This window comes from Apostichopus japonicus, chromosome 16 (assembly GCF_037975245.1).
Source record: "Apostichopus japonicus isolate 1M-3 chromosome 16, ASM3797524v1, whole genome shotgun sequence".
Lineage (NCBI taxonomy): Eukaryota > Metazoa > Echinodermata > Holothuroidea > Aspidochirotida > Stichopodidae > Apostichopus > Apostichopus japonicus.
In genome coordinates, this window is record NC_092576.1 from 23,564,204 (window position 1) to 23,636,292 (window position 72,089).

The 72,089-nt window shown below is 38.6% G+C and overlaps 2 protein-coding genes and 1 non-coding gene across 5 annotated transcripts; 1 reads left to right on the forward strand and 2 right to left on the reverse strand.

The window, feature by feature from the left end:
* The first annotated feature begins 3,640 nt into the window (after window positions 1-3,640).
* On the forward strand, window positions 3,641-40,118 carry LOC139982692 (NACHT domain- and WD repeat-containing protein 1-like). 3 transcript variants are annotated; one of them, XM_071995736.1, is made up of 24 exons: window positions 3,641-4,341; window positions 11,436-11,540; window positions 12,001-12,078; window positions 13,150-13,248; window positions 14,157-15,246; window positions 16,019-16,224; window positions 17,328-17,464; window positions 18,497-18,586; window positions 19,884-19,967; window positions 20,579-20,596; window positions 20,857-21,003; window positions 21,496-21,653; window positions 23,114-23,328; window positions 24,198-24,427; window positions 26,090-26,248; window positions 27,073-27,202; window positions 27,967-28,173; window positions 28,848-29,103; window positions 30,483-30,780; window positions 31,380-32,142; window positions 33,488-33,856; window positions 34,808-34,973; window positions 35,648-35,799; window positions 36,635-40,118. In XM_071995736.1, exons 1-24 carry the CDS (start codon window positions 4,102-4,104, stop codon window positions 38,162-38,164), a joined length of 6,927 nt encoding a protein of 2,308 aa, XP_071851837.1. In that variant the 5' UTR covers window positions 3,641-4,101; the 3' UTR covers window positions 38,165-40,118. The 3 variants fall into 3 exon arrangements, with proteins under 3 accessions (XP_071851837.1, XP_071851838.1, XP_071851839.1); XM_071995738.1 differs by lacking the exon at window positions 3,641-4,341 and adding an exon at window positions 10,044-10,159; XM_071995737.1 differs by lacking the exon at window positions 19,884-19,967 and having other exon boundaries at window positions 3,642-4,341.
* Window positions 40,119-42,907: 2,789 nt separating this feature from the next.
* LOC139983385 (uncharacterized) lies at window positions 42,908-54,520 on the reverse strand. Its single transcript, XM_071996907.1, has 5 exons — window positions 54,272-54,520; window positions 50,095-50,302; window positions 49,194-49,365; window positions 47,493-47,569; window positions 42,908-43,700 (listed from the first exon to the last, which is right to left on the reverse strand). Exons 1-5 carry the CDS (start codon window positions 54,365-54,367, stop codon window positions 43,504-43,506), a joined length of 750 nt encoding a protein of 249 aa, XP_071853008.1. The 5' UTR covers window positions 54,368-54,520; the 3' UTR covers window positions 42,908-43,503.
* A 5,481-nt stretch (window positions 54,521-60,001) lies between these two features.
* On the reverse strand, window positions 60,002-60,074 carry Trnac-aca (transfer RNA cysteine (anticodon ACA)). The gene has a single exon. It is a non-coding gene; the product is annotated as a tRNA-Cys (tRNA).
* Between the last annotated feature and the right edge of the window lie 12,015 nt (window positions 60,075-72,089).

Genomic DNA, 72,089 nt, shown 5'->3' on the forward strand with positions numbered 1-72,089 from the left:
TGGTTACTCTTCGACGGTGAGGAATTGCTGCTGTTCTTTATTGGTGGGTATCACTCCGTCAGCGGTTGGCAACGGAACTCGTGGGTTGGGAGGGGAGTGTCACGGATGCACCAGTGGCGGAGCTAGGGGTATTGGTCGGGGGGGGGGGGCGAGAATGGTTTGTAGGGGTGCTTTCGACACTATCTAAGCGGAGCGCAACCACAGGTTGGCGCGGAGCGTACATAAATTGTTTGAGTAAAGATACTCTCTAGATCGCCGGAAATGACCCTTTCCGGGCCTTGCTAATTTGCAGATAAACGAAGAATAAATAGGTGTCATCGCCAAATTACACCAACAAGATGTAACAAATGTCAATAGGTAGATGAGAGCGCAATAAAAAAAGTCAATGATAGCGAACAGGTAAAAAGTGGTAAAAAGCTGAAAAGGGCGCCAGCAGTCCATTTGAGTCCGACAGGGGGGGGGCATCCCCCCCCCTTGACTGTTTGGACGCTCCGCCACTGGGATGCACGCAGAGTATGGTGAATTCGATCAGGGCTGTAAGGAGAGCAACATGAAGTGAAGCCAATTGTGAAATCGTTGATACGAGAAGAAGTTGAGGGCGATATACAGAATCACTGAGTCTAGTCGGCTCTGTCGCTGGCTGAACAAGTCACTGACAACAATGAAATGTGTGTTAAAATGTCTGTCGCTGAACTACGGGAGTATATAGCAGTGCCTTCCAAATATATATATATATATATATAAATATATATATATATATATATATATATATATATATATATATATATATATATATACATATGTATGTATATATATATATATAGATTTATATATATATACATACATATGTATATATATATATATATGTATATATATATATATATATATATATTTATGTTCACATTTTTAGCAGTTTGCCATCACCCTCAATCAATGGAGACTCATGTGGAAAAAGTAAACTTTTGACAAATTAGCAACAAATCGCGTGAAACCATAGCCTGCATGGTGATGTGAAACACAACACAATTCGAAACGTACGGGGTACCCAAGGTAATACTTAGTTAGTACCACTTTGCGCAAGCGTAGAATAATCGCCAGAGACGTCATTGCTATATTCATGAACTGAGAGCATCTTTCTAGGGAAAGGATCGGAGTGGGGTGGGCCATGACGTGGCGTGGCGTAGCGTGGCGTGGTGTGGCGTGGCGACGATTGGATGCGAGAAAATGCTACATTTGATTTAGACGAAAACATGTTTTATAATTTGAATTGACCTTGAATGGTTTGTATGTTTGTTTTATTGTTTTGTTCACTGTTCTGTTTGTCTGTTAACTCTGTATAGCCTCATACAGAGACCTGTTTATCTTATATAATCTATGCAAATCACTGAATAGCAACAAAATGATGTCAAATTACTGCAATATCAAGCTAAATTCAAAATTGAATACTACGGAAAGAAGTACACGAGGTAGAGAAATATGCATGGGCATAGGAATCGGGTTATTTTATAGGGATTATCCCCATTCATAAGCCCAGCCCCCACCCCCCCCCCACCAACACATAATTTGCCAAGAATAAACTAAAACATGACATTTTAGGAAAATGAAAATCGCTTCGAGAGAAATACTTCAAATACTGCAGCTGCCTGGGGATCGTGCACTGTAGGTCTTTGACAAATTGGTGGCGCCCTACCGACTACGCTCCTCTCCCGATATGGTTATATTTAGTGTTGCATGATAATAATAATTAATTAACGTGTTATTCATCCAATACCATGCACAGTATATACAGGGTAGCAGGAAACGTGGGGAGGCCGGGAGAAAGTAGTTGTTATCCTTTTATCCACATCCATCCCTCCTCGACAATTAGACAAAAGAAGGCCGGGGGGGGGGGGGATACTTTTGAAAATGAGCACTTTCATATGTAGAAAACTGGAACTGTTTGAACTTGCTGCAGCTTCCGGTGGCGGGGTGGAAGGGGGTTTCCCCTCAAGTCCCCATTAGGGCTTTTCACTTTTGTCGGTTCCTGCCCTTCATATTCGCCATTTTATACTAACGTACGCTCTCCTCTACATGGCTGTCATTCCCTAATTAATGGCTTTCACTCCATTCATTTGGTAACATTTTTTAAGGTTGGTTCTTTATCTAAACGTGATGGATGGAAACAGACAATAGTGTCATGAATCATTCAGTAATTCGATACCCCTACCACCCTTCACCCCTCCCCCACCCCCATCCCAACACACACACATTATACACACACATATTTTAATCGGGACGTACGATAACCCTTCTACATTGTCGGGTAGCTGATTCTGCACAATCTCCAAGTTTTTCGTGAAAGATTTAGTATAGAGATATAAGCACATGATGAAAAGATTACGAAACGAAGTTTCATCATTCGTCACGGAAAAATTGTATAAGTCTATACATATTATAATGCATGTCTGCGTCTCTATATATATACTGCGACATTAACTTTTCAGATTGATTTTTTTTGATGATTTTTCATGATGTCGCCATAAAATTTAAATTTGAACCATCAAACAGGGCAAAGAAAGCTTCCAAACACGTGAGTTATACTGACAGCTGATTTTGGCGCTGTTCAACAATAACATGTTTTGTATTGGCTGGGTTGACCACTTCAACGTTTTTTTTTTTCTGAAATTGTTGAGTCGACATTTCATTGTAAAAAGTTTGACGTTTCATCTCCGAAATTTGACTTTATATCACGTGAAGTATATTTATTTAAAATTTATGATCTTTTCCTCGAAATATTAACGTTTTATCTCGAAATTCTGACGACTTTAACTTGCAGTGTTAATTAACCTGTCATCTCGAAAATTTTGACATTTTACTCGGAAATTTCCTGCGTTTTATCACAGAACTCCCACGGTTCAGATGTTTACGATACCTTGAATTGTTTGCATATCATCTCGACATATTGTGATGTTTTATTTTAAAGTTTTGACATTTGACCTGAGAATTTTAAATAGGCTAACAAACTTTTAATGTTTTATCTCGATAGCGACATTTTATTAAATAATTTTCGAGATTGTACCTCGTCATAGCCTATATATTATATGGAGTCAATTTATCGCTAAATTCCGACGTTTTTCCGCAATATTTTAACAAATTAAATTGATCTTTTATCACGAACATTCAACATGGCATCTCAAAATTTTTAATTTTACAACATATGGATGTAAAATTTCGATATTTCCTTGGCTTACGATATGAGAGTAAAAATCGGTCACTTGATGATTTTGTTCATGATCGGGTAAAGCAAACGACATGAGCCTATCAAAACTGAATTTCTGCCTAACGTCAATCCTTTATTTTTGTTTGGTTGTTGAAGGAATACAAAGTATTGGAAAGTTCACAAGTTCAACCCAGTTTTACATCGTTTATATCACGTTACAGGTTGGTTCCTTCAATGTCGTCTGCTACCATCATACCGTACTAAACGCACGACACTTCCAACTAACCCGCAACTTTCAGTTCGTATATATATATATAATGTTATCGTACTATACGAAAGGCCGACGTGTGGTTGTTATGGTGACGCAAGTATACAACTTCGAATGCCGCCTGCCCCTTTGGCAGCTTACCCATTGTAGCTATCTTTAACCCTATTATGGTCTATAGAATCTGCTAAGAGAGGATTATCCATTCAGATTGGCATAACACAAGACGTTAAGTGGATTTTTTGGTAACAACAAGCAATCAGTACACGTTATATTCGATCAAGTATAAGGAATACTTTATTGTGTTGAAATCGGACGGTTTATTAAATATGGCATTAACTTCGCTGATTACTTCCAAGGAATTACCACTATTAATTTAGCGTCGTAAAAATTCCAAATGGGGTCAAATTCGCTGAATTAACTCTCATAGGACCGTGTAGACACTGTCAACAAATATAGTTTATCTATTTCGTGGTGTGTGTTTGTGCAAACATTATAGGCCACGGATAGGCTCATTTAGCGTTGGAACTTCGACCCTAGCGACGGAGTCACGCAGAAGGTTCAAAAGATTAAATAGGGCTTTATATAAGAAGAAGAAGAAAATAAATTGGAAAGAATAAATAACGAAAGAAGAAAGATGCTAAAATGTGATGATAACGGTGAAGATTTTCAGCCGCAGATACGGTTGGAGTTTATGGAGCATGAAATGGATGATCTAACGGGAACGTCCCGGCGGGTTGGAACGAGTAACACCTCGGACCGATTGGACGGTATAGATAAACGTTATCTATCCCAATCGTCTGTGGCGTTTTACGGAAGGAGTCATTCAGTTGATAGCAGAAGTGACAAGTCATGGCTAAACGCTCCAAGATCCCAGGTAAATTAGTTTGTCAAATATTTGCTGCATTGGTTCAGTATATACAAACAGTTGTTGATACCAGTTACACGAACAGTCTTAATGTTTTACCGTGTTCGTATAGAGGTCCGTATGGCTACCTCTGATTTTTTAGTGGTTACTAAATTATACCCGTCAATTTAAAAATGAAAAAAAAATGGTTATGCGGGATACAGCGGAAAAGCTTTGTGGATAGCGATATGGTCATCTATATATTGGTTATGATTTCCATAATTCTGAAAAACAGAAAGATTAATACTCAATAGTAACTGTCTTTTATATCCAAATTCTTAACTTACAACCCATCAGCAGAGGACATGTCGATGCAATTTTCTTGTAGGTTATACCGAATCCAAAAAATGTTTTTTTTTTACAAAGGGGAGGGTGATGCTAATATATCACATACCTATAGCCCGGTCCTCAATATACGAATGACTTTTGTATATATGCATGTGAAGTACTTGGCAAGCACTTTAGCTTTTCTTGAAAACAGTCGTACAGAATATTTTACGTACTGGAGTTGAGGTTTCTTTTTTGAAGGCCTGCGGGAGGGTGAGGGCGGGTGGGGGGGGGGGCAGGGGAGCACAGTAGTCAGACCGTTCAGTATATATCCGTGCTGAAAATGTCACCTGTGGCAGCACGTCCAAATGGAATCCACTATAACTGGAAATCTAGGGAGAGAGAGAGAGTGTGTGTGATGTCGGTGGGGGGGGGGGCATGTATGGCCTATCCCCCCTGGTTCCCCGTGCCGCGGGCATTGCGAGGGGCAATTGAGTCAGAAAATGAAGGAAAAACACAAAAGAATAAGAAGAACAAAGAACAGAGACAGGCCTTAAATGAGATGATTTTAATGTTACACAGTGTGGTCTATATATCGTCCATTGTGTCTTCCATTGTATGATATTTGTATCACTCGGGTTTATTAATATTAATAAATTAGCTACATTCCAATGCAGATTTTTGTTTTCGCGACAAATCGCCGAATTCTAGCACTTCTACCAATCTAGATTTTACCCAAATAATACATTTTCCAAAAAAAAAAAATTAAATTGTAAACCGGTGGTTAGAAACCGACATGATTCGAAATTAGCATGCATGGGTTTATAAATTAAAGTAAGATGCCGGTCGGAATTAAGAATCAACCCATTTGGTTGTTCTGGTTGTTTCTTTAGTTCAAAAGATATCAGTTCCGACTTCAAGTTACTTTACCGCAGGGGACAGAAAGCTTCTAAAAAGTGTGTGTGTGTGGGTGGGGGGGGGGCATGTCAGAGGGGCACTTTCCCATTCCACAACCACCACTCGTTATGCTATAAACCGATACACATCGGTCTTATCACTTAAATATAGCCTATATGATGTGTTAGTATGCTATCAATACTATTATGGTCCACGTAACTCTATCAACCTACATCTGTACTTTTGTCCATCCATAATTTAGAACTTTCGGCAACAAAAAAATCCTACTGTGTTTATTCCTTGAACAAAAGTCTTTAGCAACCTCGGTTAAATCCTTAGCATGTACAGACTAAAAATAAATAATTAAAATAAAATATTATAATTTAACAAAGGCTTAAGATATCCAAAAGACAGTTCTTCATCAAAGGAGCACATTTTATTTACCAGTAGGGCACATTTGTTATTTTGAAGAAAAAATGGGGGCGGGGGGGGGGGCACGTGCCCCCAGTGCCCTGGGCTCCTACCCCCTGTTTTACAGCCCCTTGCGAGAAGTTAGCAAAACTTAGTAGTAGTAGTAAGTTGAGTCTCGTCTATCCGACATGCTCAGTGATTAACCTCCGCCACGTATCACGATCTTGCGCAAGGGTTATTGCTCTCTCGAAATTGTTAATGTTATAACGTCCTAAAATTGCGACTTTATTTTCCCAAGCAAGGTAGTCACGGGCCTTACTACTGGTTTAGCAGTATGTCTCAATGCTTCTCTTAAAGCAACCTTCTAAAATAGCAAAACTTCTATGTGTTTATTTGAAACTATACTTGAAACTAAAAGAAGTTGGGTAACATTCAAATTTAAGAAAGACATAAAAAGGAATCAACTGAAATTCTACCCATTTTAACGAGAAACAGTCAATTATCACTTCTTGAAAAAAAAACGAACCCAGCTGGGCTGAGCTTATAAACCGTTCCATTTTCAATTAATTAATTCACTCATCAAATTACTTTGTTATCGATAAATTGATAAGAATCGATACACACCAGTGCACGGAGACGATACAATATGATAACTCAATAGCTGCCAAGGTTAAATGTTGGGTATTTTATTCATATTTTATGGTAACCAAAGAAGTATACAAACTAATATAAATGACACGATTATATACATCATATAGGCTACCGACGCACGGCGTAATTGAATCGCGAGCAGCGCTTCTGAGAATTCATCTCCACGACAAGCCTGAGCTCACTCCACTACACACAGACGACAAGTTGTTTTCGCCGGTGATACAAAATCCTTCGCGCCCTGTTGTGACAGTAAAAAATTCCTGTTACCACGGAGACGATGTCAAAAGTTCAAATGGCGATTTACGGTGAAGATCACGTACGAGCATAACATGATAATATAATGTGGTTGTAACATTGAAGATATTTTTTTTTCTTTACAAGTACATCGCACCTGTAGCTAATCAATCACGTGGGGACAGATTTAAAGCATTATTGAACAGAAAAGGTGTCATCACTTTAACCTATATATGTTAAAAACATATTTTTCTTAGTGTAATGGAGACACGGCCAATCAGGTGGTGCCTGCTTGCGACATCCAATAATTATAAACAGAAACTCATCCAGGACAACGAGGAGATCGTATCGGTACAACCTGTCTCTGACAAGGGGATGGGAGGTTGGGGGGGGGGGAGGGGTGTACAAGCCTGATCGAGCACCTGAAGATTGGGGGATATATAGAACAGAAACATTTATAGGGGAAGATAAATAAAGATGCAAAGTTGACAAGTATTTATTCAGAGTGGAAGAAGAAAAAATATAAAGGAAAGAAATAGGAAATGGAAGCTAACTACACTGTGGAAGGGGGAGGGGGAGGGGCTGGCTGCTCCAGCCCTGGGAAAAACCATCTTACCTGGAGTATATAACCATAATCTGATAATCTGATAATCAGTCAGTTATATTTACGGCGCTTAATTTAAGGGACCACAAATGTGGGAGAAAACCGCAAGGGCTTTTGTATTACAACTTTTACGTCGGGTGGCTTCCAATTCAACATTTTAACACAAATTTGGAATCTTTTCAAGTCTGAAAACCATTTCAGGTGGGAAAATCGTAGATTGCTCTTGAATGAAACACCCATGTTACTATAACCCGGCAGGGGATCGAACCCGCTTTTCAAGTTTGAAAATCATTTCAGGTGGGAAAACCGTAACTTGCTCTTGAATGAAAAACCCATCTTACTATAACCCGACAGGGGATCGAACCCGCTTTTCAAGTTTGAAAATCATTTCAGGTGGGAAAACCGTAGATTGCTCTTGAATGAAAACCCATCTGACTATGACCCGGCAGGGGATCGAACCCCCGAGTCCTCCCGACTGCCTCATTGCCGCAAATGCCATGGTCCGCCATGATTCAATTCGGCCGCAGCACTGGTATAAACCATGAAAACGGGGGGGGGGGGAGAAGAAGGGGGGAACACTATCCAGTGAACGGGCTGGTCAGCGAAACAAGCTACGGTGACTGACCACCGGCCTCTATATATTCTTTCTGGAGTGTAGCAGGAGTTTGAAATAATGAGGGATTAGTAAAAATATGAGGATCGCGGGAAAGATGCCCATGAATAACGGACGGATATAATTGACTACTATATACTTGTATTTACTACTCGGTTTTTAAAGATATGACTTAATGGTAACACTTCATTCATATAGTCCAAGAATAATTACAAAAAAAGAAGCCTTAGTAATAATGGCGGGCCGATATGTATTTCAGAGAAGTATTTGTTTAGAGTAAAGGAACAATCATACGTATGTGAGTTCAAATTTACGAGGATGAGTACTGGTACAGGCAACTCCACGCTAGAACGAGAGTAGCGATCGAGTCGCTTTGAGTCTGATGTGAAGCATGTATAATTATCATATTTAAAGCATTCTTAATCTTTTATCATAGAGTTTAATTTGCGAACTTTTCACTGGAAATTTGATGGTTTTATTAATATTGTTTGTAATTTACTATGTTTATGTAATGTTTACATGTAATGCGCCTTTTTAAGAATATATTTACATTACATTACATAACATATTTAATATGAAACGCGGCTCTGCTATATCAAGATCTTAGATATTATTGGGTGGGTTGGAGGGGAATGGGGTGGGGGTGGGGGGGGGCTTGACGGAATTGAGAGTACCGGGACTTTTCTATTGAGAAACCAATATAAACACGTTCATGTACATGAAAGTAAATTGACTTGTTAGAGAAGTTGAGGCCCGCAGTCAAACCATTCTGAGTAGTAGGCCTATACAGGGCATCAACAATTTTGAGGAGAAGCACAACAGGCATTTTGTACACATGATGGCCGGTGGTACAGTCTGATGTAGGCTAGAGTAGTCTGTAAAGAGGGGCACGGACTACTAACCCCACCCCCTCCCCTCAATTGGCCTGTTAATTTGCATTTGAGTTTCAGCGTCTTATAGGTCGGAACCATGATGTATATATGACGCACCACACCTTCCGTATATATTATGACCACCAGATCCTTAAATCTTCCATATAGACGTAAAGTTGACAAATATTCTCAAGCTATAACTACACTTGCTGCAGAGCATGTACAGCAAGTAAGTTATGTTATTTTGACTGTAATAAAAATCATATACATAGTAACGGATTGACATAGTCCACGAAAGCGACAACAAGTAGCCTATGGCCCTATTTCGATTTTTAGCATACTAAAACACACACATGACGGCAAGCTATAGAATTAACTAGCCCCAGGCTACTAATCTGGTAGATAGCTGAAACCAGAATGAACAAAACATATTGATTATAAAATCTTAGCTTGGATAAATTTACTCAGCCCTTTTCGTAACTGTCTAATTGATTTTTGTTGTTGTTGGTAGTACCCCATTATTCATACAAGAATATGTTAGTATGTATTTATAGGCCTATAATGCAGTTAGCCAGAACTGTAATCACTGTTACTTAACGATCGCTAAATAGTTCTGTAGGGGCTGATGAACTGGGACGTCATTTTCTGATCGTCTGACATGCATACCCTACCATATTAGCGTTGCCTGAAATATGAGTTGGCCCTTATACAAATGCGTTGCCAGAGGGGAGAGAATTTTTTTAAGACGAAACGTTTACTGTAAATATCGCACCGGTCGGTCATACGCGCTGTTGCAACTTACTCGATTTTCAGGCCTCCTTTTTTCCCCGCACTCACGAGTCCTATACACATAATATATACATATAGGCCCCCATACAATGGTGCGGCTCATATTGTGTAGTCATATACAAATTGGAAAGAAAAAACATCATGTTTTCAAAAGAAACAATTTTCTAATTGGTGTCCAAACAGTAGCTTAATTGTCTTGACGTAAACACTTATTTTATATAACCAACAACAAACAATTTCACAACGTTAGAAAATACACAAAAGATAGTACAGGTCTATTTTTAATTTTAGGGACTTTCCCTCCAAACAACGCATGCGCAAATGGCAAGTTACGGCAACTTTGGTACAGCAGCTGCCTGTGTGAGGCACAGAAAGTTATGCGAAAACGAAGCCTTACGTTAACAATGAGCTGCGTAGTAATCTTGGGCAGTATAGTGAACGTCATATTTGGTGCGTCTTTTCTTCCTTTCACCGTTAGCAAATTCACCGTTAGCAATACTGAGTCTATATCTGCCACCGTCGTTTACGATTATATGTGGCTTTAGTTTAGGCTAGGCTATAGTAGTTTAGGCCTGACAACTTTAGGTAGCATGTATACGTCATATAATTGCCTATTGACTTACACACTAAATCGTCAAAGTAATGTGGTCTCTAGTCTAACTACTGTACCTGTAGCAGTTCTCACTATCTCAACCCTACCCATCACTGGACAGCTGACAAGTTGGCCGTTCTTAGAAATTTTCTGTATCATGACCATGAACATATTCGATATGAGTTTTCGTCATGTAAACAAGCCTCTTTACTCAGTACTACTACTACTAGTACTAGTAGTAACAATGTTGTTTGCTGCTCCTGGGAGGCCTAAAGTTGTCTAAATTGACTCACTTTTGGCACCACAGTTACATCCATTTGTTTATTCTGACATCTAAGCCCCCCCCCAAAAAAAAAGAAAAAAAGAACAGATTTTGTTTGTTCACATCTCAGAAAGTTGTTCTCCTGTTACTTTTCAGCGATTGTCCTGAGAACACTTGGGCAGACTGATATAGACTCTTTATGAAGTATGCTACCGTTAGGATAAACTGAACACACGCAGCCATCAATTTAGGCTACACTGATATAATAAGATGGTAGCCTAACCATGGAAGTATTACCAAAGTTAATAGGGCCTTAGCCATAAATCAACGTACTTGATGTCTGTATGGATGAACATCCAGTAGCACACGTACAAACACATTGGTTATCAATTGTATGCCACTTGAGTGGGAAATGTACATTGTGAGTCGTTGCCTTTTGTATTTTGTCATATCAAACTTGATAAATTAGAATTACTTGTAGTTATACACCTGAAACTGTAGATATTGCATCGACTGATTGCATTATATACCGCCCTTAGTCGTGATGTTTGCAAGAAAATAAGTTTCTAGAACGGCAATCCAAGACCCAGGAGGACTGCTCAACCTCATGACCCATCAGATTCCCTGCCTTCATATAATCATTGTTCAAATTGCACAAAAGTCTACCTTCTGCTTGGATGTTGCCAAGCTCCATAAACTGTCAATGAATTTTTCCAACATCTGGAAAGATCCCTCGACTTCTATTCAAATTACAAAAAAATTACAAACAACAAATTCTATCTGGACCCATAATTTTGCGGACCATCATGCTAGAAGATATATTTGCCGAGATTTGTTTTCTAAAGTTCTGTTTCTTTCATTCCTCAATCCAGGTAGCTAGGCTCTCCTTGCCTCCCATGGTAGAGCATACTCACGGAGGGACCAATGGCAAGAAGTTTATGTCAGCATCCTATGCTGGACCTGATCTCAGAGGTCATGTAAGTTAATATATGCGAGAAATTGTGAGGTCATTTATTATTCATTTAAATTGATACATCATGCAAATCAGCATACTGTAGCTATAGGCTACACACTTTCGCAAGGTGAGGTCGTTCCTTACACTAAATATTTGGTTCCTTGCAGTTGTCTAAATTTGTGGACGACATTGAACTTCTGAAGGGACTATAAACGGAAGCAAAAATAAGCATCATCTAATTGGTACCAAAAAGTTGTCCTCACCATGTCATTATAACGTTGAAAAGATCTTGTAGTTGGGATGTGAAGTATCTTCTCACAGGTTAAGAATATCAGTTATGAAATGACAGTCGATTGAAGGCAATCAAAAGAAATGCTCAGAGTGTATATCAAACTAATCCTTTTCTCTCAAGATTTTGTGATTTTGGTGAAGTTTAAAAAGACAACTAATTAAGGTGTATTTCTGCTCGTATCATTCTCCAGGATTTGCGATATTCCAGACGACGTTATCTACAGAATGTCAGCGCAGAGAACAGCAAGAGAGTTGTGTCCTTTCTTAGAGTAAGTATATAATGAAACAATGTGTTTTAAGAATGTGTATGAAGCTGGCAGCAAATTGCACGACTGAATACGTGACCCTTAGAGTAAACTTATATTGAAACAATTTGATTTATGAATGAGTTTAAAGCTGGCCGAAAATTGCCACACTGAATATTGAAACGATGTGTTTTATGAATGTGTTTAAAGCTGGCCACAAATTGCCACACTGAATGCGTGACCCTAAGACTAACTATATTGAAACAATGTGTTTTATGAATGTGTTTTAAGCTGGTTGCAAATTGCCGGACTGAATGTGTGACCCTTAGAGTAAGTCTATTGAAACAAAGGGTTTTATGAATGTGTTTAAGGCTGGCAGCAAATTGCCGGACTGAAAGCGTGACTGACTCAAATCGATCATTCTGACCTAGTTCTTGACAGCTGTGAAGACCCATATAGTCTTCCAACCGCTCACTACAGACAGAATCACTGATGAGCTGCACACAACGACTAAGCTTAAGCTCACTTAAATACAATTGTTACTTGTTTAGATCAAACGCAAAATTGAAACAGTACAGTTGTAGTAGTGAACTACTGTACCACACAATGCAGACTGAACGATTGCTTCATAAAACGGACACATTCTTGATGGGATAATTGTGAGTGCACACAAACAGTGCCATGTTGCATAACAACTATTTTATGTAACAACAGGTGAGATTGAAGGAAGGGTTGGGGATTGGGGGATAGGCATTTATTTTGATGCGTTTTTTAGTGTTGAAACTGTTTCTTGTTGCAAAAACACTAATAATGATGTATTGTCACAATGGTAGTGTAAAAATTCACAGAAGGCTTTGCCATTTACTATAGAAAGGCCACAAGTGTTGTGGTTGCATGTTTAATTACCTGTAGGTTGTAAATTATTTGAACTTTAACATTCCTTATATATCTTAAAAAATGTCCTTTTGGGAAAATGCCTTGCTTACTAACAGATAGTATCCTTTTGATATAAAGTTTATCTGTGTTGTCCGAAATATGTTAGCCATGCAACGGTCAGTCTTTAACAGTGTCTTGTACAACATTATCCGAAAACAGAAGCGACTCCAGGACAGAGACAGGATTTGGTTAGACGATGGAAAGGATTCTGAAGCGGAAGGGAAATACGGTGACCAGCAAGAATTACCACGGCAACCGGTAAGATGACCTTCAGACAGGCTTCACAGAGCAATTTTAATTATTATTTCAATTTTTTTTAAATAATACATGATTGTAAGGTTGTAGCAGTAAACAACTAACATGGCGACCATGAAAGCTGAAAGGAAACATCTGTCTTTATCAGACTTTGTTGTACCTTGATGATGTTTTTCTTACCTATCCTTGTAATTATATGAATTCACAAATAGTTAGATACGGTCCCTCCATACTCAATTGATCCATTCATTTAGCTGCTAGAATTAATTAGCAAGTCGCCAACGAATTAGCGCAAGGCAGTATATTAATTAACAATTGTTTTCCAAGCATTCAGGAAAAGCTCTCTTTTTTTAAGTTTGGGCAAAATATGCTCTGTATTTTATATTTCAATTTTTTTTAAAATAATACATGATTGTTGGTTGTAGTAGTAGCAGTAAACAACAGACATGCCTACCATGAAAGCTGAAAGGAAAATAAAAACCAGACTAGGTTGTGATGTTTTTATAAAATATTACCAAATATTGAATCTGTCTTTATCACACTGTGTTGTACCTTTATGATGTTTTTCTTACCTATCCTTGTAATAATATGAATTCACAAATAATAATTTAGTCCCTCCTTACTCGATCGATCCATTCACTTAACTGCTAGAATTAATTAGCAAGTCGCCAACAAATTAGTGCAAGGCAGCATATTAATTAATAATTGTTTCCCAAGCATTCAGGAAAAGCTCTCATTTTTTCTAGTTTGGGCAAATTCCTGTGAAATTAAAACATTATTTTATCAATAATTCTTGCTAGTGCAAAATTGTTGGATTCATGACGTGTTATATTTTAGTAGTAATAATTAGTTTTGGGTGAAAATTTTATTTACCGTTGACATTGTTTGTTTTCCCTTTTTTTTTTGGACAGAGAGTCAAGAGTGTGAACCTCTTTACTCAGTACAACGAGGTCGGAGGTCGGGTGAGCAAAGAAGGTCATGTGACGGAGGGGTTGTACTTGACCCCTCACAAACCAATCGGTGGGAAGTCCAAGAGACATCGCAATGCCGACGTGCCTTCGGAGCGTGGAAAGGTCAAAGGTCACAATGCACTGCAGAAATACGTTTTAGATGAGTTTGATGATTCCGATGGGGAAGCAGAAGCCACTCAGAGTAAGGATGAGGAAAGAGGTTCCGAAAAATTGCAGGAAATACTTTCGTCAGCCGATGGACCAGAAAGAGAAAATTTGGACTCTGTTGTTAGCGAATCTGCAAAAGCTACTTCAGAAAAGTCTGGTGTCACTGAAGAAGGATTCATTGGGCAGAGAGGGGAACTGTTTCCTCCAGTAGAGGGGCAGGATGAGGGTGGGGAGGAGGGGTATTGGGGAGGGGAAACCTTGCCAAAGATCGACACAGAAAGAATCATCTTGACGCGAAGGGCCAGCCTTCCAGGGAAAAGTTTATTGCAAGACAACACAGGAGAATTGAAATTACCGGCATTGGGTGGCGAGAGGGCTATTTCAAAATCCCATGAAATACTGACTGGGGAAGGGAAGGATAATGAGGGCAGCAGACTCAGCAGTGGTGTCGACAAAGAGAGATCAAAAGAAGACAAGACCAAAGATGATACTCCTATAGAGATGAGCTGTACGCTTCTGCCACCGTTAGCGAATCTCGCCGAGGAACGTTGCGAAAGTTGCGAATCAGACGAAGGTGAAATGCATGCAGGGATTTCCTCCCCGGTCACCAGCGACGGTGCTACGAAACACAAAGAAACGTCAGAAGTTCTTGAGGGTGTTTCAGAGTTGGCGTCCGAGTTGCCGGAACTGGATAAAGAAAGGGGATTTCTGGTCAGCCCCGTCATGACACCTCTCCCCGATGAGACGGTGGAGTACCTCGACAACCATTCGTCATCCCTGAAGAATTCCTCATTGGTGCAGGATGTATTAGAGGGCGACATTCACTCGAAAATTACTCTCGAGAAGAAAATCGTGCAGCTTTACGTGTCCAGCGTACTGTCAGGTAAATTTTTATCATAACTTACATACTTGCCGAAATTATGTTGAATATGCCCGACTCTGTTGCCCCACATGTTACGTGGATCCAACATCCAAAGGAAGACATGGATAATGTCGGTTTGTTTTCAACAAATGCCTTTTATCTTGAATATAACTCAGACCAAAAGTTTTTGTTCTAAAAATTGACGAAAGGTGAGTTACTAGCAATGTGAAATATTTTTTCTGCCTTGTGTTTACGTTATGTTTGTAGTCGTTCTTTGGCCTCACGCCTGTTCGGTCTGTTTATGTAGCGTGCATATTCCCACAGGAAGTTAGTTTTATGAGGTCATCGTCTCCACCACCTTCGGAACTACTACACTAGTTCTAAGGCAGGGGTTCCCTAATGGGGGTGCATGAACCCCCAAGGGGGTGGGTGAGTCCATCCCAGGGGGTTCGTGAGAAGTTTCTAAAAGTCAAAACTAGAGTACTTTTTGTTGAACTAAAATCTGATATATCATAAAATTTAGTAATGTTCAAAAGTCGTACCTATCGACAACTTGCTCTACAATATTGAACTGGATCTTTTACGAAGCACTGTTATGGGTATTATAGTATAAAAATGACTCAGATCGTGTCTCGAAAAGTTGGGAGTTCGTGGACAACTCTGACATCCACAGGGGTTCCTGGGGGATAAAGTTAGGGAAACCCTGTTCTAAGGAGTAGATTTGAACCCCCTTTACTTGCCAGAAAATATGAATATGAAAAGTACAACCTTTTCGCTTCCTCGTTTCTTTCAGACATGGAATCGGAGCGAACCATTCTCGTGAGTAAAGTGTTCAGTAAAGGCCTCCGTCAGTTTTGCAAGGAGTGGGGCTACGAGCTGCAGGTGATGGACCCACACTGGGGGCTAAAGGATGTATGGATGGACAATCACGCACACGCAGACATCTGCCTGGATTTACTGGAGAAGTGCAAGACGGCCGCAAATGGACCCTTCTTTCTGGTCAGTGTGTATACACGTTGGGTAAACTGCAGGCGGGACATAGGAAACACAGACGCTAAAGTTAATTACAGAAAGGACAGTTTCGATGGCCTTGTGAATGAAGATGATTAGATGAAGCTCAGACTACTGAAGATGCCAGAGGAATTAGGGATAAGAATGGTGGATAAAGGGACCTAGGCCATTTATAATTGTGGAGGGATATGGGATGAGTTGGGAGGTCTCCTATATAAACTTGAACTTGGATGGCATTTCTATGAAGACTGCTAATGTTTAATTATCCCAAGCATTGTGGAAAATGCATCCAAAGAATATAAGCGGCAAACAAACTATAAATCATTGCATTTGATAGATTCAGAAATTTGTTTGCACTATTGTCAATTGTATTAGCAAGTTGGTTCTAGCATCTTTTTGGGCTTTTATTACTTTAATAAAAACATAACTTGTTAACTCTAACGGCGACCTAAATTGTAATGGGAATTTAGTATCAAAACAGCACCGGAAAAAAATTTGTGAAAGAAGTCCGCTGTAAGGAAAATTTACTGAAAGGTAACTTCCTTTGTAGTAATCATGTACCCTATTAGTTTTATTGCAAAGTGATTTCCTTCACCCCAGTTGATGTAGTTTCTTTTCCTAATTATTTGTAACGAAATGTCAACTGTTCTGTTTATAAATTGGTAGCATCCTCAGAATTATTTGCATTAGGGCCTAATTGTGTTTACCAACATTGTTGACAGACCAGTAGGCCACAAATCTGTCTTGGATTAGCCTTTGTTTGGTGGAGAATCATCAGTTGGTAACATTGTTTTGTTAACAGAGCCCATCTAGTAGTAGCCATGAGGTTTAGGTAGGTCAGCCATCTTGATCTGATAAAGCGGTTCATGCTGTTGTTTGTATTGAAAGGTTGTCACAAGCTGGTGGCATAGAGTTTTAGCTGTTGCCATGGTTACCTTTGAAGTTTGTGTAGGTCAGACTGGTCAACCAAATTTTATCTGTTAGACTGACTTTTAAAGCTATGTAGTTTGTAATGAACTTAACACAAGTCAGTATAGATTATAACAGCTGTTGCCATGGTAATATTTACTGAAGTTTTCTTTCTATTCCAGATGATGGTAGGACAGAAGTTAGGCTATCAGCCATTACCTAAGCAACTCAACCCAGATGAATTTTCTGTAATCACTTGTGGCATTAAGAAGGAGAAAGATGCCCTAATAGCTGCTTGGAAAACAAAACTGGCTGCCATGTGAGTCTTGAAACAGCATTCTTAATAATCTATGTTGTGACATATGACAATGTAAGTTTGTCCATGATTTGCACTTGTAATAGAAATATCCATATAGATGCTGTTGCTTAGGAATTCATTGCTTAGGATAGCAAAAATTTGCCTTGATAGTATCTCATACTACTTTAAGGTAGTTATCATAGTTAATCTCTAACTACTTAAGGATTTAGCTGGCTGAGAGATTGTGAGATTGCAAAATTCCATTGCCGTAGTGTTAAAGGTCATCCTCTCAGCGTGCACTGGCATCAGCTGATATTACATACATCATAGTCTTTCATTCCATTTAAAATTACATTCATCTTTCCCTAATAACTCCATTCAGTATGATCGTTGATCCAATATTAATTAGGAGTTCTACAATATTATTATTTTTTTTCCATTCCTGTTTTTCTGTAACCAAAGTCATTCTTGTGTTCAATAGTTCTTTCTTTGATTATCGGTCAATATTAATGAGACAGACAATGATATTTTCTCTTATATTTCATGATTAAATATGAAATTTTGACATCCTTGTAATTTTGTTCTCAAATCTTGTTGTTATTCCTATGCACCATTCTTTCCCTTCCCATTCACATTGTTATATCAATTTAATCAGTTTGAAGGTTTTTGATAAAAAAAAACTCATAACCAAGTAGTTCATTAGCTAATTGACAAGAAAATTTGGCAGTTTGCATTTTGATCGACCATTAAATATACAAGTTTCTGTTCGATGACGTATTGAGAACTGAGTTGGATTAATGTATGATCACATTCTTTTAACATTTTTCACTCATTTCCACCTTTTTGACATTTCACACTTTGTAAAAGTTTAAGGGGTGTGTTTAAAAGCTTAATTGATTGCAATGTTGTTTTTTAGAAATACTCCGTAGATTAGGAAAAATTATTGATGTGAATATCAAAAAAAAAATGCTACGTTAAACATGGAGTTGTGCTCTGGAATCGATGAAATTCTGATATTTAATGATTTCCATTGATTCTGTTTGTCTCCCTCAGTGAGTCGCTCGACAACAAAGGCCTCGGTGTTGAGGACGGTGGCACCCTCATTAGCAGGCGTATGTCAATATCAAGTCAAAGGTCACAAAGGTGAGCAATCTTCCTAATGAATATTCATCACTTAAATTGCAATACTAGAGGTGGCTAGTCAAATAGGGAGGTTAATTTTAGGCAGAATTTTTAGTCTATTTATAGTTTAGTCCAAGAGAGACCAAAATGGGTGCTGGGAAATGTTTCTACAGCTATATTGTGGTCAGATATCCAGCTTTGAAAGGTATGCTTAATCTCTGGAGCCCTCAGCTATTAGGATCAAGATGTCAGCTAAAGTAATAGACTTAAGGTGAAACCATTGTTTTATAACTTTTAATAACTCAACCAAAACATATTCTGATAACTTCTCACTTACATTTACATTTTCATTTACATTCATTGTTATTTACATTGACATTCAACAACACCATTTGTTCCTTCGAAAGTTTGTAATAAATTTGTAAAACGTGTTATATACTTGAGGCAAAGAGCAAATTGTGTTTTGTTGTTTTCCTAATTGAATTTTTTCTGTTGCATCTGAAAACTGACCTAATGGTTCTACATGTTAAACTAAGTAATCCAGCCACTTTCATTGATGAGCCTAAGTACCTGTAGGCAGTTTTAATGGTTATTGTTAGGTGGTACAGAATACAACCTAGGTTGATAACAGTGAATTTCTATGCTGCAACCACACCACTTTTTGAAACAACCTGTGTTGCTTTTTTGTTACCCAACCATTTCTTTCCCTAATTAAGAATGCATTGCAAATTTGTTTGTCATCAAATCCTGCTTCTAGGTGTCACATTTTCATTGATGTGTTTGTTGCTGCCAGCATTTGGGTTTCATTTAGTTTATTACTTCTAATTAACAATTACCATTTAATTGGGTAAATATGGTGTGCTGAGTTGTACTGTTAAAGTTCGCTCTATCTGATGTCTTTTGTAAATCATGTATTCTTACTTAAGGACTATTTCCTAACATAGTTACAGTTTCTAACATCTTCTCAATGGTAGCTTAGTGTCCCCCCCCCACCCCACCAACACCCTACTTTTTGCTCTCAAAACTGGTGCGGTATATTCCTCGATATAAAAGATCATTTTATATCATCAAAATATCTCTTTCCAACCTGACAAATGTTTACTTTTGCTTGAGTGTAAAATTCCTGTTACAATCAATATGCATGTATTACTTATCACTTTTGTTTTTCCCTTCGCTAACATTTACCCCAATTATCCTTTTTTCCCCCACTCGTAACTCATAACCTTGATAGAAATGCCATATCAGTCTACCCTGCTTTGCATGTCATTAACACGTCATTTGCATATCTATATATATTCACATTACATACCATCTCCAGGTCATTTGGTAGTAAGACCGGTTTTAAGACTGGTGTCAGTAAAATGATGAAGTCGCTGAAGGCTGCCAACTTGGTCTCCAAACGGTAAGCCAAGCCATGCCTTGTAGGCACTCACTAAGCATAAACTCCCTCCTCCCTCCTCCCTCCTCCCTCCTACCTCCTGCCTCCTGCCTCCTGACTCCTAGCTTTGTCTATTTAAACTCTCAGAGGATGCATTATAACTGCCTGCTTGCTGCACTCATGCCAATTGGTTCATTAACACATCTCACAATTGATACACAGAACTGTGCTTTTTGTTTCATTGTGTTTCCATCTCATATTTCATGAAATTACATTTCAATTTCATCTGAAATATGTAACTAACATTGTATGAAATTACAAAACAGAAATGTTAGCATGCTGTTTTGGTATTCACTTTAATTCCCAATTGTTTGAGTTTCATGTGTGTTTGTATTAACAATGAAAAATAAAACTGTTTGTCACAAAATTTTGACTAACATTTGTAGGATAATTTGCATGATAAAAACAATTAAAGATGTGAAGGAGGAAATTATTAGGAAACAAAAAACTAGAATTCTAGAGATGTGTACATGACTAGAACAAGTATGCTACAAGGAGATAAACCTATCGAATGAAAACAATAAAAATCTTCTATTTTTACCTTGTTTTTTCATTTTGTTTTATTTCCGTTACAGGCGAAGTTCTGTCTATGGGTGAGTTTTGGGAAATATTTTGTTGCAAGTTACATATTGGTTACAAATGAAGCTGGTTGTTTTTTCAGTAGTAAACTTAAATTAATCTTGCCTACTTCCCACAATGTCAAACTCCATTGTCTTCCATAACAAATGCAGGGGAGGGGGGGGGTGGGAGGGTCGGTGTGCAAGTAAGCCATTTCAATAGTAAATAATAATGCCATATATATACATTAGAAGTTTCTAGCTATAATTTTCTTTATTTTATTCTCAATCTCCAGAGATCATTCAGAGCCAAAGGAAGACCCAGAAGTCACCGCTCAGAAAGCAGCTGAAAAGGAATGCGATGATAACTTGGTTGCCATGGAAACGTGGTACAAGTTAGACCTGAATCAGCTCCCGCCAGCGTACGTCCTACAGAATATCAGGTAAACAGGTCCTCTGAGTACACAGCAGTCAGTAGTTCCATACCGCGAAAGTGTCCATTAGCTATAGGTTGCATCCAAAAACCCGCCATTGGTACAGCAGGGCAGGTTTTTTCCAGTAGGTTAGCTGAGTGATCAGTCAAATCTTTTCGAACCTAAGTTGAGCTGCCTATTCGTCTATTATGCAACTCATCACACAGCTAGTAGCCAAATCACTATCAGATCAAGGCAGACATGGCAAGGTGTGAACAAATCAACTCTCCCAAACTCACCAGTGTGTTTGCAGAAGTCAAGAGAGCTGAAAAATGCAACCTATGGTTAATATGGATGGCCACTCCTTCTGCTTCTTGTATTAATTGGTAAAGCTGTACAGGGGTACATTGTAGATGTTGTACACTTAGACATTTATGCCAGTTCTTTTGTTTGCATGGGACGTGTGATTCTGCAGTAGGAATAATGATGATATTAACGTCTTTTATATCTATTTGGCGACAGTTCTGAACTGAGGGATTTCACAAGCAGTGACAAGATTAAGAAACAGAGGGCCAGGAACCAGTGGACGGTGATCTACAAACAACTCCTGGACATCATCAAAAAGTACCTCTCGGAGAAAGTGCTCACCGCCGAAAGATGGACAGAACTAATGGAAACATGTAAGAAAAGCATATCAGTTCAAAGGTCGAGGATCGTACCATTCTGTTATTATGGCAGGAAGAATGTTTCCGCAATTCACTAATCCTAATCTCCTCTGCATGACCTGGTGTTGCTATACAACAAAATTGATGACAGTTCAGTCATTCACTGAAAGTAAAATTTTATATGATACCATGCAGCTGAGAAAACTTAGTTATGTCAGTGCAAAACCTGCACAATGTCTATGGTAGGCTATGAAAGCTCTAAACCTAACCACTGTTACAGCTGGCTGTCCTTTCAGATTAAGCTCCAAATTATTTAAGGGGGGACATGAGGCTAAACAAGAACCAAAATATCGTTCAAGAATTATCCCTTTCTAACAGAGTCATGCAAGGAATATGGATTAAAGTAATTTTAAGTTCTGACAGATAATTATTACCATCAAATGGCAGTTTAAAGCGATTTTTATGTTGTGAAAATTATATACTTTTTAAGTAAAGTCACCCAGGAAAGAACCTGGGCATGACAACTACCAAACGACTGATCCGCTCTCAACCCCAGTCCCCTTGCATTGAGACTGTGACTGTGTGATCATCGTCAGGTGTGCATCACTATTCCCCTCGAAAGGGAACAGATACTACACATGATCTTAGCCGAAAGGCCGAGAAGTTGTGAAAATTATATTACCATCAAATCAACTCTGCCGTTGCAAGAATACAAAATCAACTTTATTTTCTGCTAAAGAAAGTAATGTCATAGGAGTAACTTTTACAAACCTCATTGTTCAAGATAACATTGAACTCTAAGCAAACCTTCTAAACTAATGTATCACATTTCAAGGATAAATCAACAATAACGTTATAATGAGAAATTGTGTTAAAGCTATTGAAGAAAATCTGTCATGATGACATCACAAAAGTACTATGATCTACTTCCTGGAATTATGCAGATTTTATCTAATTAAAGAAGTTAACATTCAAACAAACAACACACATCTAGACGAGAGATCTTCTCACGAGCTACTGTATTTGCTCGAGAGTGATATTGGACTGCCTTCTCACGAGAGACTTGCTCATAATTTAATTTACTCAAGTATTTCCCAAGAGACTTTACTTATATCTTCTCATCAGAAACATACTCATAATTAATTTACTCAGTCTTCACATAAGAGATCTTCCTAATTGTTTATAATAGTGTAACGTTAGACATATCACCAGCTAATTCGGCTACGACGTGGGTTCTGTCGTTAGGGACGAGATATTTGTGGTTGGGTTTTCAACTATTACAGTGTACATTTGTTTTTCTCCTCCATTTAAGTGTCACATTGTCCAGCATCGAATTATCTCTTTAAAGCATAACATTCTACCAATTGTGCAATATAAGATTTAGAAAAGGTAAACATCTTGAAAATGTCGCTAGGAATAGGCCAACAGAGGTATCCTTGGATCTCCATCAACTTGCTCGCCATTTTCTCCTTTAGTACCCGAGAGTGAACTAAGGACCGCTCTCCCGATGGGAGCGCCGGCCAAGAGCGATGCAGTCTACGTCATAAACAGAAACATTCCAGATCTGAGGAGAAACCTTCAAGATTTTACGGCGAAAGAGTACATCGACCTCCTTCAGATGAAGTCGGAGGTGGACGACCCCAGCTACGAGAGAGTACAGAATCTGAAATACGACGTTCTACCAAATGTGGTCAGTTTTAAGAATGTCGACTATCAAAGTGTTAAGGATATTGTAAAACAAAGTTTTGTAAAAAATGAAAACATGTTTTACTCAGTAGAATTTGAGTTATGGTTGACCCTGCATGAATGTGCAGGTGAAGGCCTGGTGTAGCAGTAAGAGTGTCTGTGTTGCCTCCAAACTGTGGATCATAAGATAGAATGTTGTTGCCATGACAACCATGACAATTAATTTTATCCTGAGGTCACTACTGTGAATCCATCTCTAGCCAAATTTTTCTTTGCTCTTGTCAAATCAAAACTTCAGTATGAAATTTTCCCCGAACAGTAATGAGGGCGGTATTGAAGAACTAAGCATGCATAGACTCTGGCTGTGTGAACTGATCAATTCAACTTGGCTTCGGCTTTGAGTACAACGTCTTTGTATGTTGCCGTGTTGGGCGAATCTAACAGTGATAGTAGTTTCCGACTTTGGGATCCACTTTACAGTTGTGATGACTTTGCAATCCATGGTCCATCTCAGACATTTGCAAGGTCGTTAAGATTGACTCCATAGTTTCCCCATTCCGGAAAAAAAAGGGACACAAATATGGGCAGATCCACCAGAGTCACAAAATGACGAAATTTAGGGATAAATTAAATACCTCAGCTTGTTACATTTTGATGTAAAGAATTAGTTGTATCTTTATAGAAATATGATACAAAATGCAATGAGGATGTGGGTTTGACCTAGAGATGTATAAAATTCACAGTAATGTTGTTATCAAGTAATCAACAACAGTGATCACAAAATTAATGACAAGGCTGTTTGTCCCATTAAATTAGGAATAATATCACATTTCATATATTTCATGTTTTGTTTTCACTTCTCACTGGATACAGGTAGGAGAGCAGAACATTAAAGAGGTCAGCGTTCGTTGGCATAAAGATGGAATTTCGGGGCAGTCGGACCGAACCCACTCTCTTTACCTGGATAATGTATCGCAAGCTTGCCACGACGTGCTTCGGTCCAGGTTAGAACGCTTTTTTGAGAATGATCAGGAGTCAAAGGTCATCCCGACTGATGTTCTATATGAAGACGTTGCCCAGCATGCCCTGTTTGCTCAGACCAGGTGAGTATCGATAATTACAAAACAATAGTCACGGAAGGTTCGTTGGGGGTGGGTGTGGGGAGGTTTACTCAGATCAGGTTAATATCGATATCACAAACAGTAGTCACAGAAGGTTCATTGGGGGTGGGGGTGGGTGTGGGGAGGTTTGCTCAGACCAGGTGAGCTCGATGATACAAAACAGTAGTCATGGAAAGTTTGTTGGGGGTGGGGGTGGGTGTGGGGAGGTTTGCTCAGACCAGGTGAGTATCTCGATAATACAAAACAGTAGTCATAGAAGGTTTGTTGGGGGTGCGGGTGGGTGTGGGGAGGTTTGCTCAGATTAGGTTAGTATCGATAATACAAAGCAGTAGTCATGGAAGGTTAGTTAGGGTGGGGGTGGGTGTGGGGAGGTTGTCTCAGACCAGGTGAGTATCAATATCACAGACAGTCGTTGAGGAAGGTTTGTTTGGGGTTAGGTGGGTGTGGGGAATGGATGGGTCAAGATTGTTAGAACAGAGGGAGGGATGTTTCTGGAGAAGATTGTCTTAATTATTATCGTTCAGGGGAATGGTGGTGATAGTGTTGATGTTGTTGGGGGGGGGGGTCGGAGATAGGAGAGGGGTGATATACTGGTGATGGTTTTGCTGGTAATGTATGTGGTAGCATTCATTGTGTTGATGGTAGTGATGATATTGTTTGATATGTCACTGGTGAGGTTTGTAATGATGGTGGTAATTGTTGTCGGTGAAGGTGATTGAGTTTTTGTAGTAGTAGTAGTGATGGAGAGAGTAGCCGTGATAGACGGTGACAATGGTGATAATGAGTAGCATTTTGATGGATGTGATGATATTGTTTGATATGTCACTGTTGATGGTTGTAATGATGGTGGTCATTGTTGTTGGTGAAGGTGATTGAGTTGTGGTAGTAGTAGTGACGGTGAGAGTAGCCGTGATAGACGGTGACAACGGTGATTATGTTGGTAGTCGTTGTGCTATTACAACAACAAAAAGCTGTGGGTGATTACAATGGACACTAAGCGCAATGATCATCTAATTGAACAGTCATAACAGCTTTTGAACAAAAGCGACGCGTGAAAAAGTTTTCAAAGTATTTGTGATTACACTGGATGCTTAAACGCAATGATACATTTTATTTATCAGTAGTAATAATATTATGGTGTGCCCAATGTGTCAACGAACGTTACACTGTGCTAGGACATCACAGGAGCAAACAAATTTCGTCAATAGAAGTTTCATAAAAGTATCATCGATAATGTTCCTCGGTTCTTATTTAACGCTCTTTCCCTCGTTGTGCTATGATGGTGATGGTTATGACAGTGAAGGTTCTGCTGGTAATGTAGATCATTGATGATGGTGGTTTGCATTCATGTGATATTGATGATAGTGGTGGAGGTGTTGAAAGTATTGTTGATTATGCCAGTGATGATGTCGTAGTTTAGATTATGATTGTGGTAGTGGTGGTGATGATGATATGCCGGTGATGTCGTTGTCGGCGGTGGTTCTTGTTTTGGTGAAAGTTAGGCTGATGATGGCATTGCGATACAGCTTCATACTTCACTCGTCAGGCAAAAGTTCATGAAAAGAAGATGGTTTGCAAAAAGTTTAACATTTCAATTTCATAATGCTAAACATTTGGTATTGACCGTCCTTTTGCCTGGTGTAGATGTAAGACTTTCTTCGGCCGTAAGGAGACGCTTCGGGAAGTGAAAGATTATTTGCAGTCCGACCTTCGCCAACCTCTAGTCTTTCACGGAGAGCCAGGAATCGGGAAATCTTCAATCATCGCCAAGTCCCTGGAACTCTTGCCAAAGTGGATGGATAGGTAAGAAAGAAAAAGTCACATCAGTATAGAGGAAAGGGGGTGGTTGATGCTTCCTGGAGGAAGTCGTGGGTACCCATAAGTACAGTAGAGTGGAAGGGTCAATAACAATTGAAGAGAGGGGTAGTTATGGTGGATTGAAATATCATCTTGTATAGCCAGATCATTGGAATGGCATGGATATTGTTCTTGTATTTTTGTTTAATTTAATGTGTAAACCTTTGATTCGATAGGGTTCCTTCTTTATGATACAAGGCATCAGTGTGGACCACAAAGTTTAACACACACTAAAAAGCTAGAAGTATTCAAAGGTATTTTTCCCCATAGTATTTGATCCTCCGCATTATTCCAAGCCATTGAGGAGTGTTAAAGCTGACAATGGAATATCTCAGTTTGAGTAGAACTGTTTTGTGGAGCATTGGTGACCATTGTTTGACTTTTAGATATGGCCAGATTTCGGGCCAATACTGCTGGGACCCTGTTTCACAATGCACTAAGTCACGTCTTAGTGGTCTTAAGATGCGTCTAAGTGGGTAGGACTTAGTGCCGGTTTCCCAAAGATCACTAAGTCGCGTACAGGACTTAGTCCACTCTCCACTGAGTAGCGCTTAAGGGGACTTAGTCTATGTCGCATCTGGACTTTTTTGATTCGGTCAAATTTAAGGTCAATACTGCTGACCTTTCAAGGGATGTAAAGTGAATACTATCTGTAGTGAGTCAGTCCACTTTAGCAGAATATTTAGCTATCCAACTCTGCCTCCTAACAGTCACCATTTGAAGTAAACAGCATATTTGCACCAGTTGTTTTTGCTATGTTCATTCTTCAGCCATCCTGCCTTCATCGTGTACCGTTTCGTCGGTGCTACTCCAAGCTCTTGCAATACTCATGCCCTCGTCGGGAGTATCTGCCGACAGATCTGTCACTTGTACGACTTGGAACAGTCCACTATTCCAGAGGTAAGTTTGAGTTCACTGCGTAATTCCAAGAGCTTAGTACCCTCAGTGAAACACTATGCGAGTGTTTCACTGAGTATTCCTTCATTAAGTGTTCAGAATAACCGTTCGAACACCTCTGCCAAGTATTCATTTCTCTTTCATTTGCATATGTGTTTGTCGAGTGTTTCGATAAGTGTCCGCTCAGTGCTTCAGACAAAGCTACATTTTGCGTTGAATCCTGCAACAATCTTGTGATATGATCCGGCCTCGGCAACAGTTAAAAGAAAAAATAGAGGTGCGATCCGAACACATCAGCTGCTACTTTGACATTTTACCAAATACGCAGCAGGAATAATGAAATCAATTGTAAAATTGAGAGATTTGTGATCGAGACAAAACGAAACATTTGATGCAGTCAATTTGTGAGAATATTCTGTATTTATCAAGAGGAGTCCAACTGGATGTAACTATTAGTGCTTTTAGTTTTGCCTTTAGCTTATTAGAAACCGGATTGTTATCTGTAAGGGGACAGATTTGGTCTGCGGACCACATTGTGAGTACCTCTGGGGGATGTAGAGGTACATGTTCCTTAACTACGATTACCCCGCTGCCCCCCCCCCAAAAAAAAAAACCTAAGAAAAACACACCACCAAGTTCTATAAAATGAAGGACTTAGCTTTTAAGTTTCCACGACAAATAGTTAACACCTAACATCTTCCCATTAGTTTCTGCAGTATTTGTCATCACCATTCACTAACCGCTGCATTCTGTTATGTCCGTTATAGGACTTTTACGGTGTGGTGAACGACTTCGAGGTGAAATTAGGATCGGCCTCATCCGAGAATCCCCTTGTGATGTTACTAGATGGACTCGACGAAATACAGACGAACAGAAAGGATTTGAGCTGGCTGCCAAAGACCCTTCCTGAACACGTGAAGATGATACTGACAACTCAATCTGGTGATGAGTGCGATGATTTAAAGATAATAAAGGTGAGTGTCTTAAAAAGAATAATAGCACAAAGAGAAAGGTTTGACCTGGAAACCTTTGGAAAATAAACTTTGACTTTTGGGTTTTATTTCTTATGATTATGATAACTCTAAATTGCAAAAGTTGCTATGAAACTAGATTTCACTCACTTTTGAATTTGGGTATGAACTCCGCATGATATTCAGGAATTTGACTATATACGAAAGGAATTTCTATATACATTTGCTTCAGAGTAGGTTTATGTATTGAATTGTAAATATTGACCAACTGCAGGGAAGGAAAATGTTGAAGGACAAAGTTCTTAAGAAGAATATTCCGACAGTTTGCATAAATACATGATAACTAGAGCCCTTTGGATTTTTTTGAAACTCACTTGCACCTATCTCTAATAATGAAGTACGGTTATGTCTTTATATGAAGATAAACACATGTATCTTCAGTCCTAAATAGCAGATATAGTTAGATATAAATATTGATTCCTCACAACTGAATAAAGCAGTAAGACAAAAAAATTTGAAGAACTGTACATGGGGTGCTCCTTTTTTTGTCTGTGTTCAAATCAGCATTATAAATTACATGGAGCAAGGCTTAAAAATTTCCATCATTAGCAGTCAGTAAATTGCTACCATTTTTGAAAATAATTTGTTTAATATATTCTCTCTCTCCTATAATCTAGAAACAATGTCCCAGTGCCAAGTATCTCGCCATCCCTCAGCTATCCCAGAAGGAAATTGCCTTTCTTCTAAACTACCAACTGACTACTGCAGACAGAACCTTGACAGAGACCCAACATACGGTTGCCATGGAGATGTGTCAGGTGAACCCAAACCCACTCTTTCTTATGTTATTGTGCAATGAAGCCTCGAGATGGAGGAGTTTTGCGGAGAAGAGGGAAACCTATCTACCAAACGAACTCAGGAAACTTGTCAATGGTAAAATTAACTACGTTTTGATCTTTGAATGTTAAATTAAATGGTCATAATCACTGAATATTCAAATCTTACGTCCATCCCCTCCCATCATTCATTCCATCCCCTCCCAACCAAGCTAAGCTCTTTCCCAAACTTGTCCAGTTGCAAATCTTGATAAACCTTTAAACGTAAGCTCCAAAGAAGGATCGTTAAACATTAACAGATGTAAAAGTGTTCCATTAGTTAAAAAAACTTGCAAGATTTTAATAAATATATATATTTTTTATATATGAACAGTTTGCCAAAAAAAAAATGTTTTCGAGCAGACTTTAATGATTTCACTCATTCTTTTTTTTTCTATCCATATTTTTGTCAGTCAATCAATCTCAAAGATGTTAGTTTTGATAGCAGTGAGGAGAGAGAGAATTCCACTGTTTTGATTTCTTGCTGGTCCCTGCACAGTAATGAACAAAGTTCTTGTGTACGATGAATTAATCGTTTGCCACATGTATGTCTTGTGAGATTGTCTATGATTAGAATGTGATATATGCTCCTATTTTCTGCGGTGAATTTTGTTTTAAGCGTAAAAACCTCATAAAGGTAATGATAACATGAACACTGAAAAGTTCCCCAACCATATGGTGACGATGGTGCCCTCCAGCCAGGTTCGCAATTAACTGAGGGCGCTGTCATATCCGTCCTGTCTAGTTTCGCAAAACTTGACAGGTTGCAGTCCCTGACTGCAGATCATGACGGTAAAGTGAGTTGATAGCATATACATTTGCATATTCATTTGCATAAACATTTGCATATACATTTGGTTCATTTGGTAGCACATTTGCTTTGTTTGTAAATGTTGAGGAAAAGAGTTGTTACAAAGTTTCAATTCAAACTAAACTTGTTTTAAGTGCTTAACCTTTGTTTTCTAAAACACTTTATTCGTTGGCCGTGGCGACTAGATAATTACTCATCCCATTTGTATGCGAGTTCACCTCGCATGTTCACGCGCCGAAAAAACCCTCTATGCGCAATTGTGTCACTGTGATTCACAGATCTGTAAAACAGTACAGATAACATACATAACGATGGGATATAAACACTGGAGAGATGTAGTATTTGTTACTATGGATAAACTAGAAGTGCGCCACCCATATAAGCAGAAAAGAAAATGGAGTCACCAGACAACATGAAGAAGAATCACATAAATGCAATCAGGTTAAAATCAACCCGATCTGAGTCTTTTTCCTGCTTTGGTTACGACGAGAGCCCTTTTTTATGACTGTGTCAGACTAGTATCATGCTAACATGTCTCAAGTTCAAAACACCTTTAATTGAGTAAAGTGTCATGACTGACTCTGATCAAACTGTAAACTTTCCTCTCTTCTCGTTTCTTCAAAAAGCTACGTTTGTGCAACTTGAACATAGTCATGGCGATTCTGTAGTGAGAAGAGCCCTGGGTTACTTAACAGCAGCGGAATTTGGTCTCAGCTGGACGGAGCTGGAGGACCTACTTTCCTTGGATGACACGGTGATGGTGGATGTCACCACCCACAATGCAACACGGCTCTGGCATTTCCCACCTGGGTTGCTATGCAGGTTAATGAAGGATCTGGAGCCGTGGTTGACCACATTTAAGATGGACGGCGTGTGGCTGTATCGGTGGTCTCACCAAGAATTTAGACATGCGGCCACTGAGAGGTAACAACCAGCAAGCTCTGTTTGACATCATGACAAGTGGCATCCGATTTGTGTTGGTGTTATTCTTCAGAATTGTCAGAAAAATGTGTGATATATATCAAGTTGTTTTGTTCATTTTCAGGAGGTTGCTTTGAGGCATGTGGCTGGGGTCTTTCATCCCCCCCCCCCTAACCATGACTTTGTTCTGATAAGGTGATATGGTACAGATTTAGCTGTGTTTGTGTCACAATATGTTGGAGCAGTACAAGATTTGTGTGAGAGGTTGTTAGGGAGGGGGAGCGGGAGATGAGTTGGAAAAAATATTTTGCCATACCTACACACCATATGGTGGTTACTTTATTGCATTATGTTTGAAATAGATTATCCGTTTGAAGAATCCTGTGTTCGTGCTGTAGCTAAGGAGTGACTTATAGCCCCAAAGTTTTGTTTGGTATGTGCCAAGACCATGAACAAAAACAACAACTTAGAGTGTAAGATGCATCTCATTTTGTTGTATTTCAGAATTTTCTTAATATGACCCCAAAAATGGAGGAACAAAAGTAGCAAGCAACAGTCAGAAATGAAGCAATGTATGCAATGTCTACGATTTTGTCTTTCAGATATCTTAATATGAGAGACAAAGCGCCATCCTATCATTTTGCTCTAGCAGAATATTACATGAGCAAATGGGCAGATAAGAGGAAGCCATACCCCGGAAGTGAATCTGGTGCCGAGAGGCACATCGACCGCCAGAGGGTCAGCCTGGAATACCAAGCATCCATCGGACCAGGGGAGGAGGTACTATACAACTTCAGAAAGCTAAAAGAGTTACCTCACCACCTACTGAAATCGAATCAATTGGCCGTCTTGAAGAAGGAAATCTTGTTTGACTTTGAATGGAACATAACTAAGCTGAAAGCCACTTCTTTCAGGGAGGTCCTGAATGATCTGCACAGCGCCCTCACTATCGACCCAAACGACCCAGAGCTCCGGCTGTTGAGCGAGACCCTGCTCTACTCAGAGGAGGCGTTGAAGCACGACCCCAACCAGCTGGCATCCCAGTTGGCCGGTCGATTGAGCCGTATGATCATGGACAGTAAACCCAGGTCCGCGGTGGATAACGTCAAGTACCCCTTACTGGTACAGATGATAAACCAGGCCAATAATCCCAGTAGTCCTGCACTCATCCCTTCTGTGAGTTGTCTGGCACAACCGGGTGGCATATTGTACGACCTGCTGGCTGGTCACGCCGACCACATCAACGCGGTATGCGTCTCATCGGACGGTTTCCTCGCCGCGACGGCCTCGAAGGATAATTCCGTCAAGCTGTGGGATCTGATGACGAGAAGGGTGTTGAAGACAATCTCTGGAACGGGACAAAACGTGAGTCAACAATTTTTTTTTCGTTATTTTCTGGACAAATATGACCTTGCAGAGATCTTCTGGGAATGGTTTTAGGATTCTGTTGTGTCTAATGTAGTAATAAATCATTCTCCCAAAATTGCAAAAAATTCGAAATGACTGAGATTTAAGTTAAAATGTTATAGCTGTTTGCACTGAATTTCATAAATCTTTGACTTTGCTTTACTACATTGGATACTGAAATGACATAAAAATGACAAAGCAACAAGAGAACAATGTATTGATTCCTTGTCTTGTATGACTAGTTGAGTTTTATGGAAAGTAATGCAGAAAGTTTAGCCAATTTTGAAGATTTCCATCCCCAAAAATCTTTGTCCATATACCAGCCATGTGAAAGTGTCTGGGCGACAACATTTCAGTAGATTGACATTAATCGGTAATTACACATAGTTTAGAATATGTGTGTTGAAAGTCACTTTGCAGACTGTTTTTAGGCTGGCAACAACATTGACCACACACAACTGGATCATCGTAACATCTAAAATCATGGATAGTCAGACAGTGTGCATGTGCTCACAACATGACTGATCAGGAGTTTTAAGTCGTGTTGGCTTGAGTCAAGGACACTCAACATGTAGCATTCTCCCAACTGGCAGACCCAGATGGCGGTCAGTGTGGGACGGACAGTTCAAGACTACAACTGAACCAGTTTCAAGAATTTGAACGAATCACTGGGGTACCAATTTTCCATGTGACCAAAATGAAGGCCCTTAACAGAAAACAGTTGAGTCCAGTCAGGCAGCATTTAGTCGGGCAGTGTGCGGCCAGCTTTCAGTTCCATCACTTAATAATACTGAACTGAGTAGATTGAGTTGTAAAAATGTATCGTAGAGGAAGGTGAATGATGTTAAAGTCAAAGGTTAACAGTCTTGTTCAAGGCCAAGGCCCCCTCACATTACACTACAACACTAACCCCTTTGTCATTAGTAACTTGTCCCACCCAAACACCCAAGTGTGGACAATTCAAACAATCCCTCCTGGGCACTACAGTGCGCTTACATCTACGTGTGCCCTGGGGGACTTCCCATAGGGTGCAGCCACAAACCGGCGCACGCAACTATACGTAGAAGTTACCTGGCAAGTCCCCTTTTATACACCTGGGTAAAGAGAGGCAATGGAGGTTAAGTGCCTGGCCCAAGGACACAACGTAATGATCTGGTCGAGAGTCAAACCTGCAATCCATGGATCACCAGTCCACTGCCTTGACCACTTGACCACAACACTCTCACATGATGTGTAGATACGAGTATCAACAAAGGAAGAGATACATTCATCCATACATCTTTCCTTTATATCTCTTTCACAGGTTACAGGAATTCATCTCTATTTGAACTCTGAAATTGTCGCTGTGGTTCAATCCAATGTCATACTGGTCTACAACTTCAGTGACGGCTCTCTAGTGACTTCAATCGATGAATTCATTGACCCTGTCGTAGTGTCCTCCGCTGGCATGGAGCATCAGTACATGGTGGCCTTCTTCAGCGGGTCAAACGTGATCAGAGCCTGGGACGTGAGCAAAGAGGTAGAGATGATATTCGAGAGGGAGTTTGTTCAGGTCGGAGTACACAAAGACAGATCGCTGTGCATGTCACTTCAGTCCCACGGTGACAAGGTGTTATACGCTTTCAGAAGCGACAGCAAGGCCTACGTGATCAACGTTACCAATGGGAAGAGGGTAAGTACACAAGAGATGTTATTCAATCATAATAATCAATATCAGCAGTTATTTTTACGACGCTCAAGCAACCACAACTGTGGGAAAAACCCACAGGGACTTATGGATTATAAGTTACACGTTGGGTGGCTTCCAATTCAACATTTTAACTCAAATTTGGAATCATTTCAAGTTAGAAAGTCATTTTAGATGGGAAAACCGTAGATTGCTCTTGGATGAAAACCCACCTTACTATGACCCAGCCTGGTATCGAACCTGGAACCTCCCGATTGCTAAGCTTCATTGCTACAAATGTCGCTGCTTTTATCCACTCGTCCACAGCACCGGTCAAATTTTTTTCCAAAATGTCAACTAAGGAAATAGATTCAGAGAGAGCAAAATTACTGGCTGTAAAGCAAGTAAACAGTCTGCTACTATGGATTTCCTATTGTTGTCTATAGGTGTTAGAACTGCAACCACCCAAAGCATTGTTACAGTATTTCTTTTTCAGTGTTACTAGTACTGTCACAGTCTGCTTCTATGGATTTCCTATTGTTGTCTATATGTGTTAGAACTGCAACCACCCAAAGCATTGTTACAGTATTTGTTTATACAGTGATAGTACTGTAATATTCTGCTACTATGGATTTCCTATTGTTGTCTATAGGTATTAGAACATCAACCACCCAAAGCATTGTTACAGTATTGGTTTTGTAAGTGTTACTACTGCCCCAGTCTGCTACTATGGATTTCCTATTGTTGTCTATAGGTGTTAGAACTGCAACCACCCAAAGCATTGTTGCAGTATTTGTTTTTCAGTGTTGCTACTGTAACAGTCTGCTACTATGGATTTCTTATTGTTGTCCATAAGTGTTAGAACTGCAACCACCCAAAGCATTGTTACAGTATTTGTTTTCAGTGTTACTAAGTTGTAACAGTCTGCTACTATGGATTTCTTATTGTTGTCTATAGGTGTTAGAACTGCAACCACCCAAAGACGGTGCATCTGTCACAGCTCTTGCCATCTCCAGAGATTTCTACATCGTTGCCTGCCGATATATCTACATGACACTCTCGGAGATCCATCAGTTAGAACTTTTCGACAACACCAGTGGCGCTCATTCCAGAAGTATTAGAGGTATTTATAATTACTACTCCCTCACTCGCATGTAGTTATCTGCTGTGGTTCTCCCATATACCACCCTCTGCACTCTGAACAGAAACTTTTTGCTAATTTGAATCAATGTAGATTTCATTTGAATTCATTTGACGTTATCCTAGTAAAATGTTTTCCCGCAAATCCACACGTACCTCTCTTACCGACTGACACCACCCCTGTTGTCAATCCAACTTACTTCTTTCCCTTCACACACCTTTTCCCGCTGATCCATGCCATTTTTCATCTTCAAATTTTGTTCTTAATGTAAACTGGTTCTTGTCTTGTATGTATCATTATCGTAAAGAGTCAAGTATAAAAGTGAAAGGGAAGCTGTGTAACTTGTAAATGGACAGACAATCTGTCTCAGGTGAAGACCAGATTTGTATCAGATCAGGGAAGGAATGGACATCATGGTGAGGTAGGAAGTTGAAATCTTAAGAACACTTTTTGCTTTGGAAACAAAGGTATAATAACAGTAATAACAGAACAGCATGATAGGGAAACTGTCCCACTGGACCCCCCCCTTCCCCCCCTCTTGATCCATGCAACACTTCCACTGGTATGTTGTGGACCTTTAAACCTCTAGAACATTAAAGGTTTTTGGAACTGTTATTTTTTTCTCTCTTCAAAAAACTGTATCTTTGAAATTTCAGGTTGCACAAACGATGTGGTCAGGGAACTATACGTGAACAAGAACAGTACACACGCTCTCTGCATCAGCCCATCGCAACAGTCCAACTCATCCGAAATAGCGGTCTGGAACCTGGATACTGATGAACATAAGCATATGGCTAAACATCCACAGGTAAGTGGTGGAGGGGCATCAATGCAGCTGCACTAAATGAGGAAAATGAGGATTTCCTTTTAACCAAATACTAAAAGAGACTAATACTGTAAAGCGTTTATACCTGCCATCGGGTCTAAACATATTAGATACGCCGTCAGAACAATCTTCCACCCCGTCTGGCCTCTTTTCATCCCGATTTCACAATCGATTTGACCTGTGTCTACATTCCACTACATAGCATCAAGATCCTTATAGGCCAGACAGTTGCACAATCAAGCTTCACAACTTATTTACACTTCATTGATTCCACACAATACATCCAAAGCATATGTAGCTGGAGATTTGATCTTGTGGTCAGCAGGGAGAAAAATCACATAATTAATTAACTGTGACATTCAGCTGCCAGAGTGGGAGATTAAGAGGGGTATTGACGTCACCTAGCTTGGCTAACTTTTGACCCGGATTTTCTCGGGGCCAAAATTCGATACGATTGCTCAGCAACGTGAAGAAACTTTAATTCTGAAATAATGAGGGTGTTCCAGCGAGGTCTCAATGCGCTCAATTCAGTCCTTCAAACATTTTTTGGTCCAGACACATAATATAGTATAAAACAACGAATAAAATGTAACTGGATATTTTCACAAAAGTATTGACTTTTACTTTCACATTTTGAAATGAGACGTGACTGGTCAAGTTGATGATATTGGTGAGGAATTTAAGTATCTTGTAGCATTTCAATCTTTGTCACATCAAACTGAAATGCTGCCCAAGTTAGAAACCATCAAAAAATTTGTAATAATGGTATAACTCATCTTCTTAATTTCTCCCTTTTGGCAATGTCTCGCACTTCCAGCTCTCATCCTTGGCGGCGTGCGTCGATCTCAACTTTTTCTTGACCGCTTCAAGAAGCGACAAGGCCCTCCGAATCTGGAACATCAAGAAGAGAATCAACGAACGAGATCCCTCCGACTCCGGCCGTGGGACGTCTCAACGAGGCATTTGCCAACTCATTCCAATGCTGAATAATCCTCGTTATGTGGTAGCCAAGATGAGGGACAACGGCCCGCTGAGCGTGTGGAACGTTGTGAAGGGCAAATGCTCGGGTAGTGCGGTCAGGATAGAGAGGGGGCTCACCAACCAGTACGATGTGGTCCTGATTCGTGATGACAGAGTCGTCATCTTGTCAGATCGAGGGGAAGCCACAGACGATGCTGTGGCAGTCTACCAGACGGTCTACGTCTACAGCCTGAAGACCAAGAAATTCATCCGTAAAGTGAGCGACACCTTCATCGTGCCATCGCCCGCTCACGAATATCACCTCCTGGAAGGCGAGCTCATGATGGGCCTGTCGGAGAGTCGAGACCATCTCATCGTCTGGTGCCTGGAGAACGGACAGATTAAATTCCGGATCAAACGTAGCCAGGATTCCAAAGGGTGGAGGGCTCCCAGGGAGGACGAAGAGGAGGTGAAGAAACGGTTGGAGAGAGCCGGGACAGCTCAGATGACCCCATGGGACAGGAGGTCAGAGTCGGTGGAGGCACGGGCTCGGCGGAAGGCCAGTGAAGCCGAGAGAGAGAGGAAGAAGTTGGAAGATTGTCGTCTGGAGAAGGAAAATCCCATCGAGCAATACTGCCTGAGCCGAGACGAAAAAGTGGTGGTCTGTTCGTACTTTGCCCATCATTTCAACGTCTTTGAGGTTTCCAGCCAGAATCATCTGCATACATTAGAGATGGAAGACTCCATGATGTACCTGTACAACTCGGCCATGACGTTTACCGGATCTCATCTGGTCCACACTAATTACAACGACGTGGAAAAGACGAGCTACGTGACCGTGTGGGATCTCAGGAAGGGATCCTTGAAGAAGCGGCTGAAGAATGAACCTAACGTCTGCTGTGTGGCCACGAACCAGAGTGCGGACAGGGTCGTCTTCGGCAACGGTAAGAACCACCTGAAGGTCTGGGATATCAGACGTAAGCAATCCTCGCTGAGAAAGTTGAGAGGCTCGTCGAACAGTTTCGAGCTCGGCGAGGCTAGCAAAATATTCATGATTGGGAATGGAGAGAGAGCGTTAGTGTTTGCTAACGACTTGCTCTTGTGGAATTTAGACGATGGCACTCACCTTGCGACATTCACACCAGATCTGAAGATCTCTTGTATCGAGGTCGTACTGGACAGTCAGCTGATCGTGCTCGCGCTGAACGATTCCTCCGACGTCGTCACGTTAAGGTTAAAGGGGAAGAATATCAAACCTGTGGATGCTGATGTTAGGAGTGAAGGTAAAGGAGAGGAGCTGTTTGGAGAGACGACTGGAGATTCTACTGATGAAGAAGAAGAAGAAGAGGACGATGAGAAAAGGGAAGGAGAAACGGAGGATTGGTAGAGTGTGTGAACAGGAAGGGGTGAGGATAAAGATTGGCGATTGTAGGAGGGTATAGCAAGACCAGGATTGGAAGATGGCATGATGTAGTTTTATTATTCTATAATAAGTGTTTGACAGGATGTCCCAAGATGATGTAAACTTTACTTCCAGCAACAGTCCTTGATACAGAATGATGAACTTGTAGGCACGATGTGGCACAATGAGGCACCATGAAATAAACACAATTTGAGGGCTCCTCTGGAAAGCAGTGCTTCTGCATTGAGCAGGATTACCGTCAAGAAAGATGACAATAATAAAAAATAAAAAAGGATTGATATATTTAGAGGGTACCAAGAGGATCAGGTTGGGTGGGGTGTATGAGAGGATTAGACTCACTTTAGTAATTCTTAGGAGGTGATCCTTCTCCCTCCATTAATCTCCTCTTCACCTACAGTACATGCTCTCTCTCACCTCCATCACTCCGCTCTAGCTAAAGGCTTAAATACAAAAATCAAATGCATCGAAGAAAGAGTGCATGAGGCAGTTGGTGATTAGAAATTTGCTACCCACATTCGGCATTTGCCCCAGGAACAGCATGATAGCTCACCGTATTTGTAAATGAATTGACGTGTTTTTGTAGTAAAATGGACTCGAGATTGAAAGTAGTTTGAACGAACGACACAGAATGATGTGTGACCTGTCTGTCAATATCACTGATCCTTGGGATGGAGTTTGTGGGGGGAGGGGGAGTGATGGAGGGAGGAGGGAGGCAAGTAGAGCAAGAGGAATGTTGTTCATGTAACCTATACATACAAATTTTTGCTTCATACATGTTTGGGATGACACCGTGGGTCGGGATGGGGACAGGGGCGAATAAAGATGGGTAAATCTATAAATGTTAAAGTCTCAGTACTTCTTTGCCAAATTTAAACTTCGACCTTTCTAGCTTACTGCACTAAAGGCTCAGTGAAAACGACACCGTTCTATGCAATGTTCATATCAATATTCATTATTTTTACTGAGTTATCTGTCAGATTTTGTAACCAGTCCGTAGATTCTACAAACTTCAATCAAAATTTGCAAGCCTCGCCCAACAGATCATACGCCAATCAAATCTCTCTGTATTGTTTACGACCGTTAGGCCTACCACAACTGTTACTTTCGTGGCTAGGCTGTGTTAGGTCCCTTCTCTTGAACAGTATCTTTCGCTCGGTCTTACCGAAGTAACTTGTAAAACTGTCATTTCCTTCCATTGCAATGAATAAACACGTGTTTTTAGACCTTTCCTCCGTGGAATTGTAAAATGTGGACGATACGAGTATAGGGCTGCGTTAAAATCTTTATCGGGCAGCATGTGTAGACTATTTTGTTTACATTTGTGTAATGAACATGCTGACATGGGCGGTCGCAGTGATCTTACGGTAAATCGTTCGCGCCATAAGGGCAACAGAAAATGAATTTCTTTCTTTAGATTGCGTCAGCTTTTCTTTCACCTGGTCAGAGTGCATTTAGAATAAGCAACATCGAATCTACTTTGGAAGTTTTCCGAAATTCATCAGCATACGGACTTTAACTTGTATCTAAATCGTTCACCAATGTTAAATATGTAAATAAGTTTTTCTCGTTTGCTTTCTTCATAAATATCTTGTTGTCTATTGTAAAAGTCAATCTTCTCAGGGAAGTAAAATTTTTAAGTTTAATATTTTTTTTTATATATTTTTTTATATGATTGAATATGCTTATCATGCACCTTATGTAACACTTGATTTTATGTTTTCGTGTAATTAGTGCCAAATTTGGACGACCGAGATAATGATAAAGTGGCAAAGACAGAAAAAAATAACGAGTTGCATTTCACCTTGATCAAGTGACAAATTCTACAAGCCTCAATTTAATATCTTGAACATTTTAGAACAAGGGGTTGGGTGTATACCATCACCCCTCCTCCATTTCAACCCGCACACACACACAAAAACAAATAATAATAATGATTATGGCAATTATGACCTAATTATATATACTTATTATATACTGAATTTGTCGCTTAAACAATTCTCAGAGTTCACCGGTTTCCGTCTTAAATTCTAATTTGATTATTTTTTCTGGGAAGGCCACCAAACCCCCTACATGGGAGTCGGCCTCAACGACGCCAGGACCGCACAACCTTCCTGTTGTTCATATGTTTAGATAAGGCTTTTTGGAATCAAGTATTTGTTTTGGCTAGAAAAGGGTTTTCCACCTAGGATTTATTTGCTGCTTCTGGGAGCTGCATGAAAATTGCGGCATTAATATATGCAAAGGGCTGCGTGAAGTCTTTTGTTTACTCGATGCCAAAGTTATCGTACACTTTCTTTCATAAGTATTGATGATCAACCTTGCGTTTTCATTTATTTTTACTTGATAAGTATATACTTGTATATAACTGTATATACTTGTATACAAGTATACTTGTATACAAGTATATACTTGTATATAACTGTTCATTTTATAACCAATACCTTGCCAGATTTTGTAATGAGCACATATCATATCAAATCAGAATACATGCGCTTAATGAATATCCATGTTTCCTTGTTCTTGTTTCTTTGTTAAGGAACGCCGAATTGTTTTGAAAGGAAATTTTCGGAGGGAGGAGAGAGTGGGAAAGTACTAGATGCGGAGGGTTGGTGGATCGGTAGAAGGGGTTGAGGTTCGAGAGGAAGACAGGAAATTTGCAGAAATATGTAGCGTTTAGCTTCTGCTGATATGCCCCATGCCCAGGGGGTAGGAGCCGGGGGGGGCACTGGGGCACGTCTTTTGGATATCTTAATCCTTTGTTAATTTTAAATAGAGTCACGTTCACCATAATAGTATTGATAGTATACTAACACATATATATTTAAGTGATATGGCCAGTGTGTACATCGGTTTATAGCATAACGAGTGGTGGTTGTGGAATGAGAAAGTGCCCCTCTGATGTTGTGCCCCCCCATTTTTGGAAGCTTCCTACCCCCTGCCCATGCACGTCCTACGTAGTATTGAATCAATGAAGTTCATGATGTTTGTGGTGTGAATCCTCTACCATATTGCGTCATTCATCACCCTTCCTATCTGAATCACCCGGCACGTATTCTTTCGTTAATCGATAGCCTACGTACCAAGCAAATCCAACAAATCAATACCGGATGTTTTATCACTATCTGTGAATTTTTTATCTTTTTCTAGGCTGAATGTTATGTCTGACAAAGCGCCATGAAGTTTATTTATCAATAAATTTCGAAAATTGTAACTTAGAAAAACTAATCTAATCTGCTTAATTGTTATGTATTTTTTCTTTACTGGAACGAATAATTTCCGAGTCAGGAGCGCAGCCCACGTAGACTTCTTGGGGCGGAAAATAGATTAACCCCAAGACAAAGAAACACCAAGGTGGGATTACCCCAATCCCCCCCTCCATCGACACTAGACAGATTATAACCCCCCCCCCCAATCCAAATAAAATCTGAACAGTAGAAGTTGTTAAATACCTTTTAAAATACAGCACCATTTTGCATCTAAACACCGTTCATTTTACCCCATTTTCTAAATCTCACTCCAACTCCTTACAAGTCTACCCCACAAAGTGACAACTTAGCCCCCACCCCCCCCCGCACCCCAATCACCAAAATGGTAGTTTCACCCCTGACATAAGTTTGACGTTCTATTAGAATTACTTCATTTTTACCAGTCACCTCTTCCCCAGCCCCCATTGCAATAATGTTTTGGCACTTAAATTGTATCTACAAGCACATAATTTTTGTCATAATAAAGCACTCGTGGACAAATCGTCCCTATACACCTTTATTTCTGTATATCATATACCTGACTCGCAGATCTGCCTTTACAGAAATCATGGATCCGGCACTGTTGAAGTTAGGGTGGGGTGGGGGTGGGGATTAGGAGGGTGAGGGGAGGGTGAGGGGAGGGTGAGGGGAGGGTGAGAGGATGGGATTCTGTTAAACAAATGCGATTGCTTCACATTACAGACAGCAAAGGATATGCTGATGACGTAATAAGTCAGCCTGGGGCAGTCTCTGGTTTAAAGGATTAAATGCATTCGTAGTAGACTGCCATCAGTCAAGGTTATATTTCTATTATTTCCTTTAAATACCCGAGGTCCATCGACTAAAGTGACTGAACTACACTGTCTAACAGGCAAACCATTAGGTCAGTCCCACAGATGCAATACAAATCTCAATGAGATAATATAAGACCTTCATGGTCACAAATGACATGTGAAGAATGCAGTTGAAATTTGTCAAGAACAAATGGCATCGACAGTCACCCAAATTTTAGATGAAATTCGAAGAAAATATTTTGGTTGAGTTACTTACAAGTGTTGCCAGATGTAATGTTAATATTGTTGTAACTTACAACAATATTAAAACAAGTTAACATTACATCTGGCAACGAGGGGCTGACCCCAAAATCAATTTAGATTTAAAGGAGCAGTCCAGATAGGTGTGATAGGTGAATATCTTGAAAACCAGAGTCGGTGAAGAAACATCACTGAGTAGGCCTATACTGACATTTGTCTGTTTCCTTGGATTAGTATTTAATATTTCAAGACCAAAATTCTGTCTAAGGTCATACTTTAATTTTGTGAAGATTTTTCTTGAATTTGGAAGATGTTGTAGACATTTGTCTCACTACGGGCTCTTTTCGCTATCGAAGTAACGAAAAATCAGAAAGACAGAAAAAAAGAAAATAAATAAAAATAAATAAATAAACGAAAACGATAGTAAATCAGGAAACGTTATTGGCAATTTATATTAGCCTCAAAAAGAAAACAAATAATCATAGTAATAATAATTATAATCATAATAGAATCACGAAAATAGAATCTTCTTTAGTCAATCATTAAAGATTAATTTCGTTTGAGAATTAGGTTTTATTTTACCGTTAAATATGTTGAATGTCATTAAATAATTTAAGTTAAGTACCATTTCGTTTTGCAGGCATTGAACAGTTACACCAAAATATAACCTATTGTCATCACAAGAAGAGAAAAAAAAAATCTTCAAACAACCAAAACAAAGGATTCGAAATTAAATTAAGAATTAAAAACTGATTTCTGTTATGTTTAATTTAAAAGAGGACCGTAGCTGATCCAATTTATTTTGATATCATATTCCTATCGATATACATTACATGTTACAATAATTTTGTTTTTTTTTACCGATTTAAGTTTAAACTACTGATATCTCTTTTAGTTTTACGTTATGTTAATATTTTCATTATTTCCGAATGACAACAAGAAAAAAAAAACACACGCACAAAAATAAAGTAAAACAAGGCTTGATATTCATCACGTCTTATTTGAAAGTGTGACGTCACTCCTCTTACAGTCTGAACTCTGCGAGTGGCTCCGCTTCCGGTTCCGGTTCTGGGTAGACGCTCATGCCGTGTTGTCGTGGATGCATGACGTCAGCCTTGGGGTCCCACTGGATCAATTCGAGGGCGGACTCGCCGAGGATGTGACGAATTTTGTTAGGGTAGTTGAAGGATTCTACCTCACTGTCGAGTAGTTTATCGACCTCTGAAAGAATCATGTAAGAGGGAAAATAGGAGAATATAAAATTAGTTGGAAATGAACCGATATGTGCGTCATACTTTTGTATGTAGTGCGTAAATTATCCGAGAGGTATAGGTTACTATTACACTTCACACACTAAGATGGTTACCAGGGCCGTAGCTACAGGGATGTAGGAGGGGGGTTGCACGGGGGTGGGGAGTATGCCGCCCTCCAAAAGTTTTAGATTTTACTCCTGTGATGGTCAATTACACAGGTTCAAAAATAATCATAGATACAAATTATGATGGAGAATTGACAGCACCACATTTCATCTCAGCGTAAATTCTTCTCTCTAGTTTGAGTTTGAGTATATTTCCACAACAATAAGAGAGGAGTAGTACAGAGTCAAGATACAACAAGGTGGTGGAGGAGGACTGAAAAAAGCATTAGCTTGTACGAGCAGTCACCCTTAAACAAATTAAACAGTACAGAACATAATACAACAATAGAGGAAAAGAACAAAGAGAAACAGAAAACAAAAAGAAAACAAAACAAAAGTAATTAGAACCCCCGTTGGGCATTCATCAGCAAAGAGTTGAGCCCCTCCCTTCCCCTCCCAACCTCAAAAGAATCGAACTATGTCTGCGGGACTAATTGAGACCCAGAAATGAGTTTGCCAAAACTTTAACGATTGTTATCGAGCCAGAGATTTGTAAACCAATGCTTTGGATGTAAACTGATTGTCTTAACTTCCACCTGTTACGTGCGGTTTATTTGTTTTACGAATGTCGATATTTGTTCGTGTGCTATTGTTTAATTACTTTCAGTCACTGTGCAGCCGTTGTGCAATCAATTACATATTTTTTGGGGGGAATATTGACTCACATCCCTTCCATGCCATTTTTTTGCTGAGAATCATGAAGAGTGTAATGACTGAAAAGTTCTCATAAAAAAAAAACAGAAGAAAAGTGCAGCTAGGTCCATCTTTCAATGATTTCAATAATTTCGAAATTATGTCACTTCGTGCTTTAGAGAACTTCCTCTTTTTCGGCAGCTGAAAAATGCCATCAGGATAAGAATATCTTTACCATAATGAGTTCAAATCATAATTCAGAAGAAGAAAAAAATATATAGATAACAAGATTATATTTTCAAGTTGTCAAATAAATCCAAACAAACCAAGACTAATGAATTGTCTGTGTTATCTCCACTACTCAACAATTTTCGGAGGGAGTGGTTAAATAACGACAATTTTACGCAATGTTTACGCAATTTTACGCAATGTTTACGCAATGTTTGCGCAATTTTACGCAATGATTACACGATTTTACACAATGTTTACGCAGCTGCTTCGGGGAGTATACGTCATACAATGAGCTAAATTTGCAGCTCTTCATATTTGCAGTGACGACGGTTTCACGCGATATATTTCAAAGTCGTCATTGGTAAAATCCAAAACGATGCGGATTCCTAGTTTGGAATAAACATTGTCGAGCACATATAATTTGTCTTGTTTTATCCTGAAATTCCCCTTTAAATCTTCTTTCACTACACGGCGTGTACAATATGGTGGCTATGTACTCCTACAAAATAGACATACATTACAGTTAACATTTTAAAATCTGAAAAAGAGTTTATAGATTCCCTAGTTGGTAACGAGTAACGCACGGTGATAGCATGATATTTTATTGTTATGAATACCCCCCATACACCCCACTCATCACACCTTTATAGGGGCTACAAGCCCCAACCATCATCATCATCGTTTTATATGACAGAGGTCTTTGTGAAGAACAACTTTACCATACTAACTAACAAACATCTTGTTCCGCTTTGGAAATATAGTCCTAGTTTAAAAGACTTGTCTGGGAATGTTCAGTTTGTAAATCTGGGCATTCTGGGCACACCAGGCATTCCTTAACTAAAAAAAACTACTCAATGCCGAGGGGTCCACCCACTTCCCTTAGACCCCTCCCCCAAGACGGCGATCACTATGTAAGTAGTATATCAATGAATAATGGGCCGGTCTAGGTGAAAAATGCCCGGGCCAGTTTAAAGACCCAATCCGCCCCTGGTTATGTGGCATATATTTATACTGCCACTAGAATCAGAAACCTTTTCACACACTCCTTAGTTTTATTTTCTTCATATTTCCAAGGTAGAATGTTAATATCATTGATACTGAAACCAATGTCATCATAAGGTCATGTTATGGGATTCAATATTTTAGATTCACACCTGTTGTAAACCGTATATCTCCATTACAAAAGAAAACATTTAACATTGAAATAAATAGAAAGAAACACGTAAAACGTTGAATCACGTGTGGGCCAGCACTTGATGAAGTCTTCAGCCTTTCCTAGAGGTAACTTAAACTCTGTGAGATCTCCCACATGAAATTTTACTCCTGTCCAGCTGTATCTTAGCTGTGTTTGGGTCAAGTTGTTTAGGATAGTTATCTTTATCTCATAGAACAATAATGATGGTTGCGTTTGTGTCTCCTCTAAGACCCAAAAGGTTTTCATTTGTTCCAGACATGTGGATATACACTATGTTTCATCTGGGAAAATGAAACTAAAGTATCCTGTTATAATGATCTTAGGCTGTTCAAGATCCCGTAACAGCATTTATAGCCTTCATGTCAATATCCACACAATAATACACATCTCTGCGTCAAAATTTAGAAAATAATAAACATAGAAAATAATCTTCTTTCTATGGGATATATGCGTAGGAAATGCATAGCTTTGTCCATGGAAATGTTTTTTTTTTAACAGCTTCGAATGTTAGTTGAGATTTCTGCCAAACCATTACAACCATTCAACCGATGAAACGTCTGGTGTTAAACAAACCGATCTGGTACGAAAGTGATTTATATTTTCATCTCTAGCTTCCAACGTTAAACAGACCGATCTTGTATCGAATTGGTTTATATTTTAATATCTAGCTTCCAACGTTGAACAGACCGACCTGGTACTGAAGTTGGCTGTATGTTAATCTCTCTCTTCCAACGTCGGGGTCCGCGGATAAAAATACCAAAAATGGCTGCACAGTGCCTGTAGGCTGTGTACACGCATGTTAGGTCTTGCTATAAGAATTTTGAATTTATTGTATTGAGGCTATAGCTTCGTGAAAGGTTAACAGAAGTTTTTGCTTCAAGTACACATTTACGAATAATGCAGTATGGGTGAGGGAGAGAAGCTTACAAACAGTTTCAGAATGGAAGCGTTTACGGATAAAATAAATAACAGCTAAACGGATTGGAAGCTGACTTTACTGGGAGGCTGCCCCTCCCCCCCCCCCCCGAGACTCTGCCGAGTCTGCTCACCAACGCGAATGAGTCTCCCTACATAAAAATTAGGAACTTGATGCTACGGCTGTTATATTTTGCTCCCCCTTTCTAACCCGGCGCGATCACAGGAGGAAGGAATCATACACAGATGCAATCACAGGAACGAATCGTTCATAGCGTGATGAATAGTAAGAATCGAACCAGCGCATTTAGCAATTAAAGAACAATTGGCCGATACGCCTTAAAAAAAGCATACCCCAGCCCTGGCAATACCAACCCCCCCCCCCCCGGGAAGGACAACTAAGCTAAGAAAATAAAGGTACATGTCGCGCCCTTTTATTGAGTTGATAAAATTGACTCTCACTTTTGAGGTAAACCTATACTAACCACAAGATTGTAACTTTGCCAAGATTATTTTAACGCGAGCTTAAACAAGAGATTTGGCTTTTGAATGGACCCCATAGTTATTATAGGCTGTGATACTGTGGATTGCCAGTCAACGAAATGAATATTCATAAACTTACCCTTGCAGCTTCTGGGGAAGATTTTCCAGCGTAGGTCATACTTTGTGAATGAGCAGGTTTCCACAGCAAAGGAGCACCTGTGGTAGAAAAAGGGAAGTGAAATTTCGTGCATATTCATGAGTTCGTTAACACGGCGACTAAGAAAACTCAAGCATAATAAAGGATAATTCCCAAATTGATTGTAATCATTTCTTGAAGAGAAAAGTTCAAATGGATTTATAAAACGAATTAAGAGCTCCGAGAACTTGATTCCTATAAGCATGATTTCATAGTTTTGAAAGCAGAACGTCTTATAGGGATAATAAGAAACAAGTACGTTTAACGCTGTTACGTTGTTTAAAATCTGACTCATTCGTCAAACATTTCTTCCTAGCATTTTGTATTACACGCAGAGATCTGATTTTTTTGGAGGGGCGGGCGGGGCCGGGGGGGGGGGTAGGGTGGTGTAGTATTTTGTAAATGCACCGAGCAACAACATAGTAAATAATGTCATCGTGGATATTTAACCGAAAAAGGTCTTATATTCCTTCATTATACTTTAATTATTAATACACAGGAAATATGGGTTTCAATGGGTAAAACTAATAACTTCTAAATGCAGATAACACTTAAAGTTATAAAAAAAAACAATCAAAATGACACCCAAAAAAAAATGAAGGATAAGTCATCAAGAAGATTTTAATAAGAAACTAAAACTTGGAACAAAATCTAGAAGGGTGACGTCACACCCCTCCTATCCTCTTCGTGGAACAAATGGATGGTTTCCCCATTCATAATAGGTTGCCTTTTATCCACAATATCTTGAGTACGGGACAAAGATATATTAAGCTTGGTTGCTTACACTCACAGGGCGGAATATATGAATAACGAAGGCCCAATTTATATTATTCAGTAACCTCAAAGCTATCTAATATTCGATTTTTCAGTTAGCTGCTTCCTGCTAGACTGAATACGCTCGCTTTGAAAATTGGCTCCTACGGCCTCACCACAATACACAGTAAGCCGCCATTGATTACCTAGTACGCTTGAAATTCCATATTGATGACGTCAGAAAGGAACAACTCAATCGAGCAGTAGCGTTTTCTCCTGCATTCGTTATTCATTTAAAGGGGGTACCATTACTAAACAGGGCGGAATATATTTATCTTTCAAAGGCATAACAATATTTTATTATTTTAATGTCAACAATGTGATCGTCATCATTGCATCAGTGAAACAATAACGAATACAAAAAAAAACAAATTTAATATGTTGTCCATAACGTACAGTATGGGAATCTTACATTATTGTACGGAGAGCCAAACGATCCATAAATGTCGAAAAAGAAAGTGAAGTGTCCAAGTTAATATATATATGTCCAATTCGATATCAACATGTTACATTTCCATATGAACATGCCGTAACAAAATACCAATATGTCATTACGTCTATCAACATGTCAAATTCAACATCAGCATGTCGAAAACTTGTAACATCATGCCACTACTACATTGTTCATGTCAACATTGCTTGCTAGATACAATATTGACGTCATGCAATAATTTTGATACATCGGTGCGCGCCATCGTTTTTTTAATGCCCAAAACTGTATATATATGTCGAGATAGTCATACGTACGAGGATGAGGTGGGGGTGGGGAGGGGGCAGTAGTCATACGTATGGGGTGAGGTGGGGTGGAGAAGGGGCAGTAGTCATACGTACGGGTTTCGATACTCGAAGACTGTATCATTCTCCCAAACGACACATATAGGGATCATGTATTCATGTTTACAGTTGTACTGCTTCTCACACTCACAGGCCGCATCAGCATCGTTCATGTTACACTGCGAGAAAGGAGACGGACAGTATGGGAAGTCAGTTTCATCGCATGGACCTGAAGGAGGGGGGGATGGAGAGAAAAAAGAAATGAGGCAAAATCACAAAAAAAAAAAAAAAATAAGTCACGATGAAATTCAGGCAAAGTCAAATCAATTTTGGAGAAAAAGTCCCCTAGTATAATCACTTTCCGAACTGGATAGCTATTTATAAAGTTTAACTGGTGATAAAAATATCGAAAAATCAAACAAAAAAATGACAAAAGCAACCAAAACACGAGGATGTAATATTACGATTGTTATTGGTTACCGTATATCATTACGTTTTTCTTTTTCTTTTTCATGGCATTCTTATCTTGTTTGATTACGATAATCTTACGAATCGAATTATACCTAAGGTTCATGACGTCAGCGACGTCAACTTCATTAATTAAGTTCCTAACTTTATCCTGATTTGGATATTTCATTACAGATATATAATACGTGCATGAAGGCGCGGACACAATTCTCGGGGAAAAGTGTCCGTGAGACGCCCGGACACTATTCCCTGCCACAAAGGCGCTTCAGCAAGCCAGGTGTGAAAGCCCCTGATTCCAAGGTTTAAGGACTGTATATATTTTGGAGGCTGTGAAAATATGATCTTTGAGGGCCTGACGAAGAAGTACTCGAGTGGCAAGGTGGAAAGCAGCATGTTGAAGTAAGATGATGAGTGAAATGAGCTGTTAATCTTCCATTTCGTTCACGACATTCGATTACTTTTGTTTACATCTTTCAGTATAAATACTTGCATGTGCAGACTTTCGTCTCTTGATCTTTGACCCCGTGATGATCTCCCGAACAAGCGAAGCCCTCGACACAATCAGCATCAGTACCACAGACTTCGTAGTGTTGTTTTCCACAAAGACATATACAGTCATAATAGTAGGAGTAGGTGAAATTCACAGCGCCGGAAACACCATACGGGTCCTTGGGTGCGTCACAGTTACACTCTTCCCGCTACATTAATAGAAACAACACATCAAAGAAGTCTTTCCTTGAACTAGTAGGTTATGCATCATGCCAACTGAGCAATTGAACAATTTTCTGCAAAATGTTAAATTGACAACTTGTCGTATCTCGTCAACTCAACATTTGTCTGCAAAATGTTCAAGTTTTCACTTCATTCTATTGTTCACTTCATGTTCAGTTAGAATGAAGTGAACAGTTTTCAGAAAATTGTTGCATTGACGAGATATGATAAGTTGTCAATTAAAAATTGTGCAGAAAATTGTTCAATTACTCAGTTGGAATGAAGTGAACAATTGAACATTTTTCAGAAAAAATGTTGAATTGACGAGATATGATAAGTGGGCAATTGAACATTTTGCAGAAAATTGTTGAATTGACGACAAATTATAAGTGGTCAATTCAACATTTTGCAAAACATTGTTCAATTGCTCAGTTGGAATGAAGTGAACAATTGAATTTTTTTTTAGAAAAATGTTGAATTGACGAGATCTGATAAGTTGTCAATTAAACATTTTGCAGAAAAATATTTCAATTGCTCAGTTAAAGCAACTGAGCAATCCAACATTTTTTTTTCTGAATTTTGATAAGATATTAACTTGTTATCTAAACAATTTACTGAAAACTGTTGACTTATTGGGGCACAGTTTTATTATATTGATGGCACTTTTAAGCTTTGGTTAATGTAGGATACTCTGATCAAACATGTAGTCATATTTTACTGAAGAATCCCTCCGAGGGGTTGAAGAAGTTCACCTCTATTGTTTGCGTTTTCTAATCGAACTTCAGTAAATGTGTTCCTGAAGGCTGGGTCCTCGCCAACACACAAACTTGCACATGAAAACGCACGACTTTACCCCTCTTAAGACAAGCTTACCATTGCGTTTACTATTAAATGATTGATTTTGCGCTATGAATCCTGCTGACGAAACTATGCCAAATATTTCGAAATATTAAACTGGAAAGTTTCTCTAAGCATTCAATGAAACATAGAGAACTTTTGTTTCACAACAAATTCAATCCGGTTGTTTTGGGTGGATTTCATTACAGCATAGAATGCAATATAAAGATAACTCGGCGACAGAAAGCAGGAATAGGAATAAATATTATACTAATGTAGCTTAAAACATCGATGGATGACTCGACGTAACTTTGCGTGTTTCGTAATGCTGTTAATGATTACAGGCTTGTACGCAGTAAAGTTATAACATATCGTTGTTAATACATACATGGTGTACGACTCGACGTAACTTAGCGTGTTTCGTAATGCTGTTAATGATTGCAGGCTTGTACGCACTAAAGTTATAACATATCGTTGTCAATACATACATGGTGCACGACTCGAGGTTACTTGGCGTGTTTCGTAATGCTGTTAATGTTATTGGCTTGTACGGAGTAAAGTTATAACAAATCGTTGGTAACACAAACATGGTGTATACGACTCCACGTAACTTGGCGTTTTTCGTAATGCTGTTATTAATAACAAGCTTACACACAGTTAAGTTATGACATATCGTTGTTAATACATACATGATGCACGACTCGACGTAACTTGGCGTGTTTCGTAATGCTGTTAATGTTATAGGCTTGTACGGAGTGAAGTTATAACATATCGTTGTTAATATATACATGTTGCACGACTCGACGTAACTTGGCGTGTTTCGTAATGCTGTTAATGTTATAGGCTTGTACGGAGTGAAGTTATAACATATCGTTGTTAATATATACATGTTGCACGACTCGACGTAACTTGGCGTGTTTCGTAATGCTGTTAATGTTATAGGCTTGTACGGAGTGAAGTTATAACATATCGTTGTTAATACATACATGATGCACGACTCGACGTAACTTGGCGTGTTTCGTAATGCTGTTAATGTTATAGGCTTGTACGGAGTGAAGTTATAACATATCGTTGTTAATACATACATGGTGCACGACTCGACGTAACTTGGCGTGTTTCGTAATGCTGTTAATGTTATAGGCTTGTACGCAGTAAAGTTATAACATATCGTTGTTAATACATACATGGTGCACGACTCGACGTAACTTGGCGTGTTTCGTAATGCTGTTAATGATTACAGAATTGCACGCAGTAAAGTTATAACATATCGTTGTTAATACATACATGGTGCACGACTCGAGGTTACTTGGCGTGTTTCGTAATGCTGTTAATGTTATTGGCTTGTACGGAGTAAAGTTATAACAAATCGTTGGTAACACAAACATGGTGTATACGACTCCACGTAACTTGGCGTTTTTCGTAATGCTGTTATAAACAAGCTTACACGCAATAAAGTTATAACATATCGTTGTTAATATATACATGTTGCACGACTCGACGTAACTTGGCGTGTTTCGTAATGCTGTTAATGTTATAGGCTTGTACGGAGTGAAGTTATAACATATCGTTGTTAATATATACATGTTGCACGACTCGACGTAACTTGGCGTGTTTCGTAGTGCTGTTAATGATTACAGGCTTGCAAGCAGTAAAGTTATAACATATCGTTGTTAATACATACATGATGCACGACTCAACGTAATTTGGCGTGTTTCGTAATTGATGTTGATGGTTACAGGCTTGTACGCAGTAAAGTTATAACATATCGTTCTTAATACACACATGGTGTACAACTCGACGTGACTTGACGTGTTTCGTAATGCTGTTAATGATTACAGGCTTGCAAGCAGTAAAGTTATAACATATCGTTGTTAATACATACATGGTGCACGACCCGACGTAACTTGGCGTGTTTCGTAATTGATGTTGATGGTTACAGGCTTGTACGCAGTAAAGTTATAACATATCGTTTCTAATACACACATGGTGTACAACTCGACGTGACTTGACGTGTTTCGTAATGCTGTTAATGATTACAAGCTTGTACGAAGTTAAGTTATAACAGGCTGTGTACATATTTGAGGCGCCTGATACCTGCTTGTATCACTCAACCAATTTTGATGTTGACCGGATTTTGGTTTTGGAAGTTTTGACACATGCGCGATGTCAGAGAAATTTCTACTCTAGACTATTAATAATTTAATAACTGACAAATTCATCACAGGTTATAGGAATCTGAAACGTATCTCGTCAGAATCACTGAATTGACGACGATACAACTGTACGACAGAACATAATTGAGAGACAATGTCATTTCTGATAACCATGATCCTGCAAAACGAATACCACACTTTCGTTCTAACACTAACAAGGTACTTTATGCCAACATATTTTAACCAAAAGGACACACAATTGACCAATCAGGAAGAGCGATATAGATTGTGCAATTATATCTTGCAGTGGAAATAAGCAGAACAAATTAACATCGTATAAATTTGGTATATTTCTAAGTTTGGCAAAGTCACACCTTGTCAGCATATTATGAGCAAAATCGTATGTTCCGAATTTCCGACAACATACAATCAATTGCATAATGGGCCGAAATTTTCAATACATGACATTTTTTGTATATATTCCTGCTTTGTCAACCATGATTCCTGTCTCACGTTTGTTTGAATAGATTTAAAGAATCCTGCCAATGTGGCCAAAATAACGATACATATATATAAATATGTATGTATATGTATGTATATATGTATATGTATGTATGTATATGTATGTATATATATATAGTATTAATTCAATGTAAAAAAAAACCAACAAATATTATTCCTGCTTTGTCAACTATAAGCCCCGTCTCATTTGGTTTTCTTCTTTTCAATTGGAATACACGTGGATCTGCTTTGTCAACTATATGAGTCCTGTTCAGTTTTGTTTTCATCATCACTGTCAATTGAAAAGCGAAAGTGACACGTACAAGACTCACAGTTGACAAAGCAGGGATACTGTTTTTGTTTCCTTCGAAATTACATTTTAATTGCTTTAAAATTCTCTCTCTCTCTTTCTATTATTATTCTTTATACATTGTGTTCATTAAATATTTCTCGTTACATACTTACAGCACACAAAATGGTCAGGTAATTCTTCTTTATAGCGCACCCGACGGCAACACAGGCGGCAAAACAAAGAAGACGAAAGATCATCGTTTGATTCATTCTGATTGGTCAATCTCAAGTCTTAGCGGCTGGAACAACGAAAGATCTTTCCAAGATGGCGAACTCGTAAAACGCGAAAATGATGTTTTTTCCCCCTTTCTTGACAACTTGTTGCATCCAACTGCTTGTGAGAGAGACACATCAGAAGAGAATAAAACATCAAGCGCTTCGAAAATAGGATTTATTTTGCCCGATTCAGTATTTGTTTGATCGATTTCATGTAGGCATAAAGCCCAGAGCATCTGTTATCGATATGTAAGTTTGCTTAACATCCAGTCTTAAAGCTTCATGTGTGCAATGTGAATTCACACAGCGGACCTTTTGTGGTACAACAGTAATATACTAAATCCTATAGGGTATGCTCAATCCTATAGCGGGTAAAAAACACCACAAAAACACATACGGTATCGTACACTCTGTCATTTTGTTTATGATAAAAATCGCACCACGAAAATATTAGACAAAATCATTGGAAGTTAGTTTGCAATTTGAAATAAAAGATATATTAGTAAGGCCTACAATGCATTTTTCGTGGGCTATGAAATTTGTTTGCAATGCATGAAAAATTCGCTAATTAGATGTGATATTAAAAATGGTTGTATTCATATATAGAGAATATTATATGGAAACTTATCCTATAAACGAGTCAGTATTACGTGGGTGTGGGTTTGGGGTGGGGGGGGTGTGTTAAGAACGTTACAGAGTAACTTCGGAAGCAGCATTTTCAGAAATTTTTTTGTTGTTCTCTCGCAGCGATTCTCATACGAAAAAATATTTCTCGGAAAGAGGAATTAGTCCACAAATGTAATTGGAATGTATGTCCTTCTCTTTGATCGTTATTTTTTTACCAACTTGTTTTGTTTTCTAGTGGGAGAGATTGTATCTCCTTCACCCCCCCCCCCTGTCCATACACCCCTGATCCCATAACAGTGTGTAATAATCGCATGACTAAGCTACTACTTCATTGTTAGATCGCATAATAATGGGAATGGCCATCATTATGAAAATAAAAAAAATCTGATTTTTGCTGGTTAAGTGTATATGATTCATCAAAATATACAAAACCTTTTTGTTTCGCGATGAAATGGTCACTATAATTGAAATCATTTCCTACTCACTAAAATTCATTCGGTGATGAAAAATGATAGTTTTGGTATAATACTTGTTGCAGTATTGACCAATTCAAAAAATTTGCTTGTAACATATTACCAATAAACGGTTACATCCCTAGTTGGGCGATTGGTCATTTGACAGCAGTAGATTTTGCTTTAAAGAAATGATTCGTTTAAAAAATAAATACCATTGATTGAACCAACAGGACGCACCTGATAAACCCAGGAAGAGCAGTATAGATTGTAAATAGAGCAGTCGTCTCTTGATGAAAATCAATCCCATGTACGTGGTAACTTTATCCAGCAGCCGTAGTTGTTTTGTTTACACAGTCGGAATAGCTGACAGATAGCATGTTATCCACTGCGCATGTTCGGTGGGAACCGTGACAACGTTTAGTTTAGTTCATTCTCATGTGTCACGTTTACATATTGAATTACGTCAGTTTACAGAGCACTCAAACTATTGCAATTGAAATGTTTACTGAGGTCACGTGACTCTATCAACCTACATCTGTACTTCTGTCCATCCATAATTTAGAACTTTCCAAAAACATTCCTCCTGTGTTCATTCCTTGAACAAAAGTCTTTAGCCACTTCGGTTAAATCCTTAGCATGTACAGACTAAAATAAATAAATAAAATATTAAAATTAACAAAGGCTTAAGATATCCAAAAGACAGTTCTTAATCAAAGGGGCACATTTTATTTGCCCGTAGGGCACATTTGCTATTTTGGAAAAATGTGCACCCCCCGGCTCCTACCCCCCTGGTCACGAACCGTATGCACAACTACGACGACAACGTGCGTTCTCATCCTTTCTATGATTCGTCATAACTTGATGTTGCACGAACAACATGTTATTGAGCTAAGCTAGCAATCGCACGCGATACGCGCTTGCTATAAATAATTATTACACGGCTAATACACTGCGATTACGACATTTGTTTTTAGGTCACTGCACATCTGGCTGTCTTACAAAATATGAAAGCTTATATTGTCCATCAGTTAAGTTCGTCAAATGTATTAAAGTCCAGACATTTGACAATAAACAAGAATCATCCTACTGGAAAAATTGTAAAAGAGCAATATGTTTGTCTTTCTGATATAATATGTAAAAGAGCATGTAAAAGAATTCAAACAGGAAACAAAATCTGCTGATAATATGATATCATTTGATAATGATGAAACTGGCAAAACATTGCACCAGATCGCATCTAAGGACCTTCAATTGTTCAAAGCTGCTACTACTGGATCAGCATGTGATGGTCGAAGCTGTTGCCCCTAGATCATCAACGCTGGTTGAACATGCTACTACTAGATTAGCAACGTTGGTTGAAGTTATTTCTACTTACCCAATTTGATCTTACTTTGAAGGAAGCAATATGCTCAATTATATACAATTATATATATATATATATATATGTATATATATATATTAATATACAGTATTTCCAATACATACCAAAATGGTAGCATCACAGGGATGGGAAACGTTGTGTTACATAATGGAAACATGGCTTCTTCTTCTTCTAGGTAGTTTGGCATCACTCTCGCTACCTGTCTTCAGAGTCAGATATTGGTTGTTAGATATTCCTGAAAAGGTATTTATTATGTTTACTGTTTAGGAAAGTATTTAAGACCAATTCGCTCATATGCCTCGTGTAATCATGTGATTATGTGATATTATGTGATCATCTAGTGATTACATGAAGATTACTTCTCGTTCTCTTTTGTCTCATGAACAATAATACAAATATCCACATGTTGTAACGTAGCTATAAAGAATGATATTTAGATTTTAGAGATATACAAAGTATGGAGGAGCCTATATTTTGCAAAACATTATGGTCAGAAGCTACTACAGAGGTTCACAAGTTAGAAACACCTCTTAGGTTAAATTGACTGTAGCGAGGAATTTTCCATGGGAGAGGCGAAGTCTGTAGGCAAACTTTCTAAGCTTCGCGCCACCGTGGTTGGCGCGAAGCATACAAGAAAATTTTGGCCAAAAATGCCTCCCAGATCGCTGGAAATGACACTTCGCAGGACTTGTAAGTTGCTTCTAAGCATTTTCTATTTTGAAATTACTAGCTATATTATCAAAAAAAAAACAAAAAACATATGCTCAGGGGAGGGGGGGGGGCGGTCGCCGCTTCGCCCCCTTGGCTAAGCGCCTGATTAACTGTAATAAACCAAGAAAACATGGTCCTTAACAAATGGGTTAATAGACTTCGACATGAGTTTTATAACTGAGTGTCTAGTTCCGGACACTGAATCTTCTAAAACTGGTACCTGCAAAATACGTTAAAATCTGACCTTTTATTCAAAATTATTTTGTATATTATAAAACATATCAAATATATAGAAATTGTATAAAACAACACCCTTATTTTATATTTGATCATTCCAGTTTTGTCAGTATTGTAATGTAATCCAATCTTGGTAAACAATATACAATCAAAAATTCACGATGCGACCTTCTCACGCAATGCTTAAAACATTTCTCTAAAAAATAAATACTAAGAAACTTATTAACGAGATTACATAAGGAAGTCTGTTATCGACATCTTTCTGACAGAACAATATATAGCTTCTCTGTATATTTGCGTCTAGCAAGACGTTGTCCGTCAATGTTATAGGCTGCAGGAACAAAACGGTCAAGGATTAACAATTGAAACATTGAAACAATGTGTTCATAGATGTTGTTTTGTGGTTTCGATCCAATGTATTGTGCGAGGGATATTATCCCGGCATACTCGATTATTTCATCTCTTTGTCACAGGGGTAGTTGCAAGGTACATGTGGCTTGTTTATTTGGGTAGATAACTTCACTCCTGCCCGTCAAATCAGTATCGAGCCCATCCCTGATTCGAACCATAAGTTTGCACGAACAGAAATCACAAGGTTTCTGCTATGCCTAGCTTCACCACATACGTCAAAAACCAAGCTTAAAATTGGGAAATATATAAATGTTTCGCCTTTATCACTCTTGTCGATAAGAACAAATATGGAAGATAAGTGTAGTTAGATAACGAACGTTTTGCCTTCCAAATCGCACTCTTAATTGGTCTTAACTGTAAGAGTTTGCTATTCGTCCATGTTAATTCGATTGATCTAAACAGGTAATCAGCAGATTTTGAAATGCGCATGCTCGAAGTGAAATCACTATAATACCTGCGACAGATTTGACATTACGCAAATCTCTAAATTGAAAATCATGTATTATTCAAGATGAGATCGGAATACAAATAATTTGAAAGTCACTTTTATCCTTGGCGATTATTCACGTTCATAATAAATGACGTCACTATATATGGGGTGGAATGTACTTTATACAGATTAAAACGCTGGTATGCAGTGTAGTGTTATAACTGTGTATTCAACATCATTTACCCTTACAATAATAAAAACATACACAATATATATACTACGGTCACCTATTTAACATACTTCTGAAACAATGTCGTAACCAGAGTTCTCGGTATATGTGTGTGCTTGAGGAGAGTGAGCATTCGGTGGGGGGGGGGGGATATGCTTGCACAACTGACGAGTGAAAGTAATATATCATAGGAATGTTCAGTTGATTTTTATCGAGTTTGACCAGTTATGTAGATTATAAGCTCAACCTTTCAGAAGCATTTCAAATTCAGTAAATTAAATATTAAAGAAGTGAAGACCTTTAAGTGATATCAAATAGCATTTCTATACAAATACCTTAACACCTGCAATTGGCTTCCCAGTTTTGTACAAGTATAAGTTAAAGATATATCTTTATTAAGGTGCACTAATAATTCTAGAGCGTTAACATTAATAATTCAGTTTTCTTTACAGCACACTTCAGTCAACCTAATTTATATTTTAAATGTAGAATACGGTAACGTGAAAACATCCCAAAGGTGCTCGTCTGTCTAGAGTCAATATGTTAGAAGTTTTCTGTCCTGAAAGGAAACTTACACAGAAGTACATTAGCAACATAATTGATGCAAGGGCGTTTTTAAGCTGCAGCGCCCTTCTTCTATCAGCTAGAGAGAGCCATTTATAAATCTATAAATATAAATATATATAGGCTATATAAATATATATATATATATATATACATATCTATACATATACATATACATATCCAGAATATCCAGAACAGTGAAAAAACTTCCAGCCTCCACCGGGATTCGAACCCGGGCCTCCCGCTTTGTACGCGGACACCCTAACCAACTAGGCCATGGGCGCTGATTGTATGTCCAGAGGTTCGAAACCGGTAAGGAAGGTCGTAATTTCACTGTAGGCGCTTGGCACCTGAATCGAACAATACTAGTTCTGTTTTTGGTGACATATTTTGCCTTACTCTAGAGATCAAACATGATGCTAACCAACTCGAAAATCATTTGTGATTCTTAAAGCCGGATCTCGAAAGACATACTTTGAACAGACTTTATTTTAATCGAATGGAGGTGAACGACAAAGGCAAATGAATATATATAAATGAAACCGTAATGAGAAGGAAAATCCAGAACAGTGAAAAAACTTCCAGCCTCCACCGGGATTCGAACCCGGGCCTCCCGCTTTGTACGCGGACACCCTAACCAACTAGGCCATGGACGCTGATTGTATGTCCAGAGGTTCGATATATATATATATATATATATATATATATGTATATGTATATATATATATTTATTATATATATATATATATATATTTATAAATATATATATATACATATATATATATATTTATATATATATATATATATATATATATATATTTTTTTTTTCTATAAACAAAGACTAGTTTTTGTAAGACCAGAAATTGTTTTGAGAACCTATAGATTGAAAGAATAACAGAAAGGTGCGAATTAATTATGGAAAAGTTCGGACAATATGTCCAAATGTTAGGTTATTTAAAATCTCGGCCATAATAAGGTGGGTATTTAATCGGTTTTCCCATCGGTTGGAGGAGGGTTGGGAAGGGGGGGGCGTAGTTCTTCTTCTTGAAGGTAGATAAATTAATGGTCTTTTCTGCCAAGCATGGTATAAAAATAATTAATCTCCTACCATCTTCCTTGGATGAAAACGTGTCATTATTCTCGGTGGGCTATTCCTGGCGCACATTAACAGATATAAGGAAACATCAATTGAGTCTAGGTATGTATGTGTACATACTAAATACGTGTCGTTGTTTGTATACGCAAGTCGGCAAATGAGACATCAGTGTCTATACGAGGCGATAGGAAGGGACGTGTATGGACCCCTCCCCCACCCCCTAAAACAAGTAGGTAAATGAGAGGGTTGAGAAGAGGGCGCCATATCATCTAAACTTATACTCAAAAACATACTTAGTATAATGACGCAAAGTGAGCTATTCTTGAGAGACTTGAAAGAAATTCATTTTCCTATTAATTAATTTATATATTGTTTCGTGAGAGGGAAATATCACCGACTGACTTATGCGTGACCGCTTTATTTTGTGTTATCACGCATTGTGTAAAGTATATACTTAACACTTATCAGACCTTATTAGTTAAGTGTTAAAGGGGAACGGATGTTCCAAAATAAGAATTAGACTGCAGTCATTTGCAAAAAGTACTTTTGAGCCCTTCAATACCCTTTCAGTACCATGTCTTTAGATTATGAGACTGCGCTCTATAGCATTCGTTTAGACATTTGAAACTCGATTCCTTTTCCATAGTTTTCAATGGTTATATTAAAACGGCCGAATTTCCGTCTACGATTCGAACAAGGTACACCATACAGGGGCGGATCCAGGGGGGGGCCGACCCGGCCCCGGCCCCCCCTTTTTGGAAATCAGTTGCGTTTTTTTTTATGTGGGAGTACTTCAAATTCCTAATAGGCATAACTTGGTGAAAGAAAAGCCTAATATATATCCAGCTGCTCTTCCCTGAAACGCGATCGTTTTTATTCCAAATTTGAAACTAAGGCAATTACCAGGCCTACGCGACATCACGTATTAATTAGATACGGCTCAGTACTATAGTGCTGACTATTACTGTCAGGGAAAATCAATGCACAGCAAGTATATCATAATTATCTCAATGAAAGGGGTGTAGGCGGTTTTACACTATCTAACGCAACGTAGTCGCCAAGAACCTGAAGTATTTTTAAGGGAGGGCCCGAGGAACATGAACTTATAGCATGCTCCTCGTGGTGAAACATAATTGCACCTATTAGGTGAATTGAGTGTACTGTTAATAGTAGGAGAGACTAGTGTAGGTTCTTATGACCAACTAGACCGGTTACTGCTCTCAAACTTTATAGGAGGAGCTTCATCAGTAGTAGCCTTTGAATATTTTATATTTGGCCTGGGCGTCTCGTTCTCAAAATGCATCTATTTTCTGTGCACGAGTTTTTATGGACTCATAGTGCAGCTATAAGAGCATCTAAAAGAGCTTCGTGTGAACCTTGAGAGTCAGCTGATTCTTCGTTAGTATGAAAAAACCTTGAGCTAACAAGTAAACCTTTGAGATTTTGGGCCCTTTTGTATAGGCTAGAATCGGTTCTTTTGGAAACAGTTTGGATAATTCCGCGTGCAGGGGCGTAGCGAGCGGGGGTGGGGGGGGGGGTGGGTAGTGTATATAATAATTTGGTCGCTGTCGGCAAATTTTGGGTCTGTCGGCAAAAGGAGAAAAGGTGAAGAGAGCGGAAGGGGAAGAAAGAAGGAAAGCTGAATAGAGAAAAGGAGAACGGAGCTTCTTTATCGGTTATTTCGATTTTCCAGTTCTTCATCTGATAAACTGATTCACCAATCCAATCACCCGACGCCTGCAAGTTAAAAACCTCTCGGCAAATAACTGATAATGTCACGGCCGTCAGTATAGCTAATGTAGCCAGGCTCAGCTAAGCGAGTGCCAGAATCGCCGGCAACTCAGTGAAAGAAATGGAATTAAAGGCTTCCGTATAGGCCGTAGCCCATGAGTCGTGCTATCGTGTGCAACGTGTTGTTATTATCCTCTGTTCAGAATGACGTCATCGCAGATGTCATTCGTTCTCCGTGGAAAACTTAAGGGCACGGCTCACGAATTGCACACAATTTTTAACGTTTCTCGCTTGTATATCAATGAATGTTGTTATTTCTCATTATCGGAAAGTTTTCTGAACATTTTCATCACGAAGTTTCACTATTTCAACGATCGGTGAAAGAGAAAACACAGTTCGATAATTGGTCCCAATTAATTCTTCTTCTGCCGACTGCCATAAAAATAATATCGAAATGGAAATTCTACGGTGCCAAATTTGACTTGAAATATGCACCAGATTGCATCTAAGGACGTTTCAAAACTAAAAAATTTCCAAAGGGGAGGGGGACACCCCCTCCCCTTAGACCCCTCCCCCATTTCATTCACCACTTCCAGATCCGTCGGCAAATCAAATTTGACTTAAAATATGCACCAGATTGCATCTAAGGACGTTTCAAAACTAAAATATTTCCAAAGGGGAGGGGGACACCCCCTCCCCTTAGACCCCTCCCCCATTTCAGTCACCACTTCCAGATCCGTCGGCAAATCAAATTTGACTTAAAATATGCACCAGATTGCATCTGAGGACGTTTCAAAACTAAAAAATTTCCATAGGGGAGGGGGCCACCCCCTCCCCTAAGACCCCTCCCCCATTTCAGTCACCACTTCCAGATCCGTCGGCAAATCAAATTTGTTGCGTTAGATAGTGTAAAACCGCCTACACCCCCCTTTCATTTAATAAGTATATCATAATTATCTCATTGAACATATCTTGTTTCATGTTTTTTCTTGGGGTGAATCTGGCGTCATAATTTTCGCGCAAAAGAAAAAACGAATCGACGCAATAATAGTGTATGCATTGTACATGCACTGTTGAGCGTTCTTAAATATGTGTCTATCGAGAAAAAATATGTGCACAAAAAAGCGTGTCTGCAACGTTTCTGGTTTTCTAGTTTTTGGCGAAATGTTTCACTATTTTGCATCTAAGCACTCACAATTAACCAAAAATTTCCAAGGAGGACTGGCCCCTCCCCTAGACCCCTCCCCCAGGACGCAGATTACTAAAGTGCTACCATCGGGATGTCGGCCCCCCCTTTCTCAAAATCCTGGATCCGCCCCTGCCATAAATGGCTTACAATAGTTAAACAAGTTGGAAACGAGACACCACATCGTATTATATTGGAACAGGAAATTCGCACCATCTCTTATTCAGGATCATATACGGTATTTAAAGTTTCGAATAAGTTGAATATTTCGCATTATGTGACCCGATTTTCATACTGAGTTGAGCGATCGTTGATTCCAAATAACATTAGAAGGAACGTACGAACTTGCAACAAGAAGAAGAAGACAAAATGGGACCAGGCAATTTGTCTAGAGCCCTTCTGGTCGGGATCCTGTTGGCCTACTTGGTGGGAACTGTCTTGAGTGAACTAGAACTGAATCCAGAGGTATGGCTAAAGTATTTCATATCTGTCTTATAAATTGATCCTTTATTTGATAGTCCCGCTCCTAGTAGGCACTTGTCTTTGTTCTATCTGCACACGACGTGTAAAATAGATAAGATTTAAGAGATAATTTGGCCTCCTTCTAGTATGCGCACACATATAATATGTACATAATGTGTATGCACATATACTGAAGTGCATGTACTTCTCATAAAGTCATGCGCGCGAACATATATGTTTACAAAAAGCAAACTATTTATTCCTTCTAGTACTCGCACATATTGAATGTATATTATGTACATTCAAATATATATATATATATATATATATATATATATATTTATATATATATATATATATATATATATATATATATATATATATATATATATATATATATATTGTATGCACATATAATGAAGCGCATGTACTTCTCATAAAGTTATACGCGCACATATATGTTACATAAAGCAATCTATTTATTTGTTCTAGTATGTGCACATATTACATGTATAGAATGTACATCCATAACAATAGTATATGCACGTATGATAACGTGTGTGCACTTCTCATGAAGTCATACGCGTGCACATAGGCGTTACAGAAAGAATACTATTTGTTCCTTTTTGTACGCGCACATTTTATGTGTATATAATGTACACTCATATGCATATATAGTGTATGCACACATAATAAAGCGCATGTGCTTCTCATAAAGTCATGCGCATGCAATTATATGTTACAAAATGTACACTATTTATTTCTTCTAGTATGTGCACATATTACATGTACATAAACACCCATTTATATAGTATATGCACACATAATAAGTGCGTGCACATAAAGTCATGCGCGCGCACATGTATGTTATGAAAAACACACTATTTATTCATCACGATCGTACAGGATTCTTCCAAGTATAAAAGTATATAATGTTGTCCCATAATGACGTATGAAATTATTCTGTAGAATATATGTATCAGCCTGCAATACCGAAGTATTGATGGATTTAATCCCCTCGAACCAGCAGGTTAGCCCCACCCGCTGGGGCATCTTCAGTTTCTATTTTTATCATTTTATTTCACGAAAATGTACCGATTTCCAATATCTTGAATAGCTTACGCTTTGGTTACTCTCTAGAATTTCGGTAACATGCCTACCTAATATTTATCATGACAAAGCAAGAAGACATATTATTTTCCAATCATGCAAATCTAGCAAATTACGAGAATCCAACCGATGCGATCATTTCCTGGTAGTACAGTAGATGCATGTATGACGTTTGCTAAACTAGTGTAGAGGTTTATCAAGTAAGAAAAAAATGAATTTTACTTCACTTCTACAATTCTTCACAAAAAGCACAAAAAGCAGTGACGTCCTGAGGAATTGAAAGGGTGGGGGCAAAATTCTACCCCCTCACCCACCCGGAATGATTTAGATTGGGGTCTGAAGCTTGGCGGAAGGCTTCATACCCCAATCCATGGGTCCATGGGACCCAGTAATTTGTCTAATTCTTCTCCAACTGATATAAAAACATACCCCCAAATGAACTTTTCACCCCAACTGACAACGAAGGTGATTCATTCCTCACCCCCCACCAACCCCCACCATACCCCGCCCACACTTCCATTGCGCACGACACTGAGAGTGAAATGAAGATATCAATTGTAAGATATCGTACTAACAAACGTTATAAGCAGCGCATTTAATCCTCCGTATGAATTGTAGTCGACAACGCTCTTCACGACAAAATGACAATGACAAGGCTGACATCTCTACCGTAACAGGTTTTTTTTTAAGGTTAATGGGAATCTATTTAATTACCTAATTAAAGCTGTCACCTTTACCGTACCAGGTTTTGTCACGTTTTATGAGAGACCCGTAATACAGCTTTCAGTTTATTGTCACTCTTAAAATCTAATCGAAAAACTTCAACAGAACGTCGGGAAAGTCCTCATTTAGGACCTTTAAGCCCACAGAAGGGCTGACGTGTGAAAATAGGGTTAATTGGGGATTACTTCAAATATTTTCCGCATAATCATCTCCTCCTCGTGACGCCTGAATCGTGTATAAATCGTGTGTTATGTCTAACACATTGATACGCATTGATACGCTTTGATACGCATTGATACGCATTGTCACAACTAAGAGCGGCCATCCTGTGATCAGATTTTAAGTTCATTTTAATGAACCTTAGAGAGAGTCCCTATTCAAGAGTGAATGTTCTTATTTTATAATATTACCTACGCAATCTGTTTATAACATCACGACAAGTGGGTCTACCTGCACGCCGAGTACTTTGAAAGATGTAAAAGATGTTGCCAACCTCGACACCCTAAGAGTTGGTAGTCTATGTGTGAAGAAAGGATTAATATATGTGACATGGTATGTAATTACATCGCACATTCTATGGAACAGCAATAATCAGATCATTTTTATTGTCCTATTGGTTTTGGCTATGTGTACTTTGGGAGACATTATTTCATTGTTAGGATATTTTCTTTCACCTCGACGGACCAATTTCCACTTTTAATTAATGATAATTTTTTTCTTCAATTTGAAGCATTATATTTGGTTTAATAAGTGATTGGCTTTAATTGTCTGCGACGAATTGTTGCAGCTGCATCGAATTATCCATAATTATTAGAAGGGGTTTGGTTTATCATCAGCAAATTCATGGTAGTCTATCCAGAGAGCTGCTACTCTAACAGTTCCCTGGTCTACCAATCCACATATAGAAAGTTTAAACCAGGGTGCTGCTACTCTAGAGTAGCACTCTAGAGTAGCAGCTCCCTGGTTAAACAAAGACCAACATTAAAATGAAACTTGTAAAAAAAAATCCAATGCTAATCATGAACAATGTCCCTTTCTCATAGATGGTTGTTGTTCAATACAGTGCAGCGATGTCATATGATAACCTGTTGCATTGACTAAATTTACCTTTCAAGACACACATCACCACATCTCTGCCATCCTGTATTTGAAAACATAGCTTCTAACTTGATATAGAGGAAGGGAGTGAAACAATAACAAAAGAATTTAAATTAAAAGAATTGTCTGGTGGAAGATTTGGATACATTGTCCTCATAGTTCTTACTTTCTCTTTTTAACCATGTGAAAATTGTCGACGTTTTCGACGTTTTCTTATTGTAGAAATCTGGTAATCAAATTCACCAGTTTCTCACCGAAAGCACCGCTTGTTAGAACACATTTGGTGAATGACGTAGTGAGTGAAGGCAAATAAGCAACACGAGCGACTTGAAGTTAGCACTCTCATTTCCGCAGCAAATACACTCTCGCGTGTACACGCACAGGTGATTGCTTATTATGTATTACGTACAACCGCTAACGTACGTATACAGCCTACCATTCCTAGTTATTTATTATGATTGTCATGGTTCCTTATATAGCTCAAATACTATAAAACATATATATTCATATGCGCTTTACATGATGAAGAATAAAACAATAATAAGAAAGAATTAAAAAAAAAATGAAGTTAAAATAAGTTAATAAAAATAGTGGATAAAAGAATATAATAATTACATGATAAACAGTAAAAGAAATATATATCACGAAAACAATTTACGAATCAGAAATGAAGTGAATATAAAATATAGCAAATCAGAAAATATGATATGAAATAGAAAAAAATGTAGTTGGTACGTACATATAGCGCTGCACATAATACGCTCTCACAAACCACTGTTCATTAACCGTTTTCGAAATCGCTGAAATAAAATTCACGGATCAACTTTACAGTAAAAGGAAACTTGAAAAGTATTTGGAAAATCAAAGATGAAACTTGGCGGAATCGATGTCAGAGCAGAATGTAGTACCGAGAAGCTTTTGCTTCGTAGAACTGTCCGATTAGTGTAAACGTTAGAGTAGACTACATGCAAACATTCTTCGCATTGGAACTGGACAGAGCGATGTATAAACAACAAAGAGTCTGCTGTTCAAACTTATCTCGTGTTACACACAATCACGAAATCACCGATGCACTATGTATATGGCGGCTCAATGATTTTTTAAAACATATATAATTTATAAGAAATTTCACCGAAACTTAAGGAAGAAGTTAATCTGTATTCAAACGCGGTTTTTGTTGTGATTACTGTAGTAACTGTATGGAGCGTGGGTTATGTCGCAATCTGCATTTGCGAAAATGACGTCTCGTTCTCTACTGTTAAAAGTATATCTGAAATTTTAACAATCGTTTCACTGTCAAACGCAACATTAGCGTTCTCATAGTTTGAAAACATGTTTGGAAAATTATTTATCGTTTTTTATGGTAACTTCTAAGTGCTACCAGATAATTCTTTCAAGTAACTGATATTTTTTAGCTCAAAGACCTTACTTATTATACGTTCTAATTTTGTTTGCCAACAGCTCGAGGACCATAACGTAGACAAGAGAATTTTTTCTTGGTTTCACAAACTCTTCCATAGTAGTAGCGAAGAAGGAGGCGGTGGAGGAGGCGGTGGAGGAGGCGGTGGAGGAGGAGGCGGTGGAGGCGGTGGAGGCGGAGGCGGAGGCGGTGGCGGAGGAGGAGGCGGTGGCGGAGGGGGCGGCGGCGGCGGAGGAGGAGGTGGTGGCAGATGAGGAAATGGATCTTCCAATTCATTCCAAGATAAATTTCCTAAACATCTTACTAAACGCGAGAAATAGATAATTGGGACAGTTTGGTATTTAATTGACTGGTGCATAACGCCTTATCTTTTATTTATACTGGTAGTTTAAATGATGGTAAGGAAGCCCAACAGCTTTGTATAAGTCAATCGAGACCTGCAATTCGCCTCATTTAGAAATGTATGTAAATTTGTTATGTTTATTTCTTTGAACTTTCACCTCTCTCCGTTGCCTTTCATTATGGGAAAGAGGGAAAAAAATTGCAGCAGTGAAATGGAAATTTATTGATAACACAACATAGTTTGGAGTCTTAAATCATCGTGCAATTCACGGAAACATGATACATTGACAAACGTTATACCCTTAAAGCCATTTTGAAGTAAGAAATTTAGCCAGGCCAATCCATACAATATTACGGAAGTTAATAATTTGTCTTCGGATACAACATTGGTGAAACATATTTTGGGGGGAATAGGAAAATATAGTTTAGCTACCCCCCATCCCCCCTTTTCACCTAAACTCTGGTTTGGTTTGGTTCTTCAAAATTTTCATAACAATGCAGACGAGTTAAGACTTAGTTCAACAACAAAAGAAAATCTGCCACGTTTAAAATTGACATATGAAGCAGTATGCATGCAACATAGTTTAAAAGATAAGATCGCACTTTGTTTTTACTTCCTAAATAAAGTTCATATGCATACATTATTTTGTTAGTGTAGGTTTGAATAAACCTATGCTGATTTGGCAAGAGCAATAGCTGGTAACCAAATCATAAACTAAATTGTTTTCACTAATATATTGTAGTTTGTTTGTTTGCATCGAATTTAAATGTTAAACCCATCTTTACACAATATGACATTTGAACCCTACATAACTAAATATGGTGTTTGTTCTTAATGAGATGGATAAAAATGTGTCAAGTTTGAACATCATGAAAACTTCAGTTTTGGACCTATCCTGTCTACAAAGTTTCATGTTTTTGGCCTCTGTTGGCCTTAAATGAAATTTGGTCCACGAAAAGAAAAATAGGGTCCTTATACACACCTTATATGATGGATCACGTTATACGTATGAGTTCATAGAAGTTTTAACACTGGAGATATCTTGTTTACTAGGTTCTCAAACTTTGAACTTTCTTGACCTCAGATGACCTTTGATCTCTCTTTTTATTCACTAAGGTGGATCAACATGTTCAGTATGAACACCATCCTAGGTTCAATTTTGGAATGATCATGTTTACAGCTTTTTCTTCTTCAGATTTGCCTTAGTCAAGTACAAATATATCTAACAATATGCAAAAATACATAACTACATCAATATGAAGCTTACATGGAATCTGTTTCAAGTAAGTTTAAACAAACCAAACAAACATATTTCATATATTCATAAGAGCCCCCCCCGCCCCTCCTGCCTGTCCACCCTTCCACCCCTCCTCCAATCCAAATGTGTCTACCGTATCATGCACACATACGCGGAAGTGTATATCAGCGTATATCTGCTTCCCTTCGGAGAATTATGTAACCCATTCAACTGTATTAAGCTTGATCTTGGAGTGTTACAAACAATTAGATCCCATCAACCTTAAACACGTTCTTTGGTTTATTTAGTATATGGTGGTTAATATAATAATATTTAAGCAATTCGGTGTTTTTTTTGTGTGTAAATTATGTCGATGCTCGGACACTTTCCGTATAAGATTCATATGACAAAGGGTATTACAGCAGTTAATACAAAAGTCCTATAGTTTACCCCTACATTCGTGCGTGTTCATATCCATCCAAACTTTGCATGGGTGCATACAAACCGATGTCTTTCATAAGTACCCCTTCTCCCTCCCATCGCCCCCCCTAAAAAAAAAAACATTGCTTCTAAACCTGTCGACACCCAGCTACTGTGCATTTAACAGTAAACATGATCTGCGTAAGGATGGGTTAGACAACCATCCATTTACGCCGCTTCTATAACTTAGCTAGTTAATCAAATATTATCTTGGTATATGATAACATAACAAATGCCAGAATGAACTCCAAATGTGCTTATATGTGTCTAGCTATGATGAACTAAAATTAGTTACCCAGAGATGTGGTTACTTTTCATGATGTCTAAAACGTTGAATTATGGTTTATGCCTTATATTCCCCGTGCAAGCTGTTTCTCATCCGTTTATGAGTCGACTTAATGCTTGCTTGAAAACCTTTCCCAAAAGGAGTAGTAAGATAACGACCCTTCCACCCGACTGCCCCCTCCCCTACCCCTTTGAAATAAAGCCAACAGCAAAAAACAACAATAGCGAAGGAACAATAAAGTGAGTCACAGTGAATATATTTGCATTTTGCAACGTGTAAGAGGGTGCAACGAAAATAAATAGTTAACAGTTTTATTCTTAAATTGATTAAAAAGGGGGACAAAATATCATTTAAATTATTAAATTAAATTAATTGTAAATTAAATTAAATGTAAATTAATGAGATAAGTTTTAATTTTTTAATTCGATAACAGTTACTTATCAATGCAGCCAACAAGATCGAGATACATGTTGCCAAGTGCAAAATTTCACAAAGTATTACCAGGTTAAGAAATTAATGTATTCGCCAAACTGAGTACTATGCCAACCTTTAGCCAACGTTATAGTCCTTTAAGTGCATGGTGTGGAAATCGATGACTGAAATCTGACAATCTTACTTCGATACGAAATATTGAAATTTTATTTAATTGATTTGAATAGGTGCAGTACACCAAACCCCGCGATTTCATACAATCAACTCCAAGAACGAAATCCTTGGTCAAAATTGAAACGGTGATGAACATAACCATGGACAACAATTCACTAACTGTTTGATTAGAAGTATTCAATATTCAAAGAGCATAGCACAATTACTCTCTTAGGAGATTGTATGATAGAGGTCCTCGATGTTTACCATGATCTAAATGTTTCTCAACTTGTAACAGAAATTTTAATTTATAAAAAATCGTTTACGTTGGGAATGATCAATTTTACTTTCTTCTAGAATATAAAGTATTTGATATGAAAAATTACAAAATTCAACGGATGCTTCAATAATAGTTGAAAACCGAAAAAAATATCCGACTTGGAAAAAATAAATTGTGTATTAAAAATATGTTGCTCAACATCTAAAACAAAATCAGAAATAATTTTACACTCCCAAAAGAAATTTTCAATAGTCTCCTCCTTTAGGCAACAGAAAGTACATCGTGAATTGTCAATTAAACCCATCAAACTCAGAAGATGGTTTGTCCCAAGTATACGATGAAGAAAACGAAATTGAAAGTATTGTAATTTTGTCTCCCTTAACGACTTGAAAGGAATTTGAAAGATAAAACGCCATTGTAGAGAGCTATAATCGAAGTTTACATTCCACTTAACAATACACTTTGGAAAAGTTACGTGTCCCTCAATTAGCTGCTTATAAATGAAACGAGAAAGTGATGCTTTGTTATGAATTATCTTCAAAGGAATTTCCTCGATACCATTGCAGGCATCTTATGAACTTCTCCAATGACCTGGGATAGCATTTATAATGCCACAGTAAAATGTGAAAGGGCA

Coding starts and splice junctions, on each gene's coding strand:
- LOC139982692 (XM_071995736.1), top strand. CDS start 4,102: ATGCTAAAATGTGATGATAACGGTGAAGATTTTCAGCCGCAGATACGG. Junction 11,541..12,000: donor GACCTGATCTCAGAGGTCAT/GTAAGTTAATAT, acceptor ATCATTCTCCAG/GATTTGCGATATTCCAGACG. Junction 21,004..21,495: donor TACGTCCTACAGAATATCAG/GTAAACAGGTCC, acceptor ATTTGGCGACAG/TTCTGAACTGAGGGATTTCA.
- LOC139983385 (XM_071996907.1), bottom strand. CDS start 54,367: ATGAATCAAACGATGATCTTTCGTCTTCTTTGTTTTGCCGCCTGTGTT. Junction 50,303..54,271: donor ACCTGACCATTTTGTGTGCT/GTAAGTATGTAA, acceptor CTATTAATGTAG/CGGGAAGAGTGTAACTGTGA. Junction 49,366..50,094: donor AGAGACGAAAGTCTGCACAT/GCAAGTATTTAT, acceptor CCCCTCCTTCAG/GTCCATGCGATGAAACTGAC.